The 72,089-nt window shown below is 38.8% G+C and overlaps 2 protein-coding genes and 1 long non-coding RNA gene across 4 annotated transcripts; 2 read left to right on the forward strand and 1 right to left on the reverse strand.

The window, feature by feature from the left end:
• Positions 1 to 384: 384 nt before the first annotated feature.
• LOC105740590 lies at positions 385 to 27,453 on the reverse strand. Its single transcript, XR_001116642.1, has 3 exons — positions 27,326 to 27,453; positions 25,317 to 25,845; positions 385 to 1,979 (listed from the first exon to the last, which is right to left on the reverse strand). It is a non-coding gene; the product is annotated as an uncharacterized LOC105740590 (long non-coding RNA).
• A 10,155-nt stretch (positions 27,454 to 37,608) lies between these two features.
• On the forward strand, positions 37,609 to 51,857 carry SPRR2G (small proline rich protein 2G). Of its 2 annotated transcripts, none has more exons than XM_030823453.1 (2): positions 37,609 to 37,660; positions 51,308 to 51,596. In XM_030823453.1, the coding sequence occupies exon 2, from the start codon at positions 51,329 to 51,331 to the stop codon at positions 51,548 to 51,550; it is 222 nt and encodes a 73-aa protein (XP_030679313.1). In that variant the 5' UTR covers positions 37,609 to 37,660; positions 51,308 to 51,328; the 3' UTR covers positions 51,551 to 51,596. The 2 variants fall into 2 exon arrangements, with proteins under 2 accessions (XP_030679313.1, XP_003259335.1); XM_003259287.4 differs by lacking the exon at positions 37,609 to 37,660 and adding an exon at positions 50,553 to 50,590 and having other exon boundaries at positions 51,308 to 51,857.
• Positions 51,858 to 58,636: 6,779 nt separating this feature from the next.
• Positions 58,637 to 60,139, forward strand: SPRR2B (small proline rich protein 2B). Its single transcript, XM_003259286.3, has 2 exons — positions 58,637 to 58,703; positions 59,531 to 60,139. Exon 2 carries the CDS (start codon positions 59,550 to 59,552, stop codon positions 59,766 to 59,768), a length of 219 nt encoding a protein of 72 aa, XP_003259334.1. The 5' UTR covers positions 58,637 to 58,703; positions 59,531 to 59,549; the 3' UTR covers positions 59,769 to 60,139.
• Positions 60,140 to 72,089: the final 11,950 nt, after the last annotated feature.

Here is a 72,089-nt window from a genome sequence, read left to right on the forward strand (position 1 = left end):
GACAACCAAGGAGGCTTCTCTAGAGAGCCTCAGTGTCTTATTCTCTTTGTCTTCAGGTTTTATAAACTAGATGCTTTCTAGGCATTGTTGTCAATGGTTGTTGAATAATGGTACAGAACTCAATTAGCAGTGCTAAATTGGTTCTGATTAATGATTATTGAATTAAAGGTCAGTACTTAATTTAGCTGGATAAACAACAGGCATAAATAAAACCCACAAGTAAGCTGAGACCAAGGAGAACGTCCTCAACCTTTTGAAACTTGTGCTACTGTGGTGTGTTGTGCTCTGAGACCCTGGAGACCTGGCCCACAATCATGCCCTAGACCAGTGGTTGTCAAAGTGTGGTGTGGGAACCTTGGGGTCCCTGAGATGCATTCAGTAGGGTCAGCGAGGTCAAAACAATTTTAATCATACTGCTGACATTATTTGACTTTTTTACTCATATTTTTTCATAAGTCCATGGTAGAATTTTCCAGAGAGTAGATGATATGCAATGACATCATCACTCTGCCAGCTAGTGCAATATCTACTTATGTGAAATGTGTTTAAAATTTTCTAGTTTTAATTTTTAATACAAGAAATGTCAATAGATGTAAATCACATGAATAAAATCTATTTAGGGTCCTTAATAATCTTAAGTGTGTAAATTATTTTCAAGACCAAGTAGTGTGAGAACTGCTGTAGTAATAACTCTCTCTGGGGTCCATCCCCAGCAGACTGGGCTTTGTGCAGAGCCAGGCTCACAATTCTGGTCCCAGATGCTGAGCACTCACACATCTATGAACCTTGCAGGGCCTGTCACATGCTCATCCCTCCTGCAGCCCTGACACTGATGGCTGCTTTGTGTACTCTCCTCACCTCCCCTGCATGGCGAGTCCCTAATCAGAAATGGATAGGTGCCTCATGTAGAGGTGGATCTGGAGGCAGCTGAAATCAGAGACTGAGATTGGGCAACCAGAGAGAAAAAGAAGAGCTCCTGGCTTGAACCGGGTCCCCTTGTCACTCTTGGGTGGCCCCTGATTGCCTCTAGGGTCCTTCCAAGGATTTCCCATTCAGTCCCCACTTTCCTCCACAGGCTCCTTTGTCTCTCTGTGACTTTTTCTGCATCTCCAGCAAAGAGCAGAGACATGACCAGTCAGGGATACATATGTTTGATTGGGAAGCAGAGAGAGAGAGAAAAAAAAAAACCATCATAGGTCTTGGAATAGGTTCAAAGTCCAGTGGAAGGGGTGAGCTTTGTTAGGATTTATGGAGATTATTAGGGAGAAAATACAAACAGACAATGTCGTTGTCTTCATCAAAGAGTGTGGAGTTGTGCTGTAGAGAATTCTGGAAAATTTTTCATTGATTTAAGCAGTTTTCATGTGTTAATTTTTTAACAATGTTTGCTCCTAGAAACCTTAATGAAGTTGTTGAATCCCATTGAGGCAGAGAGCTAAATGTTCTGCGTTCTTCCAGGAATCTCATATAGCCAGCAGAAGGCAGTGTGGTAGAGAAGGTAGCTGGTGGAAATATGGCATATTTGGATCACAGGTGGAAGGTTTGAAAACGTGGCACTCTGTCTAAACCATGTTGTCTCCTGGGTGAAAAGCTGGGAGGGGTTGTCGATTCAGAGAGGAAACCCCAGTAGACTATGACAATATCTTCCATCTTGAATCTGAAGACAGGTAGCATCTTCTAGGTTGTGTGATGGTCCCTATTATTGCTGGAAGTAAGGGGATGGAGGTGGACAGGGGGATGCAGTATCCTCTTGTCCAGGTCAGAGAAGGTGGCTTCTGAGGGTCATTTCTGCTTTGGTGTGCAGTCTTGCTGGCATAAGGGGTACTTAACAGCGGGACTTCGACTGTATGAAGGGTGGGAGACAGGGCTCAGGCACCGGGGGAGGACAGGGCTGTGGGACCTGAGTTGGGAGTGGTGCTGGCAGGGGACTTTGCCTTATTTCTGCTGCTGCTAGGACATTTTCCCTAGTTGAAAGTAAACTGAGAGAAAGAAGAAAGTACTTTAGTATGAGACAACATCAGTGAAGAAAATTATTCCCCAAAATACCACAAGAGAGAAACACCCTGTCTCATCACCCCTTTCTTTAATGTCAGTGACAAAACATTCCCATTGCACTCGCTCCTGAGACTGCCCACCCCACAGGAGCCTTTTGTGGGGCTGCTCCACAGATGGCTGGGACCTGCAGTGTCTGCCCCTCCCAGGAGTTGGTGTCTGGACTGCACCCTGTCCTTCGCCTGGAATATTTTCACACCACAGCAAGTCAGGGGAGAGAAAAGATGTGAAGGTATCTGGGAGGCAAGCCTTGAAGTGAAAGGTAAAGCAGAGCGCCAGCTAAGTTAATCAGATCTGTTGTTGCAGATAACCTAATTTGGAGGGAGATCGGATTATATTTTTTCTGCTATGAAACACGTCCTTTCTTTGACTCTGTGTTCCCTGTTCCTAAGGCATTTTTTCTCCTTACTCATCCCTCCTTGGCAACTTCCCTGGATCTTCTGTACTGCCCCTACAACTTACAACTTGATCACTACTTCTTCAGGAACATCAGTGGCCCTTGTCATGACCCATCTTATGTGTTAGAATCTGGGAGCATACTAAATTGTGTGTCCTGGCAACCTCCCTCATCTCTGCCAGGAAACCCAACTTGAGTAGCCACGTAAACAAGTTTCCTTAGTTACTTACATATAAAAAGATGAAAACTATCAACAGATAATATTTTTCTATGGTTCTGTGAAGTAATTGAAAACAAAAAAGAGACAGCTCTTATAAGTTCATTAAATGTTTCTAATAAAACTTTAAATATAATTATGTATAAAATATAAGTATATTTTATTTGGTAAAATGAACAATAATTATTAATGCTAATAAGTATAATGATATCTGACTTAGAAGAATTTATAAACACAGAGCCTCATAACAATAGGGAATAATAGACAAATATTTCAATTTCAATGTACTTACACATTCTTTCAAAGAGAGTAGTCAATAAATATATTTAAGCATATGTTACACTAAAAATGTCATAAAGAAGTAAAATGGAAATTCAAGTTGAAGTAGAAGAAAACAATATAAAAATTTCAAATGTAAAAGAAAAACTTTGGTCAACCTCTTTCATGAACATAGATAAAAAATGTCTTAAAGAGAGCTGGCGAGATGACCAAATAGGAACAGCTTTGGTCTGGAGCTCCCAGCAAGACCAACGCGGAAGGCAGGTGATTTCTGCATTTCCAAGTGAGGTACCTGGTTCATCTCATTGGGACTGGTTGGACATTGGTTGCAGCCCATGGAGGGTAAGCAGAAGCAGGGTGGGGTGTCGCCTCACCCAGGAAGTGCAAAGGGGAGGGAAACTACCACCCCTAGCCAAAGGAAACCATGAGGGACTGTGCTACCTGGCCCAGATACTAGACTTTCCCCACGGTTTTGGCAACCCACAGACCAGGGGATTTCCTCGTGTGCCTACACCATGAGGGTCCTGGGTTTCAAGCACAAAACTAGGTGGCTGTTCGGGCAGACCCCGAGCTAGCTGCAGGAGTTTTTTTTCATACCCCAGTGGCGCCTGGAACCCCGGTGAGACAGAGCTGTTCACTCTCCTGGAAAAGGGGTTGAAGCCAGGGAGCCAAGTGGTCTTGATCAGTGGGTCCCATGGAGACCAGCAAGCTAAGAACCACTGGCTTGAAATTCTTGCTGCCAGCACAGCAGTCTGAAGTTGGCCTGGGACGATTGAGCTTGGTGCAGAGAGGGGCGTCTGGCATTACTGAGGCTTGAGTAGGCCGTTTTCCCCTCACAGTGTTAAGGAAGCCAAACTCACCACAGCGTGGCAAAGTGGCTGTGGCCAGACTGCCTCTCTAAATTCCTCCTCACTGGGGGGGCATCTCTGAAAGAAAGGCAGCAGCCCCAGTCAGGGCCTTATAGATAAAACTCCCATCTCCCTGGGACAGAGCACCTGGGGGAAGGGGCGGCTGTGGGTGCAGCTTCAGTACACTTAAAAGTTCCTTCCTGCCAGCTCTGAAGAGAGCAGCAGATCTCCCAGCACAGTGCTCAAGCTCTACTAAGGGACAGACTGCCTCCTCAAGTGGGTCCCTGACCCCTGTGACTCCTGATTGGGAGACACCTCCCAGGAGGGGCCAACAGATACCTCACACAAGAGAGCTCTGGCTGGCATCAGGCAGGTACCCCTTTGGGATGAAACTTCCAGAGGAAGGAGTAGGCAGCAATCTTTGCTGTTCTGCAGCTTCCACTGGTAATACCCAGGCAAACAGGGTCTGGAGTGGACCTCCAGCAAACTCCAGCAGACCTGCAGAAAAGGGTCCTGACTGTTAGAAGGGAAACTAACAAATGGAGAGCAATAACATTAACATCAACAAAAAGGGCGCCTGCTCAAAAACCCCATCCAAAGGGCATCAGCATTAAAGATCAAAGGTGGATAAATCCATGAAGATGAGGAAAAACCAGCCCAAAAATGCTGAAAATTCCAAAACCAAGCATGCCTCTTCTCCTCCAAATGATCACAACTCCTCTCCAACAAGGGCATAAAACTGGATGGAGAATGAGTTTGATGAATTGACAGAAGTAGGCTTCAGAAGGTTGGTAATAACAAACTCCTCTGAGCTAAAGGAGCATGTTCTAACCCAATGCAAGGAAGCTAAGAACCTTGATAAAAGGTTACAGGAATTGCTAACTAGAATAACCAGTTTGGAGAAGAAGATAAATGACCTGATGGGGCTGAAAAACACAGCACGAGAACTTCATGAAGCATACACAAGTATCAATAGCTGAATTGATCAAGCAGAAGAAAGGATATCAGAGATTGAAGATCAACTTAATGAAATAAAGCATGAAGACAAGATTAGAGAAAAAAGAATGAAAAGGAACAAACAAAGCCTCCAGGAAATATGGGACTATGTGAAGGGACCAAACATACGATTGATTGGTGTATGTGAAAGTGACGGGGAGAATGGAACCAAGTTGGAAAACACACTTCAGGATGTTATCCAGGAGAACTTTCCCAACCTAGCAAGGCAGGCCAACATTCAAATTCAGGAAATACAAAGAACACCTCTAAGATTCTCCTCGAGAAGAGCAACCCCAAGACACATAATTGTCAGATTCTCCAAGGTTGAAATGAAAAAAAATGTTAAGGGCAGCCAGAGAGAAAGGTCAGGTTACCTACAAAGTGAAGCCCATCAGACTAATAGTGTATGTCTGCAGAAACCCTACATGCCAGAAGAGAGTGGGGGCTAATATTCAACATTTTTAAAGAAAAGAATTTTCAACCCAGAATTTCATATCCAGCCAAACTAAGTTTCATAAGTGAAGGAGAAATAAAATCCTTTACAGACAAGCAAATGCTGAGTGATTTTGTCACCCCCAGGCCAACCTTACAAGAGCTCCTGAAGGAAGCACTAAATATGGGAAGGAAAAAATGGTACCAGCCCCTGCAAAAACATACCAAAATATAAAGACCAATGACACTGTGAAGAATCCGCATTAACTAATGTGCAAAATAACCAGCTAGCATCATGATGACAGGATCAAATTCACACATAACAATACTAACCTTAAATGTAAATAGGCTAAATGCCCCAATTACAAGCCACAGACTGGCAAATTGGATAAAGAGTCAAGACCCATTGGCGTGTTGTATTCTGGAGACCCATCTCACTTGCAAAGACACACATAGGCTCAAAATAAAGGGATGTAGCAAATGGAAAAAAAAAGAGCAGGGATTGCAATTCTAGTCTCTGATAAAACTGATTTTAAACCAACAAAGATCAAAAAATATAAAGAAAGACATTACACAATGGTAAAGGGATAAATGCAACAAGAAGAGCTAACCATCCTAAATATATATGCACCCAATACAGGAGCACCCAGATTCATAAAGCAAGTTCTTAGAGACATACAAAGAGACTTAGACTCTCACACAATAATAGTGGGAGACTTTAACACCCTGCTGTCAATATTAGACAGATGAATGAGACAGAAAATTAACAAGGATATTCAGGGCTTGAACTCAGGTCTGGACCAAGCAGACCTAATAGAGATCTACAGAACTCTTCACCCCAAATCAACAGAATGTACATTCCTCTCAGCACCACATAGCACTTATTCTAAAATTGACCACATAATTGGAAGTAAGACACTCCTCAGCAAATGCAAAAGAATGGAAATCATAACAAACAGTCTCTCAGACCACAGTGCAATCAAATTAAAAGTTAGGATTAAGAAACTCACTCAAAACTGAACAACTACATGGAAACTGAACAACCTGCTCCTGAATGATTACTGGGTAAATAACGAAATTAAGGCAGAAATAAATAAGTTCTTTGAAACTAGTGAGGACAAATGCACAATATACCAGAATCTCTGGGACACAGCTAAAGCAGCATGAAGAGGGAAATTTATAGCACTAAAATGCCCACATCAGAAAGTGGGAAAGATCTAAAATCGACACCCTCACATGATAGCTAAAAGAACTAGAGAAGCAAGAGCAAACAAATTCAAAAGCTAGCAGGAGACAAGAAGTAACTAAGATCTGACCAGAACTGAAGGAGATAGAGACATGAAAAACCCTTCAAAAAAACAATGAATCCAGGAGCTGGTTTCTTGAAAAGACTAACAAAATAGATAGACTGCTAGCCAGAATAACAAAGAAGAAAAGAGAGAAGAATCAAACAGACACAATAAAAAATGATAAAGGGGATATCACTGCTGATCCCACAGAAATACAAACTACCGTCAGAGAATACTATAAGCACCTCTATGAAAATAAACTAGAAAATATAGGAGAAATGGATGCATTCCTGGACACATACACACTCCCAAGTCTAAACCAGGAAGAAGTCGAATCCCTGAGTAGACCAATAACAAGTTCTGAAATTGAGGCAATAATTAATAGCCTACCAACAACAACAAAAAAAAAAGCCCAGGACCAGAAGGATTCACAGCCAAATTCTACCAGAGGTACAAAGAGGAGCTGGTACTATTCCTTCTGACACTATTCCAAACAATAGAAAAGGAGGGAATCCTCCCTAAATCATTTTATGAGGCCAGCATCATCCTGATACCAAAACCTGGCAGAGACACAACAAAAAAGGAAAATTTCCAGGCCAATATCCTTGATGAACATCAATGCAAAAATCCTCAATAAAATACTGGCAAACTGAATCCAGCAGCACATCAAAAAGCTTATCCACCACGATCAGGTCAGCTTCATCCCTGGGATGCAAGGGTGGTTCAACATATGCAAATCAATAAATGTAATCCATTACATAAACAGAACCAATGATAAAAACCACATGATTATCTCAATAGATGCAGAAAAGGCCTTCAATAAAATTCAACACCCCTTCATGCTAAAAACACTCAATAAACTAAGTATTGATGGAACATATCTCAAAATAATAAGAGTTATTTATGACAAACCCATAGCCAGTATTATACTGAATGTGCAAAAACTGGAAGCATTACCTTTGAAAACCTACACAAGACAAGTATGCCGTCTTTCACCACTCCTATTCAACACAGTATTGGAAGTTCTGGCCAGAGCAATCGTGCAAGAGAAAGAAATAAAAGGTATTCAAACAGGAAGAGGGGAAGTCAAATTGTCTCTGTTTGCAGATGACGTGATTGTATATTTAGAAAACCCCATTGTCTCAGCCCAAAAACTCCTTAAGCTGATAAGCAACTACAGCAAAGCCTCAGGATACAAAATCAATGTGTAAAAATCACAAGCATTCTTATACACCAATAATAGAGAGCCAAATCATGAGTGAACTCCCATTCAAAATTGCTACAAAGAAAATAAAATACCTAGGAATACAACTTACAAGGGACGTGAAGGACCTCTTCAAGGATAACTACAAACCACTGCTCAAGGAAATGAGAGAGGATACAAACAACTGGAAAAACTTCCATGCTCATGGATAGGAAGAATCAATATCGTGAAAATGGCCATATTGCCTAAAGTAATTTAAAGATTCAATGCTATTCCCATCAAGCTATCACTGACTTTCTTCACTGAATTAGAAAGAAGTACTTTACATTTCATATGGAATGAAAAAAGAGCCCATATAGCCAAGACAATCCTAAGCAAAAAGAATAAAGCTGGAGGCATCATGCTACCCGACTTCAAACTATACTACAAGGCTACAGCAACCAAAACAGAATGGTACTGGTACCAAAACAGATATATAGACCAATGGAACAGAACAGAGGTCTCAGATATAATGCCACACATCTTCAACCATCTGATCTTTGACAAACCTGACAAAAACCAGCAATGGGGAAGGAATTCCCTATTTAATAAAAGGTGCTGGAAAACTGTCTAACCATATGCAGAAAACTGAAACTGGACCCCTACCTTACACCTTATACAAAAATTAACTCAAGATGGATTAAAGACTTAAATGTAAAATCTAAAACCATAAAAACCCTAGAAGAAAACCTAGGCAATACCATTCAGGACACAGGCATGTGCAAAGACTTCATGACCAAAACACCAAAAGCAATTGCAACAAAAGCCAAAACTGGCAAATTGGATCTAATTAAACTAAAGAGCTTCTGCACAGTGAAAGAAAATATCATCAGAGTGAATGGGCAACCTGCAGAATGGGAGAAAATTTCTGCAATCTATCCGTCTGACAAAGGTCTAATATTCAGAATCTAAAAGGAACTTGAACAATTTTACAAGAAAAAAACAACCCCAACAAAAAGTGGGCAAAGGATATGAACAGACACTTCTCAAAAGAAGACATGTATGTGGCCAACAAACTTATGAAAAAAAGCTCATCATCACTGGACATTAGAGAAATGCAGATCAAAGCCACAATGAGACGCCATCTCACTCCAGTTAGAATGGTGATCATTTAAAAAGTCAGGGGCCAGGTGCTGTGGCTCATGCCTGTAATCCCAGCACTTTGGGAGGCTGAGGTGGATGGATGACCTGAGGTTGGGAGTTCAAGACCTGCCTGACCAGCATGGAGAAACCCTGTCTCTACTGAAAATACAAAATTAGCTGGGTGTGGTGGCACATGCCTGTAATCTCAAGTAGCTGGGATTACAGGCATGCGCCACCACACATAATTTAAAGAATTGCTTGAACCCAGGAGGCAGAGGTTGTGGTGGGCCGAGATCGTGCCATTGCACTCCAGCCTGGGCAACAAGAGTGAAACTCTGTCCCCCGCCCAAAAAAGAAAAACAGGAAACAACAGATGCTGGAGAGGATGTGGATATATAGGAACACTTTTACACTGTTAGTGGGAGTGTAAATTAGCTCAACCATTGTGGAATACAATGCAGAAATTCCTCAAAGATCTCTAACCAGAAATACCATTTGACCCAGCAATCCCATTACTGGTATACACCCAAAGGATTCTAAATCATTCTACTACAAAGACATGTCCACACGTATGTTTATTGTAGCACTATTCGCAATAGCAAAGACTTGGAACTAACCCAAATGCCCATCAACGATAGACTAAAGAAAATGTGGCACATATACACCATGGAATACTATGCCGCCATATAAAAGAATGAGTTCATGTCCTTTGCAGGGACATGGATGAAGATGGAAATCATCATTCTCAGCAAACAAATGCAGGAAACGAAAACCAAACACCACATACATGTTCTCACTCATAAGTGGGAGTTGAACAATGAGAACAATGGACAGAGGGAGGGGAACATCACACACTAGGGCCCGTCAGGGGTGGTGGAGTACAAGGGGAGGGAGAGCATTGGGACAAATACCTAATGCATGTGGCACTTAAAATCTAGATGATGGGTTGGTGGGTGCAGCAAACCACCATGGCAAATGTACACCTATGTAACAAAGCTGCATGTCCTGCAGATGTATCTCAGAACTTGAAGTATAATAAAAAAAAAAAGTAATGACAAAAACCATGATAACTTTTGCACCAACCTAATAAAAAAATTCTTAAAACAAAATATAAGAAAATCAATTAAGCGAGATACAACAAAGAATAATATATAACAACCAAGGTGATTACATTTCAGGAATGCAAAGTTAGTTTAATATTTGGAAAGACATCTTTGAAATTTACTACATTAATAGAAAATGGTAATTGTATAAAAATCCCAGTAGATTCAGGAAAAGTTCTTGATAAAATTCAACAAGAACTCATGATAATTTTGATTATACTAGAAATAGAAGAGAATTTCCTTAAAGAAGTAACTATAAAAATATACAATAAATTTTATTCTTTTTTAAAAAATTATTATTATTATTATACTTTAAGTTTTAGGGTACATGTGCACAATGTGCAGGTTTGTTACATATGTATCCATGTGCCATTTTGGTGTGCTGCACCCATTAACTCATCATTTAGCATTAGGTATACCTCCTAATGCTGTCCCTCCCGCCTCCCCCCACCCCACAACAGTCCCCGGAGTGTGATGTTCCCCTTCCTGTGTCCATGTGTTCTCATTGTTCAATTCCCACCTATGAGTGAGAACATGTGGTGTTTGGTTTTTTGTCCTTGTGATAGTTTGCTGAGAATGATGTTTTCCAGTTTCATCCATGTCCCTACAAAGGACATGAACTCATCATTTTTTATGGCTACATAGTATTCCATGGTGTACATGTGCCACGTTTTCTTAATCCAGTATATCGTTGGACATTTGGGCTGGTTCCAAGTCTTTGCTATTGTGAATAGTGCCACAATAAACATACGTGTGCATGTGTCTTTATAGCAGCATGATTTATAGTCCTTTGGGTATATACCCAGTAATGGGATGGCTGGGTCAAATGGTATTTCTAGTTCTAGATCCCTGAGGAATTGCCACACTGACTTCCACAATGGTTGAACTAATTTACAGTCCCACCGACAGTGTAAAAGTGTTCCTATTTCTCCACATCCTCTCCAGCACCTGTTGTTTCCTGACTTTTTAATGACGGCCATTCTAACTGGTGTGAGATGGTATCACACTGTGGTTTTGATTTGCATTTCTCTGATGGCCAGTGATGATGAGCATTTTTTCATGTGTTTTTTGACTGCATAAATGTCTTCTTTTGAGAAGTGTCTGTTCATGTCCTTTGCCCACTTTTTGACGGGGTTGTTTGTTTTTTTCTTGTAAATTTGTTTGAGTTCATTGTAGATTCTGGATATTAGCCCTTTGTCAGATGAGTAGATTGCAAAAACTTTCTCCCATTTTGTAGGTTGCCTGTTCACTCTGATGGTAGTTTCTTTTGCTGTGCAGAAGCTCTTTAGTTTAATTAGATTCCATTTGTCAATTTTGGCTTTTGTTGCCATTGCTTTTGGTGTTTTAGACATGAAGTCCTTGCCCATGCCTATGTCCTGAATGGTATTGCCTAGGTTTTCTTCTAGGGTTTTTATGGTTTTAGGTCTAGCATGTAAGTCTTTAATCCATCTTGAATTAATTTTTGTATAAGGTGTAAGGAAGGGATCCAGTTTCAGCTTTCTACATATGGCTAGCCAGTTTTCCCAGCACCATTTATTAAATAGGGAATCCTTTTCCCATTGCTTGTTTTTGTCAGGTTTGTCAAAGATCAGATAGTTGTAGATATGTGGCATTATTTCTGAGGGCTCTGTTCTGTTCCATTGATTTATGTCTCTGTTGTGGTACCAGTACCATGCTGTTTTGGTTACTGTAGCCTTGTAGTAGAGTTTGAAGTCAGGTAGCGTGATGCCTCCAGCTTTGTTTTTTTGGCTTAGGATTGACTTGGCGATGCGGGCTCTTTTTTGGTTCCATATGAACTTTAAAGTAGTTTTTTCCAATTCCGTGAAGAAGGTCATTGGTAGCTTGATGGGGATGGCACTGAATCTATAAATTACCTTGGGCAGTATGGCCACTTTCATGATATTGATTCTTCCAACCCATGAGCATGGAATGTTCTTCCATTTGTTTGTATCCTCTTTTATTTCATTGAGCAGTGGTTTGTAGTTCTCCTTGAAGAGGTCCTTCACATCCCTTGTAAGTTGGATTCCTAGGTATTTGATTCTCTTTGAAGCAATTGTGAATGGTAGTTCACTCATGATTTGGCTCTCTGTTTGTCTGTGATTGATGTACAAGAATGCTAGTGATTTTTGTACATTGATTTTGTATCCTGAGACTTTGCTGAAGTTGCTTATCAGCTTGGGGAGATTTTGGGCTGAGACAATGGGGTTTTCTAGATATACAATCATGTCATCTGCAAACAGGGACAGTTTGACTTCCTCTTTTCCTAATTGAATACCCTTTATTTCCTTCTCCTGCCTGATTGCCCTGGCCAGAACTTCCAACACTATGTTGAATAGGAGTGGTGAGAGAGGGCATCCCTGTCTTGTGCCAGTTTTCAAAGGGAATGCTTCCAGTTTTTGCTCATTCAGTATGATATTGGCTGTGGGTTTGTCATAGATAGCTCTTATGATTTTGAGATACGTCCCATGAATACCTAATTTATTGAGAGTTTTTAGCGTGAAGGGTTGTTGAATTTTGTCAAAGGCCTTTTCTGCATCTATTGAGATAATCATGTGGTTTTTGTCTTTGGTTCTGTTTATATGTTGGATTACATTTACTGATTTGCGTATGTGGAACCAGCCTTGCATCCCATGGATGAAGCCCACTTGATCATGGTGGATAAGCTTTTTGATGTGCTGCTGGATTCGGTTTCTGAGTATTTTATTGAGGATTTTTGCATCAATGTTCATCAAGGATATTGGTCTGAAATTCTCTTTTTTGGTTGTCTCTGCCTGGCTTTGGTATCAGGACGATGCTGGCCTCATAAAATGTGTTAGGGAGGATTCTCTCTTTTTCTGTCAATTGGAATAGTTTCAGAAGGAATGGTACCAGTTCCTCCTGTACCTCTGGTAGAATTTGGCTGTGAATCCATGAGGTCTTGGACTCTTTTTGATTGATAAGCTATTGATTATTGCCACAATTTCAGAGCCTGTTATTGGTCTATTCAGAGATTCAACTTCTTCCTGGTTTAGTCTTGGGAGGGTGTAATTGTCGAGGAATTTATCCATTTCTTCTAGATTTTCTAGTTTATTTGCATAGAGGTGTTTGTAGTATTCTCTGACGGTAGATTGTATTTCTGTGGGATTGGTGGTGATATCCCCTTTATCATTTTTTATTGCATCTATTTGATTCTTCTTTTCTTCTTTATTAGTCTTTCTAGTGGTCTATCAATTTTGTGGATCTTTTCAAAAAACCAACTCCTGGATTCATTAATTTTTTGAAGGGTTTTTTGTGTCTCTATTTCCTTCAGTTCTGCTCTGATTTTAGTTATTTCTTGCCTTCTGCTAGCTTTTGAATGTGTTTGCTCTTGCTTTTCTAGTTCTTTTAATTTTGATGTTAGGGTGTCAATTTTGGATCTTTCTTGCTTTCTCCTGTGGGCATTTAGTGCTATAAATTTCCCTCTACACACTGCTTTGAATATGTCCCAGAGATTCTGGTATGTTGTGTCTTTGTTCTCATTGGTTTTAAAGAACATCTTTATTTCTGCCTTCATTTCATTATGTACCCAATAGTCATTCAGGAGCAGGTTGTTCAGTTTTCATGTAGTTGAGCGGTTTTGAGTGAGTTTCTTAATCCTGAGTTCTAGTTTGTTTGCACTGTGGTCTGAGAGACAGTTTGTTATAATTTCTGTTCTTTTACATTTGCTGAGGAGAGCTTTACTTCCAACTATGTGGTCAATGTTGGAATAGGTGTGGGGTGGTGCTGAAAAAAATGTGTATTCTGTTGATTTGGGGTGGAGAGTTCTGTAGATGTCTATTAGGTCCGCTTGGTGCAGAGGTGAGTTCAATTCCCGGGTATCCTTGTTAACTTTCTGTCTCGTTGATCTGTCTAATGTTGACAGTGGGATGTTAAAATCTCCCATTATTATTGTGTGGGAGTTTAAGTCCCTTTGTAGGTCACTCAGGACTTGCTTTATGAATCTGGGTGCTCCTGTGTTGGGTGCATATGTATTTAGGATAGTTAGCTCTTCTTGTTGAATTGATCCCTTTACCATTATGTAATGGCCTTCTTTGTCTCTTTTGATCTTTGTTGGTTTAAAGTCTATTTTATCAGAGAATAGGATTGCAACCCCTGCCTTTTTTTGTTTTCCATTTGCTTGGTAGATCTTCCTCCATTCCTTTATTTTGAGTCTATGTGTGTCTCTGCATGTGAGAGGGTTTCCTGAATACAGCACACTGATGGGTCTTGACTCCTTATCCAATTTGCCAGTCTGTGTCTTTTAATTGGAGCACTTAGCCCATGTACATTTAAAGTTAATATTGTTATGTGTGAATTTGATCCTGTCATTATGATGTTAGTTGGTTATTTTGCTCGTTAGCTGATGCAGTTTCTTCCTAGCTTCGATGGTCTTTACAATTTGGCATGTTTTTGCAGTGGCTGGTACTGGTTGTTCCTTTCCATGTTTAGTGCTTCCTTCAGGAGCTCTTTTAGGGTAGGCCTGGTGGTGACAAAATCACTCAGCATTTGCTTGTCTGTAAAGTAGTTTATTTCTCCTTCACTTATGAAGCTTAGTTTGGCTGGATATGAGATTCTGGGTTGAAAATTCTTTTCTTTAAGAATGTTGAATATCGGCCCCCACTCTCTTCTGGCTTGTAGAGTTTCTGCTGAGAGATCAGCTGTTAGTCTGATGGGCTTCCCTTTGTGGGTAACCCGACCTTTCTCTCTGGCTGCCCTTAACATTTTTTCCTTCATTTCAACTTTGGTGAATCTGACAATTATGTGTCTTGGAGTTGTTCTTCTCGAGGAGTATCTTTGTGGCATTCTCTGTATTTCCTGAATCTGAATGTTGGCCTGCCTTGCTAGATTGGGGAAGTTCTCCTGGATAATATCTTGCAGAGTGTTTTCCAACTTGGTTCCATTCTCCCCATCACTTTCAGGTACACCAATCAGACGTAGGTTTGGTCTTTTCACATAGTCCCAAATTTCTTGGAGGCTTTGTTCGTTTCTTTTTATTCTTTTTTCTCTAAACTTCTCTTCTCACTTCATTTCATTCATTTCATCTTCCATCACTGATACACTTTCTTCCAGTTGATCGCATCGGCTACCAAGGCTTCTGCAATCTTCACGTAGTTCTCAAAACTTGGCTTTCAGCTCCATCAGCTCCCTTAAGCCCTTCTCTGCATTGGTTATCTTAGTTATACATTCATCTATTTTTTTCAAAGTTTTTAACTTCTTTGCCATTGGTTTGAATTTCCTCCCATAGCTCGGAGTAGCTTGATCATCTGCAGCCTTCTTCTCTCATCTCGTCAAAGTCATTCTCCTTCCAGCTTTGTTCTGTTGCTGGTGAGGAACTGCATTCCTTTTGAGGAGGAAAGGTGCTCTGCTTTTTAGAATTTCCAGTTTTTCTGCTCTGTTTTTTCCTCATCTTTGTGGTTTTATCTACTTTTGGTCTTTGATGATGGTGATGTACAGATGGGTTTTTGGTGTGGGTGTCCTTTCTGTTTGTTAGTTTTCCTTCTACCAGACAGGACCCTCAGCTGCAGGTCTGTTGGAGTTTGCTAGAGGTCCACTCCAGACCCTGTTTGGCTGGGTGTCAGCAGCGGTGGCTGCAGAACAGTGGATTTTCGTGGACCGCAAATTCAGCTTTCTGATTGTTCTTCTGGAAGTTTTGTCTCAGAGGAGTACCTGGCCGAGTGAGGTGTCAGTCTGTCCCTACTGGGCGGTGCCTCCCAGTTAGGCTGCTCGGGGGTCAGGGACCCACTTTAGGAAGCAGTCTGCCCGTTCTCATATCTCCAGCTGTGTGCTGGGAGAACCACTACTCTCTTCAAAGCTGTCAGACAGGGACATTTAAGACTGCAGAGGTTCCTGCTGACTTTTTGTTTGTCGGTGCCCTGCCCCCAGAGGTGGAGCCTACAGAGGCAGGCAGGCCTCCTTGAGCTGTGGTGGGCTCCACCCAGTTCGAGCTTCATGGCTGCTTTGTTTACCTAAGCAAGCCTGGGCAATGGCGTGTGCCCCTCCCCCAGGCTCGCTGCCACCTTGCAGTTTGATCTCAGACTGCTGTGTTAGCAATCAGCAAGACTCCGTGGGTGTAGGACCCTCCGAGCCAGGTGCGGGACACAATCTCCTGGTGTGCAGTTTTCCAAGCCCGTTGGAAAAGCACAGTATTAGGATGGGAGTGACCCGATTTTCCAGGTGCTGTCTGTTACCCCTTTCTTTGACTAGGAAAGGGAACTCCCTGACCCCTTGCGCTTCCCGCGTGAGGCAATGCCTCGCCCTGCTTCGGCTCATGCACGGTGCGCTGCACCAACTGTCCTGCACCCACTGTTTGGCACTCCCTAGTGAGATGAACCCAGTACCTCAGATGGAAATGCAGAAATCACCCGTCTTCTGCATCACTCATGCTGGGAGCTGTAGACTGGAGCTGTTCCTATTCAGCCATCTTGGTTCCACCCCTCAATAAACTTTATTCTTAATGGTAAAATCTTGAATGCTTACCCCAGAGATTGGAATGAGACAAGGATATTCATTATATTCATTTCTATTTAGAATTCTATAGGAGATTCTAGCTGGAGTCATAAGCCATGAAAAAAATAAAATGTCTGAAGATTGAAAGAGAAGAATACAATTCTCTTTATTTAAAGATTACATAATTATGTAAGTCAAAAATAAGAAAAAAACTGTAAACTCTGAAACCTAAAAAGTCATTTATCACTGGAAATAAAATCAATATGTAAAAGTTAACTGCATTTCTTTGTATCAACATTAAAGACAATTTAAAAAGTTATAAAGTTTATAATGCCATAAACTATCCAAATATATGAACATATTCCGTAAAGATGTGCAAAATCTTTAAAGTCTGTAGAACATTATTGAGAGAAATTAAAGAAGATTTAAATGAAATAAAAATATCACACGTTCTTAGTTTGAAGACTCAATAGTAAAATATATTATACCCAAATCGCCCTATAGATTCAATGTGTATGAATTATAGTACTGTTATTTTTGGTAGAATTTGTCGAGCTTATTTAAAAATTCAATTTTAAAATTAGGTTGTATTTTTTGTATATTTATTCTGACATAATTTTGTTGTTAGCACTTGACCAGCTTATTTTAAAATTTATTTGGAGAGACAAATAACTAACCAAGAGGTTCTTAGAAAATAACAAAGTTACAGAATTGCAACTACTGGATGTAAATGCTACAGTAATTAAAACAGCATGTTGCTGGTGTAAGGATAGACCAATGAAATAGAATAGAGACTCCGGGAACAGACTCACACACATATAGTTGCTTGATATACGAGAAGGATGACCGTATGGCAGTAAAGCCTTTTTGATAAATGGTACCTGGGCCAATTGAATATTCCTATATTCCTATGGAATAAAAAAATATAACTTCCCCCTACCTTACATCATAAACAAAAATTAGTTCCAGGTGGATTACAGATCTAAATTTGAACAGTAAAACAATGGAACTTTAAAAAATAATCCACAGACCAATAATGAGTAACCAATAATGAGTAACAAGATTGAATCCGTAATAAAAAGTCTCTCAGCAAAGAAAAGACAAGGACATGATGGCTTCACTGCTAAATTCTATCAAACTTATAAAGAACTAAAACCAATTCCCCTCAAATTATTTCAAAAACTAGAAGAGGAGGGAATTCTACCCAACTCATTCTATGAAGCCAGCATTATCTGGATACCAAAACCAGACAAGGACACAACAACAAAAAAGAAAACTATAGGTCAATATTCCTGATGTACATAGATGCAAAAATTTTCAACAAAATACTAAATACTAGGAAACAAATTCCAACAGCACTTCACAAAGATAACAGATCATAATCAAGTGAGATTTATCCCAGGATGCCAGGATGGGTCAACATTTGGAAGTCAATAAATGTGATATACCACATAAACAGAATGAGGGAAAAATAACGTCAACCTCTCAATAGATGCAGAAAAGGCAGTTGACAAAATTCAACTTTTTTGAGTTGAGAGTTTGTGATAAAACTCGCAACAAATTACGTATAGAAGAAACATACCTCAACAAAATAATGGCCATACACGAGCCCATAGCTAACATAACATTGAATGGGGAAAAGTTTAAAGTCTTCCTCTAAGAATTGGAATTAAGCATGGAAGGCCATTTTCACTATGCATATTTATTGTAGTACTAGAAGTTCCAGCCAGAGCAATCAGGCCAGAGAAAGAAACAAAAAGCATCTAAATTGGTAAAGAGTAAGTCAAATTGTCCCTCTTCACAGATTACCTGATCTTCTACCTAGCAAAACCCAAAGATTCCATCAAAAACCTCTTACATCTAATAAACAAGTTCGGTAAAGTGGCAGGACAAAAAATCCACATACAAAAATCAGTAGCAGTTCTAGACACCAATTACATACTATCTGGAAAAGAAATCAAGAAAACAATCTCATTTACAATAGGTACAAAAATAGCTAGAAATAAATTTAACCAAAGAGGGGAAAGACCTTTACAAGGAAAACTATAAAACACTGATGAAAGAAATTGAAAAGAATACAAACAAATGGAAAGAGATTCAATGCTTATGCATTGGAAAAATTAATACTGTTAAAATGACCATACTACCCAAAGCAATCTATACATTCAATGTGATCTCTATCAAAATATCCATGTTATCTTTTTACAGAAATAGAAAAAACAACCCTGCAATTTGTATAGAACAAAAAATGAGCCCGAATAGACAAAGCAATGCTGAGCAAAAAAGACAAAGCTAGAGGCATCACTGTAGGCTGTTTGTGTTGCTATAAAGGAATACCTGAGACTGGGTAATTTCTAAAGAAAAGAGGTTTGTTTTGGCTCACAGTTCTGCAGGCTGTACACAAAACATAGTGTTGGCATTTGCTTCTGGCGAGGGCATCAGGAAGCTTACCATCAATCATGGTGAAAGGAGATGGGGAGCCAGTTAGTCACATGGTGAGAGAGGTAGCAAGAGAGAAAGAGGGGATGAGGTGCCACACTTTTTTACAACCAGATTTTGCATGAACTCACAGAATGAGAACTCATTTATTACCATGGAGAGGGCACCAAGCCATTCATGAGGGATCTGTCTCCATGATCAAAACACCTCCCATCAGGCCCACCTCCAACACTGGAGGGTCACATTTCAACATGAGATGTGGAGGGGACAAAACATTCAAACCATATTAATCACACTACCTGACTTCAAAACATATTACAAAGCTATAGTAACCAAAACAGCATGATATAGGATTAAAACAGACACATAAACCAATGGAATAAAATAAAGAACCCCCAAATAAACTCACATATTTAGGGCTAATTGACTTTTGATGAAGATGCCAAGAACATACACTGAGGAAAGGACACCCTCTTCAATAAATAATCCAGGGAAAACAGGATATCCATATGCAGAAGAATGAAACTAGACCCCTATCTCTCACCGTATACAAAAGTCAACTCAAAATGGATTAAAGACATTAAATGCAAGACCCAAAACTATATAACTGCTAGAAGAAAACAGGAAATACTCCAGAACATTGGTCTAGGTGAGGATTTTATGGTTAAGGACTCGAAAGCACAGGCAAATAGGCAAATAGCATTACATTAAACTAAAAAGCTTCTGCACAGCAAAGGAAGTTATCAACAAAGTTAGGAGATAATTTGTTGAATGGGAGAAAATATTTGCAAAACATTTATCCAACAAGAGACTAATATCCAGGGTATACAGGAACTCAAACAACAGCAAAAAACCAAACAATCCTGTTAAAAAGTGGGCAAAGGATCTAAACAGACATTTCTAAAAAGAAGATATACAAATGGCCAACAAGTATATGAAAAATTGCTCAATATCATTAATCCTCAGGGCAATGCAAACTAAAACCACAGTGAGATATCATCTCACTCCAGCAAGAATGGCTATGATCAAAAAGATGAAAAATAACAGATGCTTGAGAGGATGCAGAGAATTCTCATACACCATTGGTGGGTATGCAAATTAATACAGCCATTATGAGTAACAGTATGGCGATTTCTCAAATAACTAAAAATAGAACTACCATGTGATCTGGCAATCCCATTACTAAGTATTTATTTGAAGGAAAGAAAATCAGTATATCAAAAGGATATACACATCCTAATGTTTACTGCAGCACTATCACAATAGCAAAGATATGGAATCAATCTAAGAGTCCATCAACAGATGAATGCACAAAGAAAATATTATATATATAAATATATATATATAAATAATGGAATACTACTCAGCCATAAAAATAAGGAAATCATATTATTTGCAGCAAAATGGATGCAACTGGATGGAGGTCATTATGTTAAATAGAATATGCCAGACACAGAAAGACAATGATCACATGTTCCATCATATGTGGGAGCTAAAATTGGTGATTCCATGAAGGTAGAGAACAGAATGATAGTTACCAGAGCCTGGGAAAGGCATGTATGTGCACGGGGTTGTGGGGGATAAAGAGAGGTTGGTTAATGGGTACAAACATATAGTTAAATAGAATAAATAAGTTCTAATGATTGATAGTAGAGTGAGCTGACTATAGTTAATGAGAATGTGTTTTATCTTTCAAAATATCTGGAAGTGAGGAACTGAAATATCTTCAGGACAGATAAACGATAAATGCTCACAGGGATGGATATTCTAAATACTGTGACTTGATCATTATACATTCTGTGTGTGTAACAAAATGTCACATGTACCCCATAAATATGTATATTATATGCCTATAGAAAATAAGAATATATTACACAACCAAAAACAAACAAAATTCTAAACTCTGGGAGAATGTCTTCAGGAAGGCATTCTTGTCAGTAGGAAAGATTCCTTAATCAGGTAATAAAAAGCATACCAATAAGGTGGAAAAATGACAAATTGGTTTTCATTAAAATTAAAAATTTCTGATTGTCAAAAACACCACCAAGATTGCAAAATGTCAAGCCACAGAGATGGAGAAGCTGTATGTAATACCTATATTTAACAAAGGGCTTGTTCCCAGAACATATATACACGTGTATTCCTACTCACAGATCAACATAAAAACAAGAAATAAGCAAATGGAAAAATGTCCAAACAACTTGAACAGGCAGTTCATGAAAGGGCATTTCCATATTTCCAAACATATGATAAAGAGTTTAATCTCATTATTCATAAGAGAAATGCAAATTCAAATCACAATGTGTTATCTCCACATAGCCACACGAAAAAAGATAGACAATACCAAGTTTGGTCAGAGTGTGGAGCAACTGAAACTTTCATACACTGCTGATAGGAATAACAGATGATAGAAAGAATTTGGAAATGGTAGCAGTATTCACTAGAGCTGAGCATATCCCTATCCTCTGACCCAGTCATTATATTCCTAGGTACGTACCTAACAGAAGTGTGTACATATAGTCACAAAAGGACAAGTATGTGAATATTCACATTAGCACTATTTTTAAAAATTCAAAATTGGAAACTACTAAAATGCCTTTTAGCAATAAAATGGATGCATAAATGGTGGTATATTCTCATAGAGAAATACTATACAGCAATGAGAATGAACAACCTATAACTACAAACCAGAAAATGAATCAATATCACAAACACAATTTTGAGGAAAAAAAATCCAGGCACCAAAGAGTTCATGTTGTATGATTCCCTTTATGTACAGTTCAGAAGATGAAGAACAAATGTATTGTGTTAGATGCCAGGAAAAAGGTAATGTTTGGGGGCTGGTAGTGACTGAGACTGCTTCTGAGGACCTGCTTCCCAGGTGGACTGCTTCTGAGATGCTGGTAACATGTAATTTCTTCATCTGTGCATTGGTTGCATGGTTGTTTAGCTTATGAAGCTTTATTGAGATGTATACCTGTAGTTGGTGAGCTTTTATGAATTTATACTTCAATTTTAGTCAGTTAAAAGGTTACTTTAAAGGCAAGGAAGCCACCAGAATGCCAATATTCCTGCAACTTAGTGAACAAGGAAAGAAAGGTATGATGAAGTCAGCATAAGAGTCAGTGCCACAGCATGAAGTGCTTTGTAGGACAGTAAGGACTTCAGATTTTTCTCTAGCTACAATGGCAAGATATTTGTTCATTTCAATTAGGGAGGACATAATCTTCTCTATATTTTGTATGGTTGCTGTGGTTGTTCTGATACGGGAATGCTGTGGCACAAAATAGGAATAAGGAGACAAGATAGAAATCAGGACACAAGGTAGGAAACTTCTGCAGTGGTTCAGGTGAGGATGATGGTGGCTCTAATTAGAGTAAGAACATTGAAGATAATGAGAAGATGAGAAGTGATAACAAGCTTAAGGCAGAACTTGGGATCTAGGAAGTAGTATGTGGGAGGTGAGGAAAAGACGAATAAGAGATGAATCCTAGGTCTTAAAAATTATTATTATGACTACTATCATTACTTTAAAAATTATTATCCTTATTTAGTTTGTGGCTTGAGTACCTTCACACACAGGATGATATTGTATATTTAAAAATGAATAGCAACCATTTCACAAATGATAGGTGTGACATTTTTATAGTTAAAATGAGTGGATATTATAAACAACTTCATATTGAATTCTACAACTTAGATGAAAAGCACAAATTCCTTGAAAATAAAAAGAAATATATAAAAAGAAAATATAAAGAAATAAAAATTTGACAGCCCTGTGAGGGTCTTTTGATGTGTCAGCTTGGCTGCATCAATCCCTAGTTACTCAATCAAATACTAATCTAGGTGTTGCTGTGAAGGTAGATGTGATTAAAGTCCATTATGAATTGACTTTAAGTAAGGGAGAAAATCCTAGTTTATATAAGCTGGTCTGATTCAATCAGTTGAAAGGCTTTAAAAGCTGAGCTAAAGCTTCCCTGAAGAAATTCTATGTGTGGATTACAGCTTCAGCCCATGCCAGAGTTCCACCTTACCCTCTTGATGTCTTGACCTCTGGATTTTAGACTTGCCTAGCTGCCTTTGCAATCACATAAATTGAGTCCTTGTGGTAAATCTCTGAAGTACATTTCCAACTGGTTCTGTTCCTCTCATTGTACCCTGACTGAGACAATCTCTAAAATTATCACAGAAATAAAACCCATAGTTTAAAACCTTCCCATATAGAATGCCCCAGGTCCAAAAGGATTAACTGGTGAATTATACCACACACTTAAGAAATAAAAAATTCAATCATACATAATTTCTTTCAGAAAACAGAGAAAGAGGGAATATTCACGACGTCTTTTTGAGGTTAATATAGCCCTCATATTCAAACTTAACAAGGACATTAAATGAAAAGAAAGTTACAGATCAGTATTCCTCAGGAGAATAGAAGCAAAAATCCTTAAGAAAATATCATTAAATTGAGTCTAGCAATATATTAAGAGGATTTGTCACAGAATGCAAGGTTTACTTAATATTATCAATGTAGTTCATCAAATTAACTGAATAAAGGAAAAATTATATCGTCTCAATAGATGTAGAGAAAGCACTTGACAAAATTCAACATCCATTGAGGATAAAACTCTCTGGAAACTAGGAATAGAAAGGAATTTTCTCTATGTGAGGAAGGTCATCTATGAAAAGCCTATGGCTAACATTATATTAATTGTGAAATATTTTTCCCCTAGTATCAGAAACAAGGCAAGTATATCCCAACTTACTACTTCTATTCTAACATTTCCTGGAAGTTCCAGCCAGTGCAATAAGGTAAGAAAAATAAGTACAAGCATGGATTGGAAAGAAGCAGCACAAATGTCTTTACTCACAAATAGCATAATTGCCCATGTAGAAATTCCTAGGAAACTTATATATATATATCAGAACTAATATGTAACTTTATCAAGGCCACAGAATACAAGGGCAATATATAGAAATCAATTATATTTCTATATACCATCACCACACAATTGGAAATAAAATTTAGAAACAACTTTATGACAGCATAAAAAGATAAAATGTTAGTAATATATTTAACAAAAATTTGTAAGACTGATACACTGAAAATTATAAAACAATCTGGAGAAAAACTAGACAGGACCCAAATAAATGAAGAAGTATATGTTCACATATTGGATAACACACTGTTTTAAAAGTATCAGTCCTCTTAAATTGATCTATTTATTCCTTGCAATCCTAACAAAAATCTCAGCTGGGTTTTTTTTTGGAGAAATTAATGGACCAAATTTAAAATTTATATGGAAATTCAAAGAATCTAGAAAAGTTTAAACAATCTTGGAAAAGAACAAAATTGTAGGTCTCACACTATCTGATTTCAATACTTACTATAAATGTTCCTCAATCAAGAATGTGTGGTTTTGGTGTATGAATACACATATAGATAAATGCAAAGCATAAAGAACTCAGAAATAGACCCACATTCATGTTCAAGCGAAAATGTATAAATGACCAAAATGCATATGAAATCCTTAACCATATTATCAGTCAGGAAAATGCAGTTAAAAAGCCCCATGAGATATTATTTCTGACCCATGAAAATGGCTAATATTAAAATTAATGGCAAAGCAAGTGTGGCAAGGAGGTGGAGCCGCTGGAACTCCCATACAGTGCTAGTATGAATGCAAGGTGGCACAATCAATGTAGAAAACAATTTGGCAGTTTCTTATAAAGTTAAACATACAACTATGCTATGACCAAGAAGCTCTACCCCTAAATATTCATTTAAGAGAAATAACATGTCCACAAAAGACTTGTACATAAATATTCATAACTTTGTTCAAAGAGCCCCAAATTGTGATAACCTAAATGTCCATCTGCAGGTAAATCAATAAACAAATTATGGAAAATTCATACAATGAAATACTACCTAGCATTAAAAAAACTAAATAAACTATTAAAAAAGCAGGAATTTGATGTGTATCAAGACACTATGTTTAGCAAATAAGCCAAACACAGCAGAGTATGTTCTGTATGATTCTATTTATATAAATCATATTAAAACGTGCTTAACAACATTATTAGTCAGGGAAATGCAGAATAAGGAAAACTAACCTATGGTGAGGAATCTGAACAGTGCCTTTGGGAGGGGATTAACTAACTGCAAGGGGGCATTGGAAATATTCTAGATTCCCCTTGCGCTCAGCGGCTCCAGGGGCTTTTATGATAGAATTATGGTTTCTATTCACTTTTCTCATTGTTCTAAGTTCTTTGTTGAGATAGAATTACACTATCAGAAATCTACATACTTGAATTATCTTACCTACATTAGCCTTAATGAGACAATGCATTATTGCTGTGCTTTTTCACTTTTACTGACATGGACTGCAAGAACTGGCTATACAAAATCTGAGTCTGCTTTCATCTCGCCCCTCGATAAATGCCTTCTCTGTGAGCCCCAGGAGTGCTAGAAAAAGTAGTCTTTGTCACACCCATACAGACATGGTGTGTTTTCTCCTCCAAGGCTGTTCTTCCAGGTAAGGGAAAACTGTTGTTAGTACCTGTACAGTTGCCAAAGTGGAATTTTCTTTGAAAGTCAGAAGTTAGTTTTCAGGAATTGAGGTGAATCAAAATTGTTGGGGAAAGACTTTTTATGTGTTCCAGACCAGTTTTATCTAGGATAAAATATTCCAAGTCAGTCTTCTTCATGCCACTGGGATCTTCTGAGGACAAGAGCACCTTGGACAGGTGGGGGTAGGAGGTAACTAAAACTGACAAGCAGACATGGACAATGGATAAATACATGTGTGAGTAACAAACACGAGTGCATAAAGGAAGTTCCAGGAAGAAGGAAATCCAAAGTCCGTGTGTTCCAACTGCTGAACTGAGGGTCTAGAAATGTAAAATAACTTGTCTAGGGTTACATAGCCAATACTAGGACCCAGTTAGCGAGTTGACAGTGCCCTATTCCTTCTCTGGCAGTATCAGATCTCACCTCCCCTTGCTTGCATGGCAAAGGCTTTATTTCTAGGAGGAAAGAGAAATGAGCCAGACTGTAAAAACCATTCAACAATTTTTTTTTTTTTTTTGAGATGGAGTCTTGCTCTGTCACCCAGGCTGGAGTGCAGTGGTGCGATCTCAGCTCACTGTGGCCTCTGCCTCCTGGATTCCAGCAATTCTCCAGCCTCAGCCTCCTGGGTAGCTGGGATTACAGGCATGCACCACAACATCTGGCTAATTTTTGTATTTTTGGTAGAGACAGGGTTTCACCACCCTCAGGTGATGCACCCACCTTGGCCTCCCAAAGTGTTGGGATTATAGGTGTGAGCCACCACACCTGGCCAAGAAATATTTATTGAGGCCTCATATGTCTTAGGAACTGTGAGGTGCTGGGCATATAGCGGTGGTGAATGACACATGGAATTTAAATTCAGCAAGAATAACAGACATTAAACAAAACAAATGGTTACCTTGATAATTACTTAAATATAATGGTTACATGTGTCATGAAGTTGTTCAGATTTATAAATGCATGAAACAGAGGGAACTAACCTCATCTGAAAGAATCCATGAGAGTTAGCCTGAACCTTGTACAGAACATGAAAGTCTGTCAGGGAGAGTTCCTGGCTGAGAGAGCAGCATGTGTGAAGGCTGGGAGGGAAGAAGGAACCCGACACATATCGGGAATAGAGAGACCAGGGCCTGTTAAGCCAAGCCCAGGGAGAGGAGCATTGCATGGACTGGACTTATGGGAACAGCCAAATAATTAGAACCCTACTGGTCAATGTTAAGGAATTCAACTATTTTTTCTAAGTGTAACAGGAAGCCATTGAAGGAAGGACAGCAGGCAGGATAACACAATTGCCTTTGTATTTTTGAAAGATCATTTTGGCAGTGTGGCGTTTAGCTTATAGGGGATTGGGAGTTGAAGACCAGTTAAGAGGTTCTTATGGTTAGCCCAAGTGAGAGATAATGGTACCTGGATGAAGGTAGCAAGAGTGAAATGGAGAAAAGTAAATGGAAGATACAGAGGAGATATCAGGTGGAATTGTTAAGCTCACAGTATTAGCTCTGATCATTCTAACAATTCCCTGGGTCTGGGACCCATAATAACATCTTAGCAGTCAACATTATAGCACAATTAATAAATACAGTTAGGTCTACCTTACTCTAGGGTACAGCCTGCTGCCTGAGGTATTAAGTGTTTCTTCTTTCTTTTCTTTTGTTTCTTTCTTTTTTTTTTTTTTTTAAAGTCCAGCATCCATCCAGGTCATTTTCAGCTAGCAAAACTGGATGCCCTGACAGATGCTTCAAATATGTGGCTGACATTGCAGGTGTTGTCTTAACTTGCCTGGATCTAAAACCAGTGATAATTTGGGCTTGTAGTAAATATATGTAATATTTTCCCTTGCTTTCCAGTACTCTTTGCACACTGTCACTATGTATGGACTATTTTACAGACTTGTATTCCTTCTCCCCAAGGTAGAACCCAGAAAGTAAATCTCACAGTCTGTTTTGCAGTCACGGTGCGCCCTGTGACGGAGGCTCTACCAGACAGAGCTACGCTCTGGAAAGGAACAACTGGAAGAGGGTCTCCTTGCAGAAGACATTTTGCTGGCAGGGGTGGTGGCTCCCTTTTGCTGCTGGCTGAGGATGCAAGGATGTGTTGCTGGCATGATGTAGCAATGGTGGAGCAGTCACCGTGGCAGTAGAACTTCCTCACCAGGCTAGTTTTGTGGTGTGGTTTTTCGACATTTCTCCTATATGCTTAGCCTCAAGCCTGGTTCTGTGGCTTTTCCAAGAGTTCTATAATCTACCCGATAATATTTTAATAAACCCCTTTTCTGTTTAATCAGTCAGAGTGAGCTTTTGTTGTTTGTAATTAATATCCTGAGATGATACAAAACTAAATACTATTAATTACACAGTATTAGCCTGCTCTTTAAATTCTACTAAAGCAACATAATGAAATTGGAGTTCTTGGAAGAGTGACCGAAGAGGAAGAAATAGGTCTGATCAAAGCTTTTGTTCATACTTGGCTTACATATGGGTTATGCCAAGCATTTATCAACATATAAGAGAAATGTATGTCCCCATAACATTCCAAATAAACTCTTTCATAGGGCCTTCTCATAGATGAATTTCTAAGCCCATCTGCTAAAAATTAAACTATAACAAAGTAAAAAATGTGAATGCCTCTGAATTACTGAGTGAATCTTTCCTGCCCCATCTTTTATGGTGTGAACAAATCTGTGAAATTTCCTGAAGAGTCCATGAGCAGGTGGAAGAGTGGCCTAGGTGGGGAAGAACAAAGGCATAAACAATTCTTGAAACCAATGAGAGACTTGAGTCTTGCCACCTCCAACCGCATGGAAGGAACTCCCTGGAGCATCACTGACTCAGGAATTCTAGCCTCTCTATGACATCTCCAGTGACAAGGAGGGAACTGCTGTGTAGTTCAGAGCAAAATTCTCCTAAAGTAACAGAAGTCACTGGGAAGCACATTTCAGTCCAACCAAGGAAATAGTTTCTAAGTAATTTCATTAATAATAAATCTGGTTGCCTCCCTTGTACAGAGCACTCTATTGTGGACAGACTTCAAGCAGAGGCAGAAAGACCATCAGGAGGTATTTTGGAGCAGATTTCCATTCAATATGTGCTTCTTATCCCGTGATTCCTATTCTTATCTCAGATTTTTTTTTCTGTTTGACTTCCCTTTAGAGCCTCCATCATTTCCCTCTATTTATTTCCCTCTCTCTGTAGGACAACCTCCATATTTATTTCTCTCTAGTTATTTCCCTCTCTCTGTGGGACAACTTCACTCTTTCTTATTGTCCAAACCACAGGCTCTGAAAGAGGAGCCAGGGAGTAATCGAATAACACAAGCCTTGGGGTTCCGGAAGTGTTAGTCATGTTGTGTCCCAAGGCCTTCACTCAAATTCTCAGGTCTGTGTCCTCATTTGAAGACTGTTCTTTGTGGTTTCTGAATAGCTGGGATTTGACTTCAATTTATGTGAAATAAGGCCTCTTGGGATTGTAGAAAGAACATGAGATAGGATGTGAACATGTGGATGCTATCTTTACTGACATTAACCAGCTGTGCAGTCTGAGCGAAGTTCCTTGGAATCTCCATGACTTTATTTCTTCATCTCTAATATTGAAGACTTGTAAGAGTTCCAAAGTTAATTCTACAATTATATTATGTTTGCCTGCCTGTCTGTCTATTTATGCACTTAACTATCCTAATTCTTTAAAACCCCACCTTGAAAAAAGTGGTCACTGTCAGTCCAACCACACAATCTTCTTCCGGCCCAGATGAGGGCTAGCCCAAGCTCTAAGGGAACTCTTCCCTCCTTTCAGGGATAATCCCAGTCGCTGTCTCTTCTTCAGCTTCCTGCTTCATACGATTAAGGTGGCATAAAAAGTAATCTTGTACCTTTGATCCCAAGCACAGTCAAACTTTTGGAAAACAAAAGGGTTTGCCCCAGTTTTCTGTTTTTTGGGTGCCTCATTCCAGTTCCTAATGTGATTTGTCTAACTCTTCTTTTGTACAGAAAACTCCAGTTTTGCAGGTATTGAGTGACCAGCAAGTTTTCCATCTCCTGAGGAAGGGCAGCCTGGGAGAAAGAGGACACAGAACCCCTTTCCCACAGTACCTCTGGGTTCTCTGTGTGGGCAGCCAAGGGAGAGGTGCAATGAGGTGTGTGGGGGACAGGACCCTTGAGTGGGGGAAGGATGTGTGCGAGGACTGGTAGGTGGTAGGCTAGTGGTAGAAGACTTGAACTTATGTTGTAATGCTACAGCAAAAGTCAACCCCATGAGACCAGACCAAGTATTGTGATAGGTGCCACCAGGAAAGAACTCTGTGGAATTTATAGATAAAAAGTTCCATTAGAAAAAACTAAATGGGACAGTCCAGAGAAGTAGACCTGGTCTTCTGAGCATGAGAGTTATAATTTAAGAATAATTTTGTCAGTCAGGGAGTGTTGATAGACCCTGGAAGGTGAGAAGTGGAGTGGAAGCCAATTCCTGGTCCTCTCATGGGACATGGCTTGACTGTCATTTGTCTCATGTATTCAGGAGGATGCTGGATACCTGAAGCTGTAGGTCACTCCAATTTCAACAGAGGATTAAAGTTGAGAGTAAAAGGAAATTGGTAAACCAAAGAAGAAGGTCTGAACAAGTCCTTATTACATGGTCAAAGGACAGACGCAGATACTGATAGCTGGAGTGCAGGGCTGGGGATTCAGGGGGCATGGGAGGGGCGGGCAGAAGCATTGGGCAGAGCTCAAGAGGGGAATTGTGTTCCTTGGGTAATGTTAGACATCCATTAATTTCACTGGTTGATGTGTTTGCTTTGTGGTATTATTTGGTAGGGAAAACTGTGCTTATGGAACCATACGTGGGTAAAAAAAGAGACTTCACTATCTGTGCCAGGGAGATGGCACCATCATCTGTTGGCAGCCATGAAGTTGAGATTTGGCTGTTCACCGGAGATGAATACACAGGGTTTCCAGTCAACTTGCAGCATTTTGGTGCATGATACCCAGGCCCTAGCCAGTGGAAAAAGTAAGCAATTATCTGCTAAAGAAATGCCCATAGTGGTGAGTGGTTGTAGGCTGGGTGGAGGAAAAGTGGTGGCATGTGCAGTGGAGATTCAGGTACTGAAAGGCTATATGATGTGATCACACAAGTCCATATAACCCAAATTCTCAAATGTCAACCTGATGAATGAATAGAGGGGAGAATTCCTGGGGAGGCGAGTGGGTGTAAAGACTCCTGTAGTCTGGGAATCTTGAATGTTTATATGCAATCTATTAGCTCAATAGTAGCTGTAATTGTTATTTACTCTCTTTTTGAGTTTTAGTGTTTGTGTGTGGTAAGACACACCTGTGTTTCAAGTACGCCCAGGATGGCCGGGAAAAGGGTGGAGGAAGGAAGGGTGTTTACCTGCTCATATTCAGAGAAACTAATTGCCTGGGGAAATTAAGGCTAAACCAATGAAGATGAGAGAGTTTCAACATTTCAGTCATACTGGCATTTAAGGCAGGTGTGAACAAATAAGCATTAGTGACAAGAACAGCCTTGCCAAGCAAAGTACTCTTCCATGAAGAGAGGGAGGATTGACCCTCCCATCTGATGTCACTGCCAAGGCCAAATTGGGTGGAATGAGCTGACTGTGGATCCTGGATCTTCTAGGCCTTTGAGAATTTCTATGTCAGTTGCCCATGATACCCTGTTCTTCCTCACTTGTTGACCACCTCTCTGAGTCACTGACCAGACAGTGCTGGTTTATTTAGGTGGATTTGTGGGGTCCTGGCCTGAATCACCATATGCAGAGGTGGCTCTCAGAGGGTGGTGGGCAGCCATGGGGAGGTGCAGGGAGGTAGGACCTTTGAGTGGGAGAAAAGCAAGTGAGGGGCCTGGTAGGTGGGTCTGTGGGATCATGAGCTGATTTACCATATGCTGGTTAATTTTTAAAATCAAAAGTATTTTCTTTTGAAGCCATGGTGTACCTCTCTTATCTCTCTATCGAGCCCTTCTTCCACCTTTTCTTCTTCCCTCCTTTCGTCTCTCTTGTCCTGTTGCCCGGTAGTCTTCTGGAGTTGATTCCTAAACCCAGGTCTACCTTTTCTACCTACTGTTTGCAACTCATAAAGCTTTTGTTTTCTGTTCATTTTTCATTGACATACGCTGTTTTTGTGTCCTTGAAGTTGGCTTTTGTGTATCACAAAGATGATTTAAGTCACACTTTGGTTTACAAAATTTATATTTACTTTATTAAAGTTACCAATTATACTGCTTTTTGTGAGCCATAAGTTAGATAACTAATGTTATTAATTTAATTAAAATTCTAGAAATTTGTGTAATTTTTTCAAGGGGCTTTGGAGTAATAATTGATCCAGCTAACAACTTTGGTTAAACTCTCTTAAACAACTTAAACTGAGGTTACAAAGTTGATATCCTCAATTTTAGAGTACTTTAAGTCTCCCACTGACTAATACAATTCCAAATACATACTTGAAGAAAATTTATACATATTTTGATTCTTATGTTTTCTTAAGCATTTCAATACTGTTTAGAAACCTAACCAAATTCCATTACACTTTGTAACTTAAAATCATATCTAAATAAATTAATTAGTTACATTAGTTAATATAAACTGTAAGACTGTCAACTGAAGAATGATGAGATTCATATATTTGGAAAGGAGAGCTTTCTTTCTCATAAAGGGGTTCAGTCTGCCAGGCAGCCATTCTGACAGACTTGGAAGCACAGCCTCCAGCCAGAAGCCAGAAATACAGATATTTGGAGGGGGAGAAGAATAAGGCAGGAATTTATGCTGAATGGCATGGCTGAATATACATGTTGAATAAGCTATAGGAGGAGTCATGAATATTTGTGAAAGGAGAAACGTGCACGTACACAATTGAGCTTCATGCCCCTGGATCCCATGTTCAAAAAATGGCAGTGTTAACATGATGGAAGGCTGAAGTTTTCAGCTTTCTGACATTAAAAGGTGAAGTGGAGGACATGAAAGTCACCACTGTGCATCCTCTGTTGACTGGCCAGAACCACTTTGTGGTTGGTGGCTTTTTTTTTTTTTGAGATGGAGTCTGGCTCCGTTGCCAGGCTGGAGTGCAGTGGTATGATCTCAGCACACTGCAACCTCTGCCTCCCGGGTTCAAGCGATTCTCTTGCCTCAGCCTCCTGAGTGGCTGGGACTACAGGTGTGTGCCACCATGCCCAACTAATTTTTTTGTATTTTTAGTAGAGACGGGGTTTCACCATGTTGGCCAAGATGATCTGGATCTCCTGACCTCGTGATCCACCCGCCTCAGCCTCTCAAAGTGCTGGGATTACTGGCATGAGCCACTGCGCCCCCCGCTGGTAGGTGGCCTTTTATCAGGAAGGAACGTCCGTCCACTATTGTGTTCAAAGGCAAAAGGGAGGAGTAGTCACAAAGTTGGCTGAAATCATCGGAGAGCAAGTCTTTCAAAAGGGCTGGTTTCTGTTTAACCCTGAGGGAAGAAAGCCTAAAGGTGGTTAGTGAGGGAGGGAGTATAACAAGGCACTTCCAACCTATCATTCTGTAATGCTGGGAACTCAGTTTTAAGGTTTCTCTGGGGCCCCCTTGGCCAAGAGCAGGTCCACTTAGTCAGTTGGGAGGCTTAGGATTTTATTTTTGTTTCTCAAGCCTGATTTATTTGATGATCTAACATGCCAAATTTTATATCTTAAACACACACACACACACACACACACACACACGAGTACACAGTCAAGATGACAGTTGGGATTGGCATCCAGATAGGGTGCTCTCATAGCCTATGCTCTTCTGATTCAAATTGCACATTGACCAAGAATTCCCTGGTGTCCAAATCTGCATCTTCCTTCCCAGGTTTTATCTGATTTCGTTTGGTACTTATTTGGATTTTTCATTGCTGGGGATATTTTAGCATACTTTTATATTCTCTTCAATAGCTCTAAGAATGTATCAGTGCCTTTCCATAGGATCATTCATATGCTTATGTAATTCCTTCAAAATTTCTTTGAAATTTAAGAATTTTAGATGATATAAAATGGTATCTGGTAATGTCCCAAGCAGATAATAAGCACTTAATAATCAGCAACTATTATGATTCTGCTATTATGATAAAAATAATTACAGTCAAAACCAGATTGTTATAAATATCAAAATTTAGGTACGGAATTAGTGAGATTGTGAGGGAAATCAATTTCTGTGGCATTCACATCCATGTCTTTCTTGCTGTAAAACTGAAGCTCTGTGCTGTGTTGAGCTCCTGATGTACTTCTTTGTGATGTAAGATACAGTGAAAGTTCTATCAAGACACAACTGAAGTGGAGCTTTGAGAGACCAATTCCCAGACTGCTTGTTGAAAATAGATAAAGCTATGGGCATTGCATTGAGCCTTTGGTCTAGGAGGCCCTTCTATGGAACTGAATGTTTCCAGAACTAATGGTGCTTCAACAGTTGGTGGAAGAGTCTATTCCTTTTGGTAGATGTTGATAACTATGTTATATAAAGCATTCTTCTCTCCTAGTAATATTATTTTTGAGATGTTAAAGTAAAACAGATTCTTCTTTGACTGAGACACTACTCAGAGCACCAAGAAGGTGATTTAGAATATGGCATTTCTCCTGCTCATGGGATCATGGAACCATTTATACTCAGGTTCTAATATTTTATAAGACATGGTGTAGCAAATATTAGGCTAATGTATTAAGATAAATGCCATATTATTAGCAAGTATTACACCATTAAATAAAATGTATTTTTTGTTGAATCTTCTTAAAAACATTACTATATTATTGTGGTGGAGGGCAAACATGACTTTTGGTCCAAATGACAATGAAATAGATAAGATCTAAAAACCTTTATTATCATTTAAAATTATTTACTTGTAAGTTTACATATTTTGGCTTATATCTTCCATAAGAAGATAAGGTCAGAGGACATAAATATTTTCTGAGTTATCCTCCATTGCACATCCAGCATCTAGCAGAGTAATAGTTAAGTTCCACCTTCCTAATCTCTAATCATTAAACAGATGTAAAACAAATTTATATGGTACCAATACAGTAAACATAACAAAATAACTTACTGTAATTGCCAAATTTACTCTACCTAGTTTAGATATTTCTTTTTCTTTTCCTTTTTCTTTTTCTTTTTTTTTTTTGTTTTTTTGAGACAGAGTTTCTATCTTGTTGCCCAGACTGGAGTGCAATGGAGTAATCTTAGCTTACCACAGCCTCTGCCTCCCAGGTTCAAGAGATTCTCCTGCTTCAGCCTCCCGAGTAGCTGGGATTACAGGCATGCGCCACCACGCCTGGCTAATTTTGTATTTTTAATAGAGACGGGATTTCTCCATGTTGGTCAGGCTGGTTGCAAACTCCTGACCTCAGGTGATCCACCCACCTTGGCCTCCCAAAATGCTGGGATTACAGGCATGAGCCACCACACCTGGCCAGAGATTTTTTTTTCTTTCCAAAACAAAGGGTCTCTTGTTTATCTCTTCACATCATTAACTGCAGTATGGCATGCCAAGGTTATTAGGATCCAAATATCTCATATATATTTTGAGCCCTCTGTGGTGGTGATGGTGGAATCAAATTAGATTGCATCTGGGTCCATTCTGATTATGCCATGGTTCTGGATCTCGGCCCCTCTTCTCCATTCCAACTTATGTTCCCTTTATAGACCTTTGTAAATTTTCAAGTGGATTTTTTTTCCTAAACACTTTTCTGAAGAGATCAAGTGGATTTTTACAGTTCTTTAACTGCCTCACATTCTGTGATACTCAACTTCCTAAAGTGCCAAGCACATCAAGATATTTTCTGTCTTTGTGTGGATGGTATCAGTTGTCCCAAGAGAGTTTTGAGTAGGACCGTTCTTTTCTTGGATTCAAAATCCATCTTTGGTCTTCCAGATCTTAATAATGTGGGCTAATGTGGGAATGAGTGATGAATGAAATGACTATCTATTCTTGGAGATCTTCATCCCTATGGTCTGGAGACTGTGAAATGTGTTGCTTCTACCTGGTTGGGTGGTTCTCTGCTGTCCAGAAGCCCAATTCAGCTTATTTGAGGGTGCAGCGTCAGAGCTTAGGTATCAAGGAAGAGAGAAGAATGGGTAGTAATTTTTTGTTGCTGCTGATATTGTTCCTTGGGACCAAGAGAACAATAACAACAACAACAAAAAGGCTTGTAGAAACCAGATTTTCACATGGGGTTCTTTCTCAAACAACAAAAGCCCAAGTGACTAAGTTAAATACCCATGTAGGAGAGGCTCATAAACACTCAAATCTTCTTCATCCTCAATGACTAAAAACCTTTCGTTCCCCTCTACTATAACCAGAACTAAAACTACAAGTGCAGAAGCCTCCCTGGTACAAGGCAGGGCAGAAAGCCAGTTCTCCCTGAGACTGTCCATGGAAAATCTCTGCCCAGACACAGATTAGGAATGATTCTCTGGACCTGCCCTATCAACCCACCCAGTATATAGGTACAAGGAAAGAGACCGGGCAGAGAAGGAGCTAAGAATTGTGTCATGTGAGGCACTAGGGATGGCTTATGGGAAAGAGAAGGGTTGGGTGAGTAAGAGCATTAGCTGCACCATCCAAACAGCTGAGCCTTGAATAGAAAGCAGAATTGGCGCCTGTGGAGTTTACAGTCAGAGGTTCAGCCTGATTCCAACACAGTACAAGAAAGACACTTCTGAGTTGACCCCAAGGCTGTCACTGCTATTGGTGGTGCCATGAATCCTGTGCCTCACAGTCACAGAGGCCCCCAAAGTAAGAGTTTAGTTTTTCATCTTCAAAGAAGGTTTTATACGCTATCACTGACACACCAGAAGGACTGAAATAAGGCATTGCTTATCACCTGTGGAACTCTGATTTCCCTGCAAAGCCACACTTCCAGGATTCTATTATATATTATTGTGTCTTAGACTTTTCATTATTTCTGCCACTTCCCCACCAGAATACATGCTGTGTTCTCAAGCCATTTTATATATGCTCTCTTAAACTCTGGACCAAAGGAGTTCTGGGAGAGGAGATAACATAACAGTAGATTTGTATCCCAGCCTCGTCGTCTTGCAGTTTTGTGTTAGAACAATGGTCCCCGAGTCTCTATTTGATGCCTCTGAGGAACCAGACTTACATTATAAATTAGGAAAATGAAGTCAGAGAGGGCAGAGAAAGGATTCAAGTTCTGGAACCTGGGAAGTTCTGTCTGTCATAATCTAGCTGTGGGAAAGTTGTTGTGAAGTCAGTTATCTACTCCAGGTTCAGTTTTATGCTCTGTAGTAGGCTTCCTCTGTGCTTGAATCAATGAATTCTCTTTGACTTTTTTAAACTTAGAATATCCTATTTAATTTATTCAATATCTATCAATATTTAGAATCACCTATATTTTGATCAATCAACTGATCCATCCATCCATCCATCCATCCATCCATCCATCCATCCATCCCTCCATCCATCCATCCATGTTTGCTTTCTAAATCCTACCTTGAAAGCTACCTGGGTGCAAATGTTCTGGATCTGATTTTCAGACTCAATGGGAGTCTATCTCCTGCCAGGTAGAACCATCTCATTCATTATCCTCTTCTAGTTGCTCCTTTTCTCAGAGGACCTAAGTTACTTTTATCTTTGATCAACTTGATGGATGGAAACAAAAATAATTTCCCAAAAGTTTGCACCAGGGAGAGGTGAGAAGTGTGTAGGGAGAAGAGAGAAGTGTGTAGAAGTTATCCTGTTATCCTGCTACTTTCCATCTTTAGCCTGAGGGGAGTTTATAGGCTCCTTAAACATACAGCCGGTACTCCATGTCTGTGGGTTCCACATTTGTGGATTCAACCAACTGTGGGTCAAATGTATTCAGAAAACAAATTCCACAAATTTGCCAAAAGCAAAACTTGAATTTGCAGTGTGCAGAGTTCTATGTCGAACCCACCACACACAATGAAGTGATGTTTAGGAATCGTATTAGGTATTATAAGTAATCTAAAGATGATTTAAATTATACCAGAGGATGTATACAGGTTATATACAAACACTATCCGATTTTATATAAGGGACTTGAGCATCTGTGGATTTTGGTATCTATGGGAGGGTCCTGGAACCAATCTCCCATGGATATTGAGGGATGACTGTATTTGGACTCAAATTATTTTAAAATAACAGAGCCACTTACTTCCTTCTCCCCTCCCCTCTTCAGACTACTCTTTTGAGCTTCTGCCCACCCATCAGCATTGGATTAGAGATTCTGGACTAAATGACTTTCTCCAGGGATAGTTGCTGGTGGACAAAACTTCCAGGTACACCCACTTTTCACCTTTCTTGTACCTCTCTTCCTTGCCTCATGGTCCTGCCATTCATTGCTGAGCCAGCCTGTCAGTCAGTTAGAGACCTGTGCCTCTCCATGCCCAAGGGCACTTAAATAATCTCCATCATTGTTCTTTGGGTTGTGAATGATTTTGTCCATTAAGTTTTGTTTACCAAATAACATTTTCTGTTATTTTAAAATCTGGTAAAACTGTTACTTGAAAAACGCAGTTGAGAACGAAAATATTTCATAACTCCATATAAGATAAATTATATAAAAGATTGAACTAACTCTGTTAGTGAGATTAGAAAGTTCTCTTTCTAATTGTATTGCTATTATTGATATTACTATATATTAGTATGAAATGGTATTGATACCATTTGGTGAGGATTGAGAAATATGAGGTATTTTAGATGACTCAAAATCTTAGACTTTGGAAGACAGAATAGGTGATGTTGATATAGAGTTTTGGTCCTCCAGAAGAGCAGCAAGGTTATGAAGAATGGGATGGGTTTTGTTTTGGATACACTGTGCTCAAGAGCTGTGATAATCTAGGTTGAAATGTTAACTGGCTGTTTAGGAATATCATTCCTATGGCCTCCCAACAGGGCTGAGACACAGATGCAGTGCACAGAAGGTACATGGATGGGGTGAAGACTTGGGAAAGGAGGAGAACAGTCAGAGGGACAAAGTGAGTAGGAAAGACTGAGCTGAGAACAGAATGCCAAGGTTAAGAGGATTGAGGGCTGCATTTTAGTCTCCAAAAAGAGGATGGGACACCTCTCCTGCTTTGAAACTTGCTTTGGAATTGGTATACACTGCTCCCCAGCTAATATTTTGAAGACCTCTTACCTTTTTATGTGTCCCCAAATGTAGGAGCCCCAAATATAAATAGTCAAGTCTCCATCACCTATAATTCCAATTGCTATAGGTAGGCGTGTGATGTTTGGCAGGGCTAATATAGTGGAAAGATGAGATGTTTAGAAAATCATGTGCCTTTGGCAAGATGACCTTCTTTTCGGAATGTGTAGACAACCATATTTTATTTTATGAAACATAACCTCACCCATGAGATAATTTGTCTGCTGACCCCTCAGCTCCATTTTTGTCAATCACATGTGCACACAAAATCACACTCAATCCATGCACAGTTCTAAAAATAATGCTTCCTTTCCAGTGCCACTTTTTCCGTGTTGTGATCATCTGGAAGCAAGTCTTGTCTGTCACAATACACTGTATATTCTTCAAGATTAGGGTCATGAACAGCTCAAATCTTCATCTTGTGCATTTTTAATGGTGTCTGCTATGTAGTAAAACTATTGATTGAATGGATGGTTAAAAGCCAGTTTTGTTTCTCCCATTATTATCACTGGACCTGCTAATCATGAGAGAAGATTCTTTATTGTCATTTTAGGCATTAGAACTAATGTTTATTTACTTGTTCGATAATATTTGTTTGACCCCAATTATGTACCATGCCCTGTCATAGGCACTGGGGACCCAAGATTGAGTAAGGCACTATCTCTGCCCTAAGGGGCTCATAATATCTTGTATAAAATATAAAGACACATAGAAAATTAAAATATGTTGGCAAGTGCAATGACAAAGATGCACAGATTGGCTGTAGTTGGGAGAGGATTCCTGGAAGACATAACATCTGATATGAGCTGGAAGTCTGAGGTGGTCAGGCCATGGAGTTTGAGGTTCCCAGTCCATGATGTGTCCTGCTTTAGGACCCTGTGGCCCCTCACTTTCTCTCTGGTTACCAAGCAATTCTAAGGCCAGGGTCTTGGGCCTGCACATTTCAGTGGGCTAATTTAACTGTGATTCTGTCTGTTTCCCCAGCCATGACACACTAACTTGCTGTTTAATGGTGGGACCCATAGCAGTAATGGAGCCTCCAGGATGTCCTGGCTCAGGCACAGCAGAAGGGCAGAGTGTTTGGGTTACTCTAGGTAGCTCCCTGCTCCATTCAACATAGGACATGCATTCCTGAAAACAACTGGTATTCACCATGGAATATTATGCAGCCATAAAACAGAATGAGGTCATGTGCTTTGCCGGAACATGGATGGAGCTGTGGGCCATTATCCTTAGCAGAGTAATGCAGGAACAGAAAACCAAATACCACATGTTCTCACTTATAAGTGAAAGCTAAATGATGAGAACACATGACACATAGAGGTGGACAACACACACTGGGGCCTATCAGAGGGAGGAGGTGGGGAGGAGAGAGAGGATCAGAAAAAATAACTAATGGGTACTAGGCTTAATATCTGGGTGATGAAATAATCTGTACAACAAACCCCCATGACACAAGTTTACCTATATAACAAACCTGCACATGTACCCTTGAACTTAAAATAAAAGTTAAACAACAACCACCACCACCACCACCACCACCACCAAAAACCCCCTATTGGTATCATGGAGACTGTTGAAATGCAGTTTTCTGTCTTCTAATTTTATGAAGGAGATTTTAGACATTGTCAATTTAGAAAGGTCAATTACCATTATTTGAAACCTATTTTCTTTTTGATGTGAAGATTCTCAAAGTCTGCATATTACCTGAGGTTATATTTCTAATTCTAGAGTAGTCTTTGCAATTTTTGTCCATCTGATTTCTAAGATTATTCACAGTTTATATATGGTCATTCTCATTTCTTTGCTCCAGAGTTCCAACAGACCAGCAAATGGCAGACTGGGTCTCCTAGGTGAGTCCTAGGGTAATGATTTAATGCAAATTATAGATGAAACTTACATGAAAATCACAGGCAATGAAATAAAAAAGTAGACAAGTGGGGCTGCATCAAACTAAAAACCTCTTGACAGCAAATGAAAGGATCAACAGAGTGGAAAGTCATCGTACAGAATGAGAGAAAATATTTGCAAACCATACATGTGATAGGGGATTGATATCCAAAATATACAAGGAACTCAAACAACTCAAAGGCAAGAAAACAAATAACCTAATTAAAAACTGGGCAAAGCAGCCGCCCCGTCTGGGAAGTGAGGAGCGCCTCTGCCCGGCCGCCCCGTCTGGGAAGAAGTGAGGAGCGTCTCTGCCTGGCCGCCCCGTCTGGGAAGTGAGGAGCTCCTCTGCCCGGCCGCCCCGTCTGGGATGTGGGGAGCGCCTCTGCCCGACCGCCCCGTCTGGGAGGTCTACCACGGAGGCCAGAAGCAATGTGGGGGCTGGACGTGGTGGCTCAGGCCTGTGGTCCCGGCACTCTGGGGGGCCGAGGCGGGTTGATCACTTCGGGCTGGGAGTTCGAGACCAGTCTGGCCAACATGGCGAAACATATGAAAAATACAACAGACAAACCAACCAACCAACTCAGTGACAACAAAACAGGTCTACCCTGGAGTCATACTCTAATTTTTTCTATTTTCCTCCCTTTCTGATCCTTTATCCCACTTTCTTTTTCTTCCTCTTCCTTCTCCTTCTTCTTTGTCAAATAGAGGATTGAGTTATTATCACTGATCCATATAAAGTCCCTCTCTCATTTATTTTAATTCCCACCCCCCATTTCTATTCCCCGACTTCCCATGTGCAACCTTCCTAATATGTTTGATATGCATCTTTTTGTTTGTATGTATTTTTAGAAAATGTTTATTGTTTTTGTGTGCAAAAAAAAATTAATAAAAAAAAAACTGGGCAAAGTACCTGAATAGACATTTCTCCAATGAAGAAATACAAATGGCCAACATGTATATGAAAAAATGCTCAATATCACTAATCACCAGGAAAATGAAGAGCAAAAACCACAATGAGATGTGACTTCATGTGTGTTAGGATGACTGTTATTATTATTATTTATTATACTTTAAGTTTTAGGGTACGTGTGCACAACATGCAGGTTTGTTACATATGTATACATGTGCCATGTTGGTGTGCTGCACCCATTAACTCTTCATTTAACATTAGGTATATTTCCTAAGGCTATCCCTCCCCCCTCCCCTGACCCCACAACAGGCCTGGGTGTGTGATGTTCCCCTTCCTGTGTCCATGTGTTCTCATTGTTCAATTCCCACCTATCAGTGAGAACGTGCAGTGTTTGGTTTTTTGTCCTTGTGATAGTTTGCTGAGAATGATGGTTTCCAGCTTCATCCGTGTCCCTGGACTCATCATTTTTTATGGCTGCATAGTATTCCATGGTGTATATGTGCCACATTTTCTTAATCGAGTCTATCATTGTTGGACATTTGGGTTGGTTCCAAGTCTTTGCTATTGTGAATAGTGCTGCAATAAACACATGTGTGCATGTGCCTTTATAGCAGCATGTTTTATAATCCTTTGGGTATATACCCAGTAACGGGATGGCTGGGTCAAATGGTATTTCTATTTCTAGATCCCTGAGGAATTGCCACGCTGACTTCCGCAATGGTTGAACTAGTTTACAGTCCCACCAACAGTGTAAAACTGTTCCTATTTCTCCACATCCTCTCCAGCACCTGTTGTTTCCTGACTTCCCAAAAAACAAGGGATAACAAGTGTTGATGAGGATGTGGAGAAATTGGAACACTTACACACTGTTGGCATGAATGAAGAATGGTGCAGCTACTGTGGAAAACAGTATGCAGTTTCCTCAAAAAATTAAAAATAATTCAGTAATTCCATTTATGGGGATATATCTAAAATAATGGAAATCAAGATCTCTAAGAGATAGCTGCATTCTCATGTTCATTGCAGCTTTATTCACAATAGCCAAGATACAGAAACAATCTAAATGTCTATGAGCAGATGAATGAATTGAAAAATTGTGGCTTATATATACAATGTAATATTATTGAACCTTAGAAAGAAGGAAACCCTGTCATTTGCAAAAACATGTTTGATCCTTGATGATATTATGCTAAGTGAAATAAGCCAGTCATGTAGAAGGAAAAATACTGCATGATTCTACTATGTGAAGTTTCTAAAATATCCAGACCTATGGAAGCAGAGAAAAGAATGGTGGTTGCCAGGGTCTGGGGTAGAAGGAAATAGAAAATTTGTTTTTCAGTGGGTATAAAGTTTCAGTTATATAAGATAAATTCTACAGAGACCTGCTGTGCAATATAATACCTATGGTTAACAATATGGTTGATATGGTTTGGCTCTGTGTACCCACCCAAATCTCATTTCAAACTGTAATCGCCACATTTCAAGGGAGGGACCTGCTGGGAGGTGATTGGATCATGGAGGCAATTTCCCCCATGCTGTTCTTGTGATAGTGTGTGAGTTCTTATGAGATCTAATGGCCTAAAAGTGTTTGGCAGTTGCCCCCAACCTCTCTGTCTCTCCTGCCACTATGTAAGACATGCCTTGCTTCCCCTTTGCCTTCTGCCATGATTGTAATTTTCCTGAGGTTTCCCCAGCCATGCAAAACTGTGAGTCAATTAAACCTGCTTTCTTTTTACTCAGTTTCAGGTAGTATCTTTATAGCAGTGTGAGAACCAACTAATACAGAGAATTGGTACCAACAGAATGGGTACTGCTATAAAGATAACTAAAAATGTGAAAGTGACCTTGGAAGTGGGTAATGGGCAGATATTGTAACAGTTTGGAGGGCTCAGAAGAAGACAGGAAGATGTGGGAAAATTTGGAACTTCCTAGAGACTTGCTGAACGGTTTTAACCAAAATGCTGATAGTGATATGGACAATGAAGTCCAGGCTGAGTTGTTCTCAGATGGAGGTGAGGAATTTATTGGGAACTGGAGTAAAGGTCACTGCTGCTATGCTTTAGCAAAGAGAATGGTGACATTTTGCCTCTGCCCTGGAGATGTGTGGTGCTCTGAACTTGAAAGAGATAATTTAGGGTATTTGGCAGAAGAGATTTCTGAGCAGCAAAGAATTCGAGAGGTGACCTGGTTGTTTCTGAAAGCATACCATCACATACATTCACAAAGATACGATTTGAAATTCAAACTTAGGTTCAAAGGAGAAGCAGAACATAACAGTTTGGAAAATTTGCAGCCTGACCATGAGGTAGAAAAGGAAAATCCTGTTTCTGGGAAGAAATTCAAGACAGCTGCAGAAATTTGCATAAGTAACCAGGAAAGGAATGTTAATCACCAAGACAATGGGTAAATGTCTCCAGAGTATTTCAGAGATCTTCGTGGCAGCCCCTCCCATCATAGGCCCAGAGGCCTAGAAGGGAAAAATTGTTTCGTGGGCCAGGCCCAGGGCCCCACTGCTCAGTGCAGCCTTGGGACTTGGTATGCTGTGTCCCAGCCATCCAGATTGAGCCATGGCTAAAACAGGCCAAAGCACAGCCCTGACCATGGCTTCCTGCAAAGGGTGCAAGTCTGAAGCCTTGGCAGCTTCCATATGGTGTTGGGTCTGTGGGCATGCAGAAGACAAGAGTCAAGCTTTGGGAACCTCTGCCTAGATTTCAGAGTATGTATGGAAATGCCTGAGTGTCCAGGCAGAAGTCTGCTGCAGGGATGGAGCCCTCATGGAGAACCTCTTCTAGGGCAATGCAGAATGGAAAAGTGGGGTTGGAGCCCCCACACAGTGTCCCAACTGGGGCACTGCCTAGTGGAGCTGTAAGAAGAGGGCCACTGTCCTTCAGACCTCAGAAAGGTAGATCCACTGACAGCTTGCACCGTGCACCTAGAAAAGCTGCAGGCACTCAATGCCAGCTCAAGAAAGCAGCTGCAGGGGCTGTACTGTGCAGAGCCACAGAGGCAGAGCTGCCAAAGACCATGGAAGCTCACCCCTTGCATCAGCATGCCTTGGGTGTGAGACATGGAGTCAAAAGGGGATTTTGAAGCTTTAAGATTTAATGACTGTCCAGCTAGGTTTCAGACTTGCATGGGGCCTGCGGCTCCTTTGTTTTGGCCAATTTCTCCCATTTGGAATGGGAACATTTACCAAATGCCTGTACCCCCATTGTGTCTTGGAAGTGACTAACGTTTTTTATTTTACAGGCTCATAGGTGAAAGAAATTTGCCTTGTCTCAGATGAGACTTTGGACTTGGACTTTTGAGTTAATGCTGAAATGAGCTAAGACACTGGGGGACTGTTGGGAAGGTGTGATTGTTTTTGAAATATGAAAAGGATATGAGATTTGGGAGGGTCCAGGGGCAGAATAATGTGGTTTATCTCTGTGTACCCACCCAAGTCTCATCTTGAATTACAATCCCACATGTTGAGGGAGGGACCTGTTGGGAGGTAATTGGATCATGGGGGCGGCTTCCCCCATGCTGTTCTTGTGATAATGAGTGAGTTCTCATGAGATCTGATTGTTTAAAAGTGTTTGGCAGCTCCCCCCAGCCCCCTCTCTGTCTCCTGCCACCATGTAAGACATGCCTTGCTTCCTCTTCACCCTCTGCCATGATTGTAAGTGTGGCCCCCCTCCAGCCATGGGGAACTGTGAGTCAATTAAACCTGTTTTCTTTATTAATTACCCAGTCCCAGGTAGTATGCTTGTAAGCAGTGTGAGAATGGACTAATGGTATCATGCACTTTAAAATATAAGAGGATAGATTTCACATTAATGTTCTTACCTAAACCCAAACCAAACCAAACAAAAACAAACCAACCCATAATAACACAACAAAAAACCCATAGGGAAATTTTTAGAGGTGATGGATATGCTTAGTATCTTGATTGTGGTGACGATATCATGGGTATATGCATATGTCTACATTCATCCAGATGTGCACATTAAATGTGCATGAGTTTTTGTATATCAATTATACCTCAATAAAAGCAATAAAAAAGAGTATTATTATCTCCCTTGGACCTATCACCTAGCTTCAAAAATTATCAACAATTTGTTATTCTTGACTTCATCTACTCTCCCACACTGTTTGTTCTTTTTATCACTGAACTATTTTACAGTTCCAAATACCATATCATTTCACCTATACATTTATCAGTATGTGTTTTTAACAGATATCTTAAAATAGCCACAAGATGATCATCACACTTAACAAAATTAATGATTATTCTACATGTAATCTAAAAAAGATATATATGAAACTTGTACCTTAAGTTCCAAAAGCTGAGCAATAATTCACAAAATACAGATAATCCCCAACTTATGCTAGTTTTCCTTACAATATTTTTGATTTTATGATGGTGCCAAAGTACTATGCATTCAGTAGAAAGTGGTGTGATATTCTTGGGTGATGCTTGGCAGTGGCAGTAAGCCCCAGCTCCTCAATTTACCATGTGGTTTACCCTGTAAATTGAGGAGATCTCTACATTTTGAATAAAGCCAAACAATCTTGTTCTGACCTTATGCACAGGGTGACATTCAGAGGAAATATTAGTCTGAGTTCTAAAAAGGAAACACAATTGAAAATCAATTTAAATACTGATGTTTACTTAACAAATGGCAAACTAGAATTATATTGCCACAAAATAACTTAAAATCCTCTTTACCTCTCTCCCCAAATTTGTACTCATTTTTGCATGGTAGCTGCCCTTACCTTCTCTTTTGCCTTTTCTGTCCTTTTTAGTATGACTTTGTCTAGGCTTTCTGGTATTATTTTAATCTTCTTCTTTATCCATTATCTGGTTCAATACAACAAAACAAACCTCTCTACCAATCAGCAGTGGGCAGTGAATGGTGAGGGTGAGGGAGGATAGAGAAAACAGCGTGTATTTAAATGTACTGCTCTTACCAAATGTTATAAAAATAATATTTAATATTCTACTACCTCTGTCACAGGAGACATGAACTAAAGAAACTCTGCAATGTCAGCATCTTACAATTCTTTAGACAATTCCTTTTGTAATCCATTGGCAAGATACATGGTGTTTACAAAGTTATTCAGCAATCACATGCAATGGGACAAATTGTCATGGAGTATCCAAATATAGGAGCCCCAAATCTAAATAGTCAAGGCTCTATTATCTGTAATTCCAATTGCTATAGGTAGGTGTGTGGATTTTGGCAGGGCTAATGTAGTGGAAAGATGATGTCTGGAAAATCATGAAATCACATAGTAATTCAGTAGAATATTAAGTTATTTTTTTCTAGTCACAGTAATAGCATATTCTTTCCCCCAGAACTCGCAAGATTGTTGTGACACTCATGTAAGACAACAAAATTTAGAAACTAAAATCATTATTTTTTTAACAACTATTTATTTAGCACGTACTGTGTTTCAGTTATTGGATCATGTCCTGAGTGTAGAAGGTGAAGTTGCAGTCTGACTACTCAAAGTGCTTGCAAGCTCAAGGGAAAAGGATATGGGTGGGAAATCCGCTTAATGCAGATGGGTTGCACTAAACACTTAATGCGAAGCTCAGAGTGTTTTATGGGACTCTTAGGTAGTGGCACCTGCTCTAATAGGAGGGATCCAGGAAGGCTTTTCACTGAAGTGATGGCTTTTAGAGAATTGTGTAGACATTAACCCGGTAAAACAATAACAATATGGCATATTATAGGTTAGTAAATAAATTCACTGAGGATAGAAAAAACTGGTATGTGAGCAAAATTACAGAGTTTGATACATGACAGCACACAGTTCAAAAAGTGGAGTAATAAGGAATGAGGCTAGAGGTTAAGGAAGGGCTATGTAATGGACCTAGAACTTACTCTTGTAAGTTAAAGTATTTTCAGCATGCAAGTGATGTAGTCAGATTTTACTTTTTAATGTATCACTGTTATGGCAATGGAAAGATGGATTTAAATCAAACAAGATCGAGAAAGAGAGCTATATTAGGACGCTATGGTAATAATCGAGCAAGAGATGAGGAGGCCCTGAACTAGGGCATGGCAGTCAGCATAGAAGGAGAGAGATGGATTCCAGAGATTCTTAGGCTGTTGAACTGTCAGGATGAGGAGTTTAGATAAGTAGCATGTAGTAGAGGGGAAAATGTCAAGGTAACTCAAGTAGTTGGGTGATTATTGGTGTACAGGATAGAGAATACTGGAGTTTCAAGGGGTTTGTGGGAAAGACAAGGGGCTTAATCAGGAACTTTGGGACCAGGTAATTCAGCTTCATAATTCCCAGCTTTCCACGGTTGTTTTACTAGGCTTACTATTTAATTTATTTTATTTGCGCCTTACAAAAATGTCCACCAGAGAAGTATTATTATTACCATTTCTCAATGAAGAAACTGAAAATTGCAGAAATGTTAAGAAAATTGCTCAAAGTTACACACCTAATTAGGACTTAAGTCAATCATTGTGTTTATACCATGCCGATTTGCTAACATAGTATTTACTCACAGATTTATTTATTTCAATTTTAAAATATCTTTGAACATTTGAATATTTAAACATTTTGAATAAGCAAAAAATATACATGATACCAAAATTCAAAAGAGAAGAAAATAGTCATGCAGTGAAAAGTTAGTCTCTCCCCCACTCCTATCCGCTAGATACTTAACTTTTCTCCTGAGATAACCACGGTTACTAGTTTATAAGTAAACTCTAGCAAATCCTCATGTAGATACTATGTGAGTTTCAGATGTTTAATTTGCACAGAGTGCTTCAAGTGCCCATTATTTGTGAAAAATGAGGATCATCTGTCCTTTAGTTATTTTCTCTCTCTATAAAAAAATTATCCTTCTTTGTGAAGCTGGCAAACCTCATTAAGCGTTCTTTTCTTTAAAAGACCAATCCTCCTTCAGTTTATCAAGCATAAATGGTAAACCAAATAATTTATTGGTAAAAATAACTTTGGAATCTATTAGTAATACATGAGGCAAAGAAAAGTAGGTCTAAAATTGTGTTGATAGAACTGTTTTAAGTCACGTAATCCTTAGCTAATTCTTCAGCATGCATCAGCTATGGTTCCTAGGATTTCAACATGAGAAAGAACGCTGTGAAAGTGCCTCACCCATCCCGGGAGCATCCCTGTTCCTTCTGGCATCCCTGAAGTGTGTCAGTTTCCTGATAGTAGCTTAGATGACTAAATTGTTTGGTTTCAGAGTACTCAGGAGGGATAACTAGCCTCATGTTGTTCCTCTGAGATGCTGAGAAAGAATTTAATAGTAGGGCTAAACTCAAAGATGTTCCTACCTCTTCAAATTCCCATGTTAGGTCCTCAGTTTTTTTTGTTTCTCTACTGTACCAACCCAATCAAGTTTGAAACATTGCAGGTACAACACAGTATTCTTCTGCGTAAAGAGCACAAGGCATGAAATCTTCCCTCAGATAGTGAGAGGGGCTTTCTCAGGAAAACAAGGTGCCGACCCTGCAGGTGCTATGGTACCCATGCCGTCTAATTAGTAGTGACTACAGCTAGAAGAATGGGGGATGCAGGGAAAGCATCTTCACTAGATAGGCCTTACTCTAAACAATGCCATTCTTTATTATCTTTTTTGACATGTTTGAAATTATTGGTTAGTTATGATTAGTTCTTATTTCTTCTACATTTTAGAGTTTATATTTCTTAGAAGACCTACTATGTAATGTGCATAATTTTAGGCCACTCTTTGAGTTTTTGTAGGAGACTTTTGTGGTAGGTATATGTTTTATTTCTGTTTTACAGCTGTGTAAACTGTGTTTCAAGGAGGTTAGGAAATATTTAATGCCACACAGTAGTGGTGGCTGTAGATGTATGCATAACCAAGGTACTCAAGTTTTCTCCAAGTTGGGACAGTGAGTAATACTAGCTGAAGTGTTAATATGGTTAAATAAGCTCTACTAAGAAATTATCTGTGGGATCTGTGCCAGCTATATTTTACTTATTTAGGTAAAAATATCCGTGAAGTAAATGGCAGGATAAATAGCTTTACAGAACTTCATTCCTTGAATGTGCAAAGAAAGCCTGAAATCCTACTACATGTCACTTCAAAAGAGAGAAATTGTGAAGGAGTAAATTGAATTAACATGTAGGAGAAAGTAACACACAATATTTAAAGAGTATGAGTGGAAAAGCTTCAAAATGGATGCAGCACATACATTAAGTCAGTTTGGAAGAAAATGGGAGAAGACTCACCTCCACCATGCCAGGATAAATGCCCTTTTGTGCAACCATACCCACCCTGCCAGCAGAAGTATCCACCTAACAGCAAGTAACATCACTAGAATTCATCAGGACCATGAAACAATAAGATCCAGTGGCTCTTCTTAGTCCCAGCACTCCATCATCTTCCCTTCAGCTGTAGTGGGAGGCTGCATCTTCCCTAACCTCTGCCTGGCTTGAGAGTTGACAGAGAAAAGGCTTGGTTCTGAAAACCGATATGTTGTTGGAAGATTTGGGTTTCTAGTAGACCACAAGTCACTTATAGTTACAAGGGCCATAGAGATGAGGTTAGTGGGTAAATATGCAAATGTGAAGCTTTAAGGAGGGGCCCCAACATGACTCTAATGGCCTAGAAAACTGAGAGATGATGTTGCCTTGTTTAAGCTCATTAATACCATGTCAGAACACACCCAGGTTGGGGCTATCAGCATCTAGGAAGCTGATATATGATTTTGTCACCCTGTCCAAGTCAATTAATTGTCACGAAAAGCCTAAGGATTAATAGGCCATGATAAAAGGGGAAGTTAGTTGTAAAGAAAAACTGCAGTTAAGGGTTAGGATATAGCCAGGCTGCAGGATCAGCACATACTGGTCTCTACTAAAGAGAACACAGCTGGATACTGGGCATGTGAAATTGAATGGGAGTAGTTTTACATACAGGATACTTTGGAAGCTGGGAAGTAGGAGATGCACCATCTCTAATTATAGGAAAGCACCACAGTTGTCAGACAATTTGTCACATTCTACAATTGCCACTGGCATGAGGAAACTGAGATAATGTCCCAAGTGAATCACTGTGCACTTATCCTGCTGGGGAGGATCATGGACTAGGAATTTTGTGATACCAGCATGGATTACATGCAGGTGGTATTTTGGTTGGGAAATAAGCACAGCATGCTAGTCCTGGGCTGTTCCCTGTGTAGGGCTGCCTGCCCCTTATAAAAGGACTCTCCACCACACTGATGCTATCTTCTTGCCATTCAGTTGTAGATCTTGGAGACGCTGGTGAGTACAAATCTTAGAAGCCTTTCTTGCACTTGGATGGTGTTAGGGTTTAACCTGGGGACAGAAATCCCTATTTGTTTTAACCAATTTATCCTCATGGATAGGAAAAAGAAGATAATGAGGTCTTGAAGGTAAATTTTAGCTGGTATTTGGTAGATAAACATGAAGGTGATGAGGAACCTGGAGTCAAATATACAAAATCTTAAACTGAAGGAGAGTGAGAGATACAAGATGCTGTTCTGTCCCCTGCTTCACATCTGTTCCAAATACATCTCTCTTGGAGTGCAATCTCCTTGGGTGATGGGCTCAAGTTTTTGCAATTCTCTTCAAAAACTCATGGCTCAGCACCACAGCCAGCTCAAAACTGGTAACTAGGGCCTCATGGAAGATAAGAGTACAGATTTGTTTGGTATTGGCTAGAATTTCAATATCTGAGTTTTTCTTCTTCAGATAGTGTTTGTATTCAGACAACACTTGTTTCTGTCTCATAGGCAATTTTATTTTCAGAAAATGGTAGAATGAGAGAACAGCCAGAAAGACTGAAGAACTGAGGGTAAGAGGTCCTAAAAGTGAAGTGTGAAGAAGCTACCCAAAGTCATAAAGACTGTATTAAGGATCAAAGTTGATCCTTAGATACTGGAGATTTGATGTCCTAGCTAATTGCTTCACCAACATGACTGTCTCTCTTATGAGCACTGTTGCTTGTGTATCTTTCAGATTCCCTGAGACTGAGGAGAGATGTCTTACCAGCAGCAGCAGTGCAAGCAGCCCTGCCAGCCACCTCCTGTGTGCCCCACGCCAAAGTGCCCAGAGCCATGTCCACCCCCGAAGTGCCCTGAGCCTTACCTGCCTCCTCCTTGTCCACCTGAGCATTGCCCACCTCCACCATGCCAGGATAAATGCCCTCCTGTGCAACCGTACCCACCCTGCCAGCAGAAGTATCCACCTAAGAGCAAGTAACATCACTAGAATTCATCGGGACCATGAAACAACAAGATCCAGTGGCTCTTCTTAGTCCCAGCACTCCATCATCTTCCCTTCAGCTCTAGTGGGAGGCTGCATCTTCCCTAATCTTTGCCTGGCTTGAGAGTTGACAGAGAAAAGGTTTGGTTCTGAAAACCGATATGTTGTTGGAAGATGAGCAGCCGGATCATCGCCTAATCTCGCTTTGCTGTCTGTGATGTAGATGGTGGTTCCTATCCCGAGAGCAAGTGTGTTTATTCTTTTGCTTCTTCCCAATAAAGCACACGTTTCATGGTTAAGCCCACATTGCTTTTGTTTGCATTTCATGTCTTTAACCTCATCTGTTAACTACATCAAGTGAGTGTTCCTTTTCATTCCTATTGAATTATTAGAATTATTAGGCTTTTCCATCACTGAATTCAGTGTTGCTTGAAATGTGTGTTTTGGATTCGGTACAACAAATAATTCTCTTTTATTGGTTTTAAACTCATTTTTACCCCTTCTAGCTTGTATGACTGAAAAAATTACCTAAACTCTCTTAGCTTCAGTTTCATCATCTGTAAAAAGTAAGAGAGCATGTATTCAGCTGAGTGTACGCATAGCAATTAATTTATTCACAAATGTTTCCTAATTGTCTATCATGTGGCAGCCAGTCTTCTATGCACTGCAGATAGGGATAATGATGACCAAACAAAGTCCTTGCTCTTATAGAGTCTATAGTCTTAAGGGAATTACATATCACCCCCACCCCCCGACCCCCACACACCTCCCACACACATAGGACAAATGATAGTAATGCGTGGGCTACATTTAAAGAAAATTATTTAGACTCTTTGAAGTGACTTTTGGCTCAAAGACATGAATGAATAGAAGAGGGAGCCATGACTATATCAGGGGTAGATTGTTCCAGTTGGAAGAAATGGCCAGTGCTAAAGAAATACAAAATAACAGAAAGGAAAATGGTGGTCAAGGGGAAATGTCGGCAAATGAGGTCAGAGAGATTGGATCTCTAGGATACAGTCGTGATTTTGATATATATTTGAAGTTTGACAGCCATCTTATGAGGAAGGTCAAAGTCCTGAAATTTTATTGTATATAACTCAACAATTGTATATAATTATTTTTGCATAGCATTTCAACCAAAAGTACATAGAGTGTTTCAAACATATATTGTTTTAAAGTTGAAAAGAACTGAGGAATAAATTAAAACTCTTTTGCTAAGAGGGACTGCCCAGATGAAAAGTAGGTCTACCTGTTTTCACATCTTAAAGGGAAATATATTTGATTAGTTTCATCAAATTGCAGCTAGCAGAATACTTAGGGAATTTTGTTCTTGCTCTGCTCCAAGCCCCAACAGGAATGTTAGATGGTAGAGTTTACACAAGGCAATACAGAATAACTCCAAGTCATTGTCTTACCGTAGGCTGTTGAATAAAGCTCTGGCTTAATATTGTTGACAGTTCCTCCTAACCCCCAAGCCACATTTTGTCTTTAAGAAGAACAAAAATAAAAAATCCTTCATTTTAGGTGAAATATAATCAGCCCATTCAGAAAGGTCATAAACTTTAGCTGTACAGGGCAAATAATTACAAGCTGAGCACTCATACAACCAATGCCAAATTCAAGAAAAATGACATTACCAAACCTTCTAAAGACCCCACATTGCCTTATTTAATAGCACTCTACACTTTCATCACTGGAAGTAAACACGCTGCTGACATTTAACATAATTACTTTCTTGCTTTTTATTTTATTTTTTAACCATTAATATAGAGGCATCTATATTAACAGATATAGTTAAGTTTTCCAGTTTTTGAATTGCATATAAATGGAAACATACAGTATGTCATTTTTTTGCCTGTCTCCTTTCAACCATCATTGTGTAATTTTTGCTTATTCATGATTGCCTTTAGCATATCATTGTATAAATATACAACACTTTTGTTTTCTTATTTATTCTACTCTTGGTTGACATTGGGTTGTTCCCTATTTGGTATTGTTATGAATAGTGCCATCATGATGTGTTCTTCCTGCCTGTGGGTGCACATGCTCACACATTTCTCTAGGGTATGCGCCCAGAAATATGTGCCTCTTCAACTTTGGTAGGTGATGCCAAACTGTTTTCTAAAATGCTGTCCCAATTTAAACGCCTAGAGCTGTATAGTAGATTTTATGCTTCCTTTCCCTCTTTCAGTTAATCAATCATTGTCACCCTTCTAAGTTTTATCTATCTGGTATGGGCATAATTATCTTTTATTATACTTTGAATATGCATTTTATTAAATATTAATGTCTTTTAGAAGTTTTTAAAAATATGTTTATTAACCATTTTGACATACACTCTTGTGAAGTGCCTGCTAAAGCTTTTACCCATTTCTATTGAGCTGTTTTTTTCTGTCTAATTTTTATGAGTTCTTAATATATTTTGGATACTTAGCTTTAATGGTAATTTGCCTAACCCACTGTAACTAAGATCTTCTCCTGTTTTCCTCCAGAATTGTAGAATGTTTTATTTTTATCTTAGTGATACATTTTGAATTAATTTTTGTGTATGTGAAGTAAGAATCAAGATTCACTATCTCCCATATCAATATCCAATTGCTTGAGTACCATTTGCTGACAAGTTTCTTTTTTTTGCCCATTAAATTACCTTGACACCTTCATTGAAAACCAACTAACTATATAGATATAGATACATATCCATGTGCGTCTATTTTTGGACTTTATTCTATTCTATTGATCTCTATGTCTATTTTTATTCTAATACATCTGATCAGTTTGGTTCTAGAATAAATATTCATTTGTGCTGCTCCAAGTACTATATATTTCCACATACGTTTTATAATTAGCTTGTTAATTTCTTTAAAAAACACTGAGGGGGTTTGACTGAAATTATATTAAATCTATGGCTCAATTTGGGAAGAACTGACAGTACTGACAAAAGTTAGCAGTACTGACTTTTTGATCCATGAACAACGAATACCTCTCTATTTATTCCATATACTTCTCTTTCAGCAGAGAAGTATATAGTGTTCAGTGAAAGGTATTGCACATCTTTTCTTAAAGTTTTTTGGTATTTATTTCAAATGTTATTATAAGTGGATTTTAACATTTTATTTTTGAATTGTCTGTTGCTACATATATTGCTATGACCCTGCTTCAAGCCACCTGAATATCTGCATTATTTCTATAGCCTCCTTACTCTCTTCCCACTTTCATCCTTGCTCTATATAACAAATGCTCAACACAGTAGTCAGAATTAATCTCTTAAAGATAATGTAACTTCTCTAGCCAGATAATTCCCTTCTAAATCAGAATATGAGACACAGTCTCTACAGTGATCTACAAAGCCCAACATGAACTGAAACTCACCTCTGAAATCTACCTCATCTGTATTTATTCTTCCTTCCTTCTCTCAGAAAAGCTTAAGTAGGATAGGAAATTGTGTGGTCAAACGATGAGGTGAGAGGCAGCATTTTTTTCTCTGTAAAATTTTGTGTACCATTTTATTATTATATAATACATACGTCATACCTACCGCTAAAAAATACAATTAAAATGTTCAAGCTAGTCCACTGAAATAATAAGGTACTGAATGAAATGATTTGTTTTGTCAAGTGTTTTCTTTGATATGTGTTTACCATATGTTTATCCTGTATTTCTTTATCTTCTGTTAGTATTTATGTGGTTGAGGCAGAAAAACTTGGGGAAGTTACTAAGACCAATACTTAAAACACACATGCAAGCATCTTCTTTTTTTCAAAAAGGGGAAAAGTCTGTAACTGTTTGATTTGAGACAGATTATTTTAGCTCTTCTTTTGTTTTCATCTTACTCTCTTTCATTTCTTTCTTCTTCCCTCTGACATGCCCACCCTATTTATCTGATTTTTCCTTCCTTCTTGCCTTCATAAGTTTTGAGTATATATTTGCCAGGCACTAAGCTCAAGGGATAAATGATAAGCCATTTTGCTTGCCCTCAAAAACCTTAGAATCATATGTAAAATAAAATAATTGCAATTCTGGTATACATACGATGTTAAAATTATGTGTGATAAGCAACAGTTGGGGTGATTTGATTCTACTTGAGAAGATAGGGGTGGACACAGGAAAACCTCCAGATGACTGAGCAGACTGTAGAAGCATATGCAGGTGATCATCAGGGAGAACTGAAAGGTAAAATATTCCAGACGCAGGGGGCAGCATCACAGAACCCACACAGACACTTGCAGTATTCCAGAGACTGCTTTGTCGTTCAGTAGGTCTGGAGTAAATGGTGCAATGGTAGGTGTTGTGTAAAGTTGTGTTAGAGTACACACAGCCCAGTTGTGAAACTTCTTGTGGTTATCTACTAAAATAGCTACCATTTCTGTCTTATTTACAATGATACTGCTATAAAATTAAAAAACTTCAACAGCAAAGAAAAGCTATGATTCTCTCTATCTGAGTCTATGCTCTTTCTTTTTGCCCAAAGATAATCACAGTTTATTTCCAAAGTAACCATCATTAACAATGAACAGCCATCATTATAGATACCTTTCCATGCATAGTAAGTAGAAAAAGAGATACAAAGAATAGAGAAGTGCTGTAGCTGGAATTTTTAATGCATTAATTTAATTTAACAGAAGAAAAGGAAATCAAGATGATAATTAAGAATTGTCAAAAGTCAGGCAAAGTTTTCTCCAGTGCTCAGATTTCTGCAACAGTGTGAATAAGCATGTCTTAAAATGCAAAGCATTTGGAGTCATTATTTCCTTATCTCCACATTTCAATATCAAATATTATAGAATTACCAATATAAATGTTGAGTAAATTTGTATCTTCCCAACCCATTTTCACTTCAACATTTTTGCTGGTTATATAGAAATTTTCACATTGTTAGGGTTTATAAATATTGATGCTCTGTTTTATGACCTCAGTTCCTACAGATGACTATGCTTATTTCATTATTTAAAATGATACATTGCTAACTACTGTTTCTCTTAACATAGCTTTCCATCTATGAGATGTTTAGTAGATTATATCTCTTGGATGGTTGTATTTGACAAAGCAGTTTTATAAGAATTTACTGCAGGAGCTGCATTTATTAGCTTCTTCCACATCTGTATTTTAAAGCTTCAATAGCCTTTATTTTCTTGTTGGATTGTTTGAAAATTTAAAGGATGATATAGTCTATTCTCCTTCTTCTTTTTCAGATTGTCATTTCTGGAGGCCTCTATTTGTTTTTTTTCCAGTCTGTGCTGACAGCTCTCCAGGTCTCCTGTACACTCCTTGTCCTCTCTCTTCCCTTCTTGAGTAATTTCCTGGATTAAACCCATCATTTCTCTACCTTTCTGTTTCTTGAGCTTATGCCACTACTTACTGAAGAATATCCTTATGTAATTCCCTAATAAAGAATGTGTGGGAGAAGTAAGTGTCTCAAAGCAGATACAGGATTCAGCTACCTTCCACAATTTGTGCAGCTAAGAGAAAAAAAACACATTGGGGTTTCCCTCAACATTCTACTCTGTTTCTCTTTCTTTCCTCATCAACTCTCATACCCAATCAGGAGGACTTTTGGCTCCTTTGTCCCCTGAAGTTAAAAGATTCTCTTTAGTTGGATCTTCAAGTCCACCTCCAGATTTATAAAGAAATTCCTTTTCCAAGTAATCCTTAGAATCAAACACTTTATCAGCAATACAGGCTGCTAGGAGTCAATGGATGAAGGCCTTAAAATTCTGAGTGAAGTTTGTTTTTATTTTTCCAAGATGGTGGATTGGAGACATTGTTAGCATGCCTCTCTCACTTGGAAAGAGAAAATAGTGTGTAGAGATCTACACTGTGAACTTTTTCCCAAGAAGCAATGCAGGAACTTAACAGGAAAACTGAATAATAATAATAAAAAAAAAACCCACAAAAAACAAAAAAACCCCACACATCCTTTGAAAGAAGCTGCAGGCTGCAACCTACACTGTGAGCCAGGCAAAAAACAGAGTTTTTCAGATTGTGAGGGGGGATGGACTGCCTCCAGCATATACACCACCAGGTAACCTGGCAATCCAGGCCATGGGGGAAGGCCTTAACTCTCCCCAGCGCTGGAACTGATTTACGGAGCAGTGGGGAATACAAAAGTAGAAGCAGCAGTGGGAAGAGCCTTGTGTGTATTCCCAGTCTCCAGAATGTACATGTGATGGTGTGAGTCTATGCATCTTGTTCTCTGCTGTGGGGAACCACATAGGCACGGTTCAATAAATAGGTTTTAGTCCTTGTGGTTTTTGTTCACTTCTCTCCATTTCTTTAATGTGGTGATTAAGAGTACATTTTTTAATTTCTTAAAAGGTCTGTAGTACACATCTTTGAGGGCAGCAAGGAGGAAAAGCACTGAGGGGACTGGATTCCACTGTGGAATCTGTCCTAGCAGAGAAATGCCTCTATGAATTGGGTGGAAAAGACAGCTCTAAAAATGCAAAGAATATAGGTCAAACAAAGGATTATACAGGAAAAAAAAAGAGATGGAGGAAAAAATTTCAGGCTTGAAGAAGAGTCTACAAATAGCACAATGTGGACAGTCTCCAACCCAGAGCCAAGTATTATTTTCTCCTGTGAATAGAGAAAGGCTCAAACCCAGGGAGGAGAAGTGACCTACCTGTGATCACAGGACTTGCCAATGATAGAACTATGTTCAGTTTCTCATTACTTCTAGCAAATTGGCAAATTATACTAAGGGAGTAGAGGTAGAGTTGAGTTCATTTACAACAATATAGAAATCAGCTAAAGTGGATCAGAGCAGGAAGTTTTACAATTCAGGGAAAGGGTAAGATAGAAAGGGATCCTTTCCCCCAATCAAGAAAGACAGCCTTGGAGCACCAGTTAGAGAATCCTCCAATTTTCTCTCTGCCATAAGTCACTGAAACTGAGAGCTAAGGCAGGGCCTTTGTCAGTCATGAGCACTTAACCCAGTGGGAGATCTCAGAACAGGACATTTCCTTTTTTGAGATTCCCTGTCATACCAGTTATGAATAAATGTGCATTTTGGATGGGACATTACTGGACCAGACCATTTTAGGCAGTTCCGTTTCCCCCTGGGTGGGGCAGCAGGCCCTGTGAAGAGGTTCTCTGCAGCACGACTCCTAAGCTACTGGTACTTGAGCACCAATCTGCTTTGGAGAACCTGGTGAGTCTGCTTACTTGAATTTCTCTGTTCTTTGTGCCCTCAAATGTTGAATTTAATCTGAAGACAGAAAGTATGGTTGATCCAAACCTCTGATGACAGTTTTGACACTACTTAGTGAATGGAACCTTAGGATTAGATCATAGTGATACATTGTTTTAGCTTTTTTTTGTAAGCAATTTGGTGTTCATATGAACAGCAAAGTTAATAGGAAGGCTTTGATTTGGGGAAGAGGTAAAAGCAAAGTGTTCTTCCTTTTTTCTGTATCTTTCTAGTGTCCTTTTCAAACATTTGTGTTTTAGCAGGTGTGAGAGCCTGCAATTCTTCCCAAATGGCCCTTTGCTCTGTGCTCATCAGCCCACTGGGACTTTACAATAGATAATGATGATAGGAATAGCTTCTGAGATTGCCCAGGGTATCTGAACTTGTGACTGTTTTTCTTGAAGTGGTTATTTTCATGCTTGATTCTTTATAACAGAGATATTTTCTTTGGAAAAATTGCATGAGAAAACACAGGATTTCCCAGGGTTGATAAAGCAATTTGCTAAAGTGGAAAGGAGAAACCAGAGAGTCATGAAATAGGCATTAGGAGTTCTTTTTTTTTTTTAGAGATGGTGTCTCGCTCTTTGGCCCAGGCCGGACTGCAGTGGTGCTATCTCGGCTCTCTGCAAGCTCCGCCTCCTGGGTTCATGCCATTCTCCTGCCTCAGCCTCCCGAGTTTTAATAATTTTTCGGAGATTGGAGAAATAATATCCCATGGTATTACATAAGCGTTGGCTTTTCTTTCTAGTAGTGCCTTCCCGTGAACACTGTCGTATCATTTCTTTCAGATCCTGAGACTCCAGCAGGATGTCTTATCAACAGCAGCAGTGCAAGCAGCCCTGCCAGCCACCTCCTGTGTGCCCCACGCCAAAGTGCCCAGAGCCATGTCCACCCCCGAAGTGCCCTGAGCCCTGCCCACCACCAAAGTGTCCACAGCCCTGCCCACCTCAGCAGTGCCAGCAGAAATATCCTCCTGTGACACCTTCCCCACCCTGCCAGCCAAAGTATCCACCCAAGAGCAAGTAACAGCTTCAGGATTCATCAGGACCATGAAAGGGTAAGGATAATTGGCTCACCTCATTCCACAGCTCCACCTGCATCTTCTCATCAAAGCCACCCAGGGATACACAGGGAGCTTCTTTTCCCTTAGCCTGTGATCTGCCCGTGATGATTCCTGACAGCAAAAGGTTTCCTTTCTGAGGCTGCCATACTGCCACTGTCCAGGTGGAGACTGAGAAAAGGAAGTCCTTAGCTGTACCAGCCTTTCAGAGCTTCTTTGGGTGCCATCGAAGAATTCTATTGATGTCTTCTGTGTCTGTCTGTCACCTGGCAGGAGCTTCTACTATCTGTGCAATTGTCATTTTTCTTTCACTCCCTGAATAAAGTAGCTATGCCTATATTTTTGTGAATGGATATTTCATTTCTTTTTAAACCTACTTTATTAACAATATCATATGATCATTTGGATTTATTTCTATCTTTTGTCTGTCCCCCGGACCAGGCTCTCATGACTATTGTAGGAATTTTGGGTCATACTAAAGATTATTTCTGTGTGATTTTAAACCTGTTTTATTTTCCTTAATTAGTGTCTGATTGATTCGAGGAACATATTATTCAACTTCTCCAAATGTCAGTCTCTTTACTGCAAAGTGAGCAAAATAACATTTACATAACAAACTAGTCTAAGGCATAAAATTGAGTTACTATCTGAAATTTGGTTGGCACAATGCTTGACACATAATTAGCAGTCATTTAATTGAAGTTTATTAGCAGGAATATATCATCATTGTCTTCATCATCATCATCATTATCATCATCACCAGCATCACTACACCACTACAACCACCACCATAGTTGCTCCAGCAAGAGAGTAGCTTGGATATAACTAATACAGGAAATAAGAAGAGTCTCTATTGCTATTTTTTATGAATTCGTAATACTTGTACACAATTACGGGGTACATATGATACCTTGTTACATGAATAGAATGTGTAATGATCAAGTCAGGATATCAGGAAATTTACATTATCCATCATCTGGGGTATTTATCATTTTTCTTTGTTAGGAACATTTTAATTTTTCTCTCCTAGCTATTGTGAAATATAGAATACATTGTTATAAACTAGTCACCCTACTCTGCTGTCGAATATTAAAACTTATTCCTTCTATCTTTTTGTTTGTACCCATTAACCAACATCCCCACCATCCCCCATAAACACCTTTCCCTGCCTCAGGTATCTATCATTCTATTCTCCATGATATCTATCTCCATGATACTGACTTTTCTAGCTTTATGTGAGTGAGAACATGTGATGTTTGCCTTTCTGTGCTTGACTTATTTCACTTAAGATAATGACCTCCAGTTTCATCTATGTTGTTGCAAATGACATGATTTCATTCTTTTTTGCAACCAAGTAGTATTTCATTGTATGTATATACTATATTTTCTTTTTCCATTCACTCGTTGATGGACACTTAGGTTGATGGACACTTAGGTTGATTACATATCTTTGCTATTGTGAATAGTGCTGAAATAACCATGGAAGTTCAGGCATCCCTTTGATATACTGATTTATTTTCCTTTGTATAGACACACAGTAGTTAGATTGCTGAATTGAATGGTAGCTCTATTTTTAGTATTTTTTTGAAATTGCTATCATTACCTGTGCTTTTGAAGTCTTACCCAAAAACTCCTTGCATATTCTAACATCATAGAGTATGTTTCTTGTGTGTTCTTCTAGTAGTTTTATAGTTTCAGGTCTTAGATTTAAGTCTTTAATCCATATTAAGTTGGCTCTTGTATATGCTGAGAGATATAAGCCCATGTTTCATTCTTCTGCATATGAATTCCATTTTTTTGAACTATTTATTTAGAAATTTGTCCTTTCCCCAATGTATATTCTTGGCATCTTTGTCAAATTCAGTTGGTTGTAAATATGGGGGTTTATTTTTGGTTCTTTATTATTTTCCATTGGTTTATGTATCTGCTTTTATATAATAGCATGTTATTTTGTTGACTATAGCCTTGTAACATATTTTGAAGTCAGGTAGTGTGATGCCTCCAGCTTTGCTCTTTTTGCTCAGGATTGCTCTGGCTATTCAGGGTGTTTTTTCATTCCAAATGAATTTTAGAATTTTTTTTTCTATTTCTGTGAAGAATGACACTGGTATTTTGATACGGATTCATTGAATCTGTAGATTGCTTTGGGCAGTATGGTGATTTTAACAATAGTAATTCTTCTGATTCATGAGTATGGAATATCTTTCAATTTGTTTTAGTGTTCTTTATTTTTTTCATCAGTGTTTTGTAGTTTTCCTTCTAAAAGTTTTCATCTCCTGAGTTAAATTTATTCCTAGGTATTCTATTGTTTTTGTAGGTGTTGTAAATGGGATTGCCTTTATAATTTCTTCCTTAGCTAATGCATTATTGGTGTATAGAAATGCTATTGATGTTTATTTTGATGCTGTATCTTGTAACTACTGAATTTATTTATAAAATCTAAGAGTTTTTTGGTGGTGTCTTTTTGCTTTTCTAGATATAAGATCATGTCATCTGCAAAGAGTAACAATCTGACCTCTTCTTTTCCAATTTGGATGGTTTTCTCTTGTCTGATTGCTCTGACTAGAACTTCTAGTACCTTATTGAACAGGAGTGATGAACGTGGGCATCCTCGTCTTGTTTCAGTTCTTAGAGGAAAGGTTTTCAGATTTTCCTCATTTAGAATGATGTTGACTGTGTGTTTCCCATACACGGACTTTATCACATTGAAGTATGTTTTTTCTGTGCTTAGTTTGTTGAGTGTTTGTATCATGAAGAGATATTGAATTTTATCAAACGCTTTTTCTTCATCTATCAAAATAATTATATGTTTTTTCCTTTATACTATTGATGCTGTGATTTATGTTTATAGGTTTCTGTGTATTAAACCATCCTTGTGTCTCCAGGATAAATCCCCCTTAATCATGGTATATTATCTTTTGATGTTTTGTTGATTTCAGTTTAATAGTAATTTTCTGAGGATTTTTGTAAGTATGTTCATCAGGGAAATTGGTCTATAGTTTTCTTTTTGTGTGTGTGTGTCCTTGTCTGATGTTGGTGTCAGAGTAATGCTTACCTCATTGAATGATTTAGGAAGAATTTCCTCCTCTTCAATTTTTTTGAGTACTTTGAGGGGGAATTGATGTTAGTTTTTCTTTGAAAGTTTGGCAGAATTCAGCAATGAAGCCATCTGTTCCTGGATTTTTCTTTGTTGGGAGACTTTTCATTACTGGCCAATCTCATTACACTGTACACGTGTTCTATTTCCTCCTGATTCAATTGCGGTAGGTTGTACGTATTCAGGAATTTATCTATTTCCTCTACATTTTCCAGTTTTTTAGTATATCCTTGTTTGTTATAGTAAGATCTTTTGTATTTCTGTGGTTTCAATTGTGATTTTTTTTCTTTTTTCTTTGTTTTTGTTCATTTGTGTCTTTTCTTCCCTCCACCTTGGTTATTTTAGCTAGCAGTTTTATTTGTCTCTTAACAAAACCAACTTTTTGTTCATTATTTCTTTGTTTTTTTTTTTTTTTTTTTTGTATCTAATTTGTTAGTTTTGCTCTGGTCTTCATTATTTCTTTTCTTCTCTAATTTTGGGTTTGGTTTGCTCTTGCTTTCCTGGTTTCTTGGGTGACATCGTTTGTTTAAAATCTTTCTGCTTTTTTGATGTAAGCATTTAATGCTGTAAAATTCTCACTTAACACTGTTTTTATGTAATCCGTAGCTTCAATAGTCATTTGTTTTAAGAAATTTTTTTATTTCCTTCTTTTATTTTTTTTCATGAGCCAAAGGTCATTCGTATGTTATTCTATTTCCATGTATTTGTACAGTTTCCAAAATTCCTCATTATTGATTTATAGTTTTATCCCATTGTGATCCATTTCTGGTTTTATTCCAAGGAGATACTTGATATGATTTCAATATTTAAAACTGTTTTTAGACTTGTTTGGCATCCTAACATATGTTCTGTCCTGGAGAAGTTTCCATGTGCTGATGAGAAGAATGTACATTCTGTGGTTGTTGGATGAAATATTCTGCAAATATCTGTTAGGTCCATTTTGTTAAATGTGCAGTTTAACATTTCTTTCTTAATTTTCTGTCTAGATGATCTCTCTAATACTGAGAGTGGATCATTCAAGTTTCTAATTATTGTTGTATTGGAGTCTTTCTCTCCCTTAGATCTAATAATAATTGTCTTGAATATCTAGGTGCTGTAGTATTGGGTGTGCATAGATTTAGAATTGTTATATCTTTTTCTATGCTTTTATAATTTCAGTCTACATGTGTCTTTACAGATTAGATAAGTTTCTTTTTGGATGCATATAGTTGTGTCATGCTTTTTATCCATTCAGCCAGTCTATGTATTTAAAGTGGAAAGTTTAATCCATTTACATTCAAGGTCATTATTGAGATGTGAGGGCCCATTAGTGTCATTTTGTTAATTGGTTTTTGGTTATTTTGTGTATTTTTGGTCCTATCTTTGTCTCTTATTGTTTATCATCGTAATTTGGTGATTTTCTGTAGTGGTAACATTTCAGTTCTTTCTCTTCTGTGTTTGCTCTACCAGTGGGTTTCATACTCCCATGTGTTGTTGTCTTCATAGATGCCATTTTTTTTCTTCCAGGTATAAGACTCCCTTTAATATTTCTTGTAGGACTGGGCTAGTGATGATGAAGTCCCTCAGCTTTTGATTGTCCCGGGAAAGACTTTATTTCTCCTTCATTTATAAAGGATTACTTTGGGGAGTCTGACTTTGGGGCATGTAAAAATGAATGGTAGTGCTGCTGCTGGTGCAGTGCGTCATTGTCAATGGCTTGTGTTTCAGCTATGGTGGCTGCAGGCGACTGCAGTGATGGCTCTAGATGAAGCATGTCAATGGGGCTCCAGGGAGGTGGAGAGGCAGGGGCCGTTGGGCCTGAGGGTAGGAGGTAGTCTAGGGGGGACTAGACTCTCACTATGATGCCTTGCTTAGCTGCTTATGACTTGGGGGTGTGTGGGATACAGTGTGAGCTTCATCTCTGGAGTGGTGCTGTTGCATGGTCTCCAGGCAGCTCCCTACATTAGTCTCAGGGCCTGAGGGCATTGAGGGGTTCTCCCATGGCTAGGATTGCAGGAGTCTGCAGAAGGGATGTGAATCCCTGGGGATCTCTCCATTACCCCTTTATTTTTATTTTTATTTATTTATTTATTATTTATTTTTTATTATTATACTTTAACTTTTAGGGTACATGTGCCCAATGTGCAGGTTTGTTACATATGTATCCATGTGCCATGTTGGTGTGCTGCACCCATTAACTCGTCATTTAGCATTAGGTATATCTCCTAATGCTGTCCCTCCCCCCTCCCCCCACCCCACAACAGTCCCCGGAGTGTGATGTTCCCCTTCCTGTGTCCATGTGTTCTCATTGTTCAATTCCCCCCTGTGAGTGAGAACATGCGGTGTTTGGTTTTTTGTCCTTGTGATAGTTTACTGAGAATGATGGTTTCCAATTTCATCCATGTCCCTACAAAGGACATGAACTCATCCTTTCTTATGGCTGCATAGTATTCCATGGTATATATGTGCCACATTTTCTTAATACAGTCTATTGTTGTTGGACATTTGGGTTGGTTCCAAGTCTTTGCTACTGTGAATAGTGCCGCAATAAACATACATGTGCATGTGTCTTTATAACAGCATGATTTATAGTCCTTTGGGTATATACTCAGTAATGGGATGGCTGGGTCAAATGGTATTTCTAGTTCTAGATCCCTGAGGAATTGCCACACTGACTTCCACAATGGTTGAACTAGTTTACAGTCCCACCAACAGTGTAAAAGTGTTCCTATTTCTCCGCATCCTCTCCAGCACCTGTTGTTTCCTGACTTTTCAATGATGGCCATTCTAACTGGTGTGAGATGGCATCTCATTGTGGTTTTGATTTGCATTTCTCTGATGGCCAGTGATGATGAGCATTTTTTTGTGTGTTTTTTGACTGCATAAATGTCTTCTTTTGAGAAGTGTCTGTTCATGTCCTTTGCCCACTTTTTGATGGGGTTGTTTGTTTTTTTCTTGTAAATTTGTTTGAGTTCATTGTAGATTCTGGATATTAGCCCTTTGTCAGATGAGTAGGTTGTGAAAATTTTCTCCCATTTTGTAGGTTGCCTGTTCACTCTGATGGTAGTTTCTTTTGCTGTGCAGAAGCTCTTTAGTTTAATTAGATCCCATTCGTCAATTTTGGCTTTTGTTGCCATTGCTTTTGGTGTTTTAGACATGAAGTCCTTGCCCATGCCTATGTCCTGAATTGTATTGCCTAGGTTTTCTTCTTGGATTTTTATAGTTTTAGGTCTAACGTTTAAGTCTTTAATCCATCTTGAATTAATTTTTGTTTAAGGTGTAAGGAAGGGATCCAGTTTCAGCTTTCTACATATGGCTAGCCAGTTTTCCCAGCACCATTTATGAAATATGGAATCCTTTCCCCATTTCTCGTTTTTGTCAGGTTTGTCAAAGATCAGATAGTTGTAGATATGTGGCATTATTTCTGAGGGCTCTGTTCTCTTCCATTGGTCTATATCTCTGTTTTGGTACCAGTACCATGCTGTTTTGGTTACTGTAGCCTTGTAGTATAGTTTGAAGTCAGGTAGCGTGATGCCTCCAGCTTTGTTCTTTTGGCTTAGGATTGACTTGGTGATGTGGGCTCTTTTTTGGTTCCATATGAACTTTAAAGTAGTTTTTTCCAATTCTGTGAAGAAAGTCATTGGTAGCTTGATAGGGATGGCATTGAATCTATAAATTACCTTGGGCAGTATGGCCATTTTCAAGATATTGATTCTTCCAACCCATGAGCATGGAATGTTCTTCCATTTGTTTGTATCCTCTTTTATTTCATTGAGCAGTGGTTTGTAGTTCTCCTCGAAGAGGTCCTTCATGTCCCTTGTAAGTTGGATTCCTAGGTATTTGATTTTCTTTGAAGCAATTGTGAATGGGAGTTCACTCATGATTTGGCTCTCTGTTTGTCTGTGATTTGTGTACAAGAATGCTTGTGATTTTTGTACATTGATTTTGTATCCTGAGACTTTGCTGAGGTTGTTTATCAGCTTAAGGAGATTTTGGGCTGAGACAATGGGGTTTTCTAGATATACAATCATATCATCTGCAAACAGGGGTAATTTGACTTCCTCTTTTCCTAATTGAATACCCTTTATTTCCTTCTCCTGCCTGACTGCCCTGGCCAGAACTTCCAGCACTATGTTGAATAAGACTGGTGAGAAAGGGCATCCCTGTCTTTTGCCAGTTTTCAAAGGGAATGCTTCCAGTTTTTGCCCATTCAGTATGATATTGGCTGTGGGTTTGTCATAGATAGCTCTTATTATTTTGAGATACGTCCCATCAATACCTAGTTTAATAAGAGTATTTTGATTATTAGTTCCATACAGCTAAATAACATATCTATTTCTGGTTGTGATTTATTAATTTTAGAATATCTTTAATTCTTGCTATCACAAGTATCAGATATCTATCACCATATTAATATCGCATTACAGATAACCAACAAACCACAGTAGCATTTATCAATAAGCATTTATTTTTGCTCACAGGTCTTAATGTTAGCTGGAGGTTCTGCTGTACCAGTCTGGCCTCAGTAGCTGATCTCAGCCCAACCCCCTCATGCACTTGCGATCAGCTGGTCCTGGATGGCCTCCAGGTGTTCAAGCTCTTCTCCATGTGGCTTCTTCTAATTCCACACTTTAGTCTCCACATGTTTCCATGGTGGTGAGATTCGGAGAGAGGGCAGAAGTTTGCAATGGCTTGGGCTTCCTACTAGCACACATCACATCCACCACCTTCTCTTGGCCACAGAAAGTCACAGGCCAGCTCTGATTCAAGGGGTTGGGAAATTGCTCTCTGTCTCCTCTGCCATGAGAATAGCATGTATCAGATAGACCCAGCTCCTTTGATTAGATTCTGAATAGAGACAATCTGTAAAAGAATTGCAATGAATTCACAAAAGACATACGTGAATGAGAAATCAGTCTTTGTTACTGTAAGCCACTGAGAAGTTTTTTCTTTTTGGTATTTCAGTATTGTTCACCTAGAGTAGTCTAGCTTAAAATACAAATATTTTATTCTATTATAATACTTAGTCTATAGGTTCGTTCTAAAGATGAGGATCAATACAGTTTTTTAATTATTATGGCTTTTAAATATTATTAATTGACAGGCCAGTTAGTGACTATGATTATATTTCCTTTTCTATATCACTTTCTGTTTCTCCTTTTCTCTTGCCTTGTCTTATATTTCTTCCTTAAATTGCTCTGAGTTGTTAAAAATGTATTTAAAATGATATTAAATATTTTGATTGACTTATTTTTCCTGGACTCTTCCCTACTGAAGGACACCTTCCCCCTAGATAAATCCAGACTAGTTGCTCCTTGACCTCGTACACAACTGTCAACCTGGAATATTTGTTTTTTCTTTAATATGGGTTGAAGCCACTTTTTGTTGGTTCTTGTATTTTCTTCCTTCTTGGTTTATTTCCTGATTTTCCTGTATTACTTAAGAAAGGACAGCTGAAACATGTTTTTAAGTCCTTTCATATCGGAGAGCGGCTCTATTCCACTGTAACATTTGAATTTTGGATTGAAATCCTTTTTGTGTCTAATCTTTGAAGATTTCTGTTCCATTATACTTAGGTATTGAACACTGCTAGTTTTTATTTTTAAAGAAGCTATCTCAGAAGATTTGGAATTGTTTCTTTACATGTTGCTTCAAAATTTCACATTTAATGAGTCATTTTTAAAACATTCGCTGGAGGTCAGTTGGGTTTCTCATCTAGAATCCTTGTGTCTTTTAGATCCATGTAATTACCTAGGATTTTTTTTAATTGATTTCATAGCATCTACATTTTTTCTTTCTCTATGTCTGAAATTTCTATTGACTGGAAGTTAGATCTTCTGCATTGAGTCTCTATTATCTTGATGTTTTCTCTTATGTTTTCCTTTTCTTTCTTTTGCTGCACCTTTTGGAAGTTTCTTTGAACTTCACTACGTGATTCCTGTTTGGGGGTCTTGGCCACAGAACCTGGAATGATGACACAGTCTGTGTTACCATGGCCAGAAGTTTGCTTCTAGGTGGCTGTCCACAAGGATTATATTCTCCTAGATTAGACCATAACTGGCTTGATTATTTCCACAATACTGACTGAATAGCTGTCACTCAAATTTTAGACTACAAAACTAAATTTTAAAAAAATAGCCTAAAAAAAACAAAGGGAGTATGCTTTAGGTATCATATAAAACTGTTGCTTTTGTTCTCTGAAGCCACTTGGATTATATAGCAGTAAATGGCATGGCATTTGAGGACCAGGTAGTAAAAAAATTATTTATAGATACCTATTTTCAAGCTGTTGAGTGTGGTGACTTTGTCTCTCAGTAACCATGGTCAATAATTTCATATAAAATCTCCTCTAAGACAACACTATGAGCCCTGGAGAATCCTGGGACCTGCTATCCTGATGGAGGAGGTAGCCCTGCCTGAAACTGTGCCTGGAACTCAGGTGGAATCCAAGAGTCACATTCCCAGCAATACCTCCTCCAAGTCCCTTTATCTTCCTATTCTTCCTTCTCCTTAGAAAACTGCATTCCAGGAGTGAGCCCTGATAATCTGGGTGGGCCAAGGATGCTCTAGCAGGATCTATTGGATTTTTTTTTTAACAACTGAAGGCACCACTGAATAAGAGGAGAGTTGATCAGAATTAGAGAAAATAGATTATATAAATGCTTAATTAATTTGTATTAATTGGGTGTTGTATTAGTCCATTCTCATGCTTCCATGAAGAAAGAGCTGAGACTGGGTAATTTATAAAGGAAAGAGAAATTATAAAAGACTTAACTGACTCACAGTTCTGCAGGACTGGGGAGGACTCAGAAAACTTACAATCATGGTGGAAGGAAAAAGCAAACATGTCCTTCTTCATATGGCAGCAGGAAGGAGAAGAATGAGAAGCAAGTTAAGGGGGAAGTCCCTTATATTCAGAGTTCACAAGCTCATTTAAGACAAAACCCACATTCCTTTACAGAATTTAGATCTACAGTGTTCAAGTCTTGATTCAGCTCTCTAAACTCTCTGTTAGTCATTAGTTTGTTTTGCTCACGACTAAAATACTACTTTGTATTTTGAAAATTTCTCACTTTATTATTGTGTGTGGAGAAATAGGCTTTCTCTTCTTGGGAATGGAATTTTAAAACAGACTAGAAATCATAAGAGTTGTGATGACAGACAGGTACCGAAAGTACTGGGGTATTTTAATGAAAATGACATCTTAAGTTATTTATCAAACTTGTGGAAAGTAGTTGAAGTTATTTCTAGAAAAATTGAATACCATTAAATACATATGTCAGAAAAGTAAAAGGTACAATATTAAGTAAAGTTCTCATCTTATAATTTTAGAGAAAGCAAAGGAAAGTAAATGCTAAGGTAAAAAATAATAAAGATGAAAATAGGAAAGAAGTACAAAGCACACTTTGGAGAAAATAAATAAATCAAAGTGACATATATCTGATTAGATTGAGGGTCACCATCAGGAATGAAAAAGGGACATATAAAGGGAGCAGAAATTATAAAGATAACAGGAAGATATTAAGAACAATTTTATGATAATAGATTGGAAAATTTATCTAAAATAGACAATTTACTTAAACAGCTAACTTAAAAAAATGAACTCAGAAAGAAACAACATACTGAACTACCCAGTAACTAAATATAATTGAAGTAGTACTAAAACATACTTTTGTATGGAAAACTCTGGACCAGAAGGTTTTACCAGTGATCTACCACATATATTAAAAGAAGAAATAATTTCAAACTTTCAATTAATTATAAATTGTTAAGTAAAAGTAAAAAAAGCATAATCAACAATTCCTGATATGGGGCTAACAAAACTGCGATTCCATACCTGACCAGGATGTTTTTCAGTACATAAAAGATGAAAGAAAAAAATCAGATGATCCATTCATGCAGTAGAATAAAACGATTGGCTAGGTGCAGTGACTCATGCCTGTAATCTCAGCGCTTTGGGAGGCTGAGGCGGGCAGATAACTTGAGGCCAGGAGTTCTAGACCAGCCTGGCCAACATGGTGAAACCCTGTCTCTACTAAAAATGCAAAAAATACAAAAATCAGCTGGGCCTGGTGGCAGGTGCCTGTAGTCCCAGCTACTCAGGAGGCTGAGGCAGGAGAATCGTTTGAACCCAGGAGGCGGAGGTTGCAGTGAGCTGAGATTGCACCACAACAGAGTGAGACTCCGTCTCAAAAAAAAAAAAAAAAAGAATGAAGTGATTGATAAAAATCAACCTCTATTCATGGTTTAGCCAAAAAAAAAAAAAAAAGGAAAAAAAAGAAGAAAGTGCTTAGTAAGCTAGCACTGGAAAAGATTTTATTTAATTTAAACAAGAGACACTTACTAAAAGCCTATCGCAAATATTATTCTTATTGGTCAACTAGTGAAAGCTTTATCCACATGGGTGCTCTCCCTGTGTCTACTCAAAATTGTGCTGAAGGTGCTCAACAATGCAGTTAAGGTAAAACAAAAGAAATGCAAAGAATAGGGATTAGAAAGGCAAACAATAATATCAACCAAAACCAACAAAATAAAAATAATTATTACTATTTGTAAAAGATAATTTGTAGATTAAAATGTAAAAGAATTACAAATAAACTATTATAATTAATATGAGGGTTTAAAAAAGTGCTGGATTCAAAATCAGGAACCAAAACAACTCTGTTCCTGCATGTTAGAAGCAAACACTTAGAAAATAAAATTGTATAATATGAATCAATGTGTAAAAATATGTGAAGGACATAGAAATAAATCTAACAAAATTTGTGCAACATTTTCATGTGTAGAAATAGAGTGACAACAATGTGTGTGAATTCATGACTCAAAATTGTAGAAGCATCAACTTTCTCCCACGTTGATGTCTGGATTTAAACCAAATCCTAATTAAAAACCCAACTAAATAAATTGATTTAAAAATATGTGTGAAAATGGAAAAAGATCAAGATTGAGTCAAAATGTTTCCTTATAGTTAATATATTTTATTCTGTGCTCTATTTCTAGCTGACACAGGTCTACCCTTAGATCAGCTTCCCCTGGATGGTCAGGTGATTTGCCCATTCCAAAAGCATTTTCATACTATTCTAAATCAACTCCATTAAGTGTCTCGTTAAGTGTTGGAAACCATAAGAAAATAAAAGAGCTGAGAAATACAAGTTATAATAGGTGCCTGAGGGGAAATTAGTTGGAACCTATTGTTTTGGAATAGTTGCAA

This window comes from Nomascus leucogenys, chromosome 12 (genome assembly GCF_006542625.1).
Source record: "Nomascus leucogenys isolate Asia chromosome 12, Asia_NLE_v1, whole genome shotgun sequence".
In the NCBI taxonomy this organism is placed as follows: Eukaryota; Metazoa; Chordata; class Mammalia; order Primates; family Hylobatidae; genus Nomascus; species Nomascus leucogenys.

Coding starts and splice junctions, on each gene's coding strand:
- SPRR2G (XM_030823453.1), top strand. CDS start 51,329: ATGTCTTACCAGCAGCAGCAGTGCAAGCAGCCCTGCCAGCCACCTCCT.
- SPRR2B (XM_003259286.3), top strand. CDS start 59,550: ATGTCTTATCAACAGCAGCAGTGCAAGCAGCCCTGCCAGCCACCTCCT.